Genomic DNA, 72089 nt, shown 5'->3' on the forward strand with positions numbered 1-72089 from the left:
TTTCTTGAATGTCTCTGTGCACTACTGGACTCTGGTGGACGAAAATTAGAACTAATTAGTCGATTGAACCAGCTTGGGTCATTCACTGTGCACTTATGAGCCATTCTCCCGATACACAGGTTCTAGACAGGAGCGATATAAAGCGCCACGCCTCACACTGTAGGTGTGGTTTTGCGTCCCGTCAAGTGAAAGCAGTTCCATGTATGCAGTCATGAGTTCTCATCTCCGCTACCAAGGTAATTACTTTGAACCAGTGTTGGGCTTCTTCGCAATATTTAAAAGTATACAAATGAGACCTCCTTCAGCCCGCAAAGGCCCTATGACACGCAGAGTAGATTGTATTTTTCTCCTGCCATTGCAGATCTTACCTTTTCTAAAGGGCATTCAGTGAGCTCCACGCCTTCTGAAAGTTTACAATGTGCTGTGCACTCAGCCTCTGCCTGCTGTCCCCTTGGCGACGGCCTGGTGTTGTCGCATCTGTCAAAAGAAAAGACCGAGTTCTGTATCCAGACCGTATGTGCCTGACTCCTCGCTTCCAGCAGAAACACGATTGTTGTCTGCCTGCCGCACTCCTTTTCATTGTGCTTGCCTGTTCTCGTAGCCTGATGGTCATCTCAAATTGTAGAAAAGCTTTACAATGACGTATCACCTTGCAGAGAAAAGGTTGGTGCTTGTAATTGCAACTGCAGGTATTAGGTTTAACACTGTGGTTAGTTTAATGCTGCGTTATAGCTTAATCGGACTGGGTTTCCTCATATGAATAAAGATTTATTGATAAAGCTATGGAGTAATATTGAAAATACTGTCCTGTAACAAAAGTTTAACAACTTCAGCATTGAGCTAGCTAAAGATTAGTCTATCAAAACATTAGCTCACTGTTTGTTCTTTATTATGTTCCACGTTGTGATTTTGTTTCATGTTCTTGTATGTATTTTCTGTTACATTTCTTCTAAACAAAACATTTAAATAAAAATTTATTTAGTTATTTATGTAAAAAATGAAAGAGCTCCAACTTTGCACGCAAACAGCGTTTCAGCATTGTAGACCAAAATTTTGTATAATACTAAAATACATCAATTCGCTACAATTCTGAAAAGCGTTTTCCACACATTTCCTTTGCTGTTAGCACGGCATATTGAATGATAGTTAGTGTCTGCTCTAAAGCAGATATGACTTCTTTTTCTGCAATGTTGATCCATTTCTTATCTCCTCGGGGTGTTCTTATTCCTCCTACTGTTGCTGAATTCCTGCTTCTCTTCTTCTATCCATCAGAAAAAAACTTCATTCATTCTAATTCAGTGGGATATGTGGCTTTTAGCAATGTCCTGGCAACATTTTCCATGTACATTAGTTTCAAGTTGCCTGAGGAATACTTTTCTTTATTTCATTTTATAGGTACTCATTTCGTAAATGATATAGGAATTCAGTGAGCAGATATTTAAATACTAAAACACAAAAAGGATCCTCGTGCTTGTTTTGCACCCAACCTACACTTGTTGCATAGATGTTTGCACATGCCTCCATCATCAGTACTGTTGCAAAAAGTAACTGTTTCCATAGGCTCTTGTGCATCAGTATATACAATCAGCTACAAAATTTGCAGAATAATACAAATTTTGATTCAAGGGCACCCTAAACTGGATATGTTCTCCATCCGCAACCTTAGCCCTTTTGACGGGTACAGTTCTAACACATTTTATAATGTCTACTCTCTACTTACCACAAAACAATAACAGCATAAAAATCTTCACAGCACAACTGAATCGTACAAATTGTTTAATGACTGACAAGCTATGATTTCAATGCTCCTGTACAAAATGTGTATGAAACTGTCTCCAGTTCTGCGTGAGGAATACCTTTGCTTATGTGCTACTTCACTGGTCAAATGCTCTCTTGCATTCAAGATGGTCAAATCTATCCAAGACATAACGTCTTTTGCTGCCCTCCGGTTCCTGGAAGTGTCAGGTATGGTAAGGCGGGAAAATTTTTTTACAACTCATGCCATAGAACCAACCAAGATATCGATTTCCCCACCGACATGGAGCTAGTGCGCGATGCCAACCGCACCCTACACTCCATTCCACCCACTACCCCATGTCCCTTCCCCCTATCCCCGTCATCTACGTGTGTACAGGAAGACATTTAGGCAGAAGATTCATAAAAAGATACAACGTCCGTAGAGATAATGTTTGCGCCGCAATCGCCGACATAGTGCAATTGAGACGGAACAAAGAGAACCAGCCCACATTCGCCGAGGCAGATGGAAAACTGCCTTAAAAACCACCCACAGACTGGCCGGCACACCGGACCTCGGCACGAATCCTCCCGCGGATTCGTGCTGGCGACCGGCACTCCTTCTCGCCCGGAAAGCAGTGCGTTAGACTACACGGCTAACCGTGCGGGCTGAATGAAAGTAACATCGGCACAAACTACGGTTAAAGCAAACACTGAGAACTACCCATGTCATATATCGCACGGCGAAGTACGCATCAAATATATATTGGGGATGTTTGAAACGTACCTTAGCGTATCAGTTGACAAGTGATATGGTGTTTAATAACGGATACTGTTAGGCCCTCGTGCGGCATTTGACCTAGCTGAAAGAGATAATTTATCTGTTGTAGTGCAAATTCCTTCTTGAGAAAATAATCGTCCTCTGCGAGCATGAACTGCGTGGTGGTTAAAGAAACGGGGCTCGACCTAACGAAGGCCTATTCTACCAGTGGATTTTCATGGTACTTCTCACTACCGATGCGCAAAATTTCCTTAAGTATTACAAAAATTTAAAGACTCTTGCTTACTTTTAATTCATTAAGTAAAAAAACTGTTGCTTACTTTTAATTCATTAAGTATAACTCATAGGTTATTTTATCACATGTCATGTTATTGCGAGCTTAAATAGCGACTTCAAACGTTCCAGAAATAGCGCTAAGATTATAAAATGGCTTGGAGAAATTTCAGGAATCTGCTACTACTAAGGGAAATAGGTTAAAATAATCCAGCCAGCAAATAAATGGCCGTTACAGTAAGAAAAGGCAATAGATATCAGAAAGCTCAACTAGCGATCATGCTTACTATTTAAGAAGAAATCCACTCACACCCAATGAACTCACGATATAACAAAGGCTTGGAGAGCTTAAGCACTATGAATACATAAGACAACTTACACAATCAACCATAGAGGAAGCTCCAAACAGAATTTCCCGAATTTCGAAATTGTTAACGACAGCTCACTACAAGACGGCAACCAATGTCCTTCCGCTGTACCAACCCAACAGTAATTTAAGCTCACGAGCTGAGACGTGAATTTCACTACTAGCTGGTTTTAGCCCTAAGATTAAGCCAAGATAACAATCTCCCTTTTTTTATCTTTTCTGGGTATCGTTCGGAATGAAATCCAACTTCCTGGTGCAGCCCAAGTATAAATAACAGTTCAAAGCAGCTTCTGACAAATTCTGGTAGGATACTTTGCTGCCACAAACACAGTAATTGTGCACAAATTAACCATCGCAAGAACTCTTGTAAAACACACAAGTCAACCTGTATTAAAAACACTGCAGTAAAGTTCAGACAGTAGCTCCACTGCAGGCACCAAAAGTGCTCAATGCAAAACAGAGTCTAAAACAGCTCGACAGATTCGTAATAACGGGAACTGGTCGCACGCAACTGGCAGTGAATAGCTACAAATGCAAGGTCCAGGTGGTCTCTCGTAAGCTTGCTTCGCACGACGTAGGTTGCCAGAGACAGACAGCGGGGACGCCTCAGCGCACGTCATGTAGCTTGCATTCAACTCGTATCGGTCAGCCAGAAAGCCCTCCTGCCTCAACAGGCACATAGCTTCCCAGAACTACAGCCACATCATTGCCTCACTCGTATCACTAACGATTCACATCGCGGTTCTTGTTAGCTCCTGCTGTTCTGAGCACTCTGCGCCAACTGGCACGCGCAGGCGCTCGCGTTCCGCTGCTGAGGCACATGACAGAGATGAATGCACGACCGCGCAGATGAGATGTCAGAACGGTCCTCATGGTTCAGGGGCCATTCAACGGGCTGCCTTCTATGTAACACTTCGGAAGTGCTAGTACCACTGGCAAGCGGTTGCGCCACACAGTTCTCCCCGCACATTAACAGTTACGACGCCTGCCTTGTATGTACACAGCCTGCTGACGGAAACGATGGACCTGTCGCCCTGCCCTACAGAGTGGCAGCAGGTCATCTTTAGCGAGGAGTCATGCTTCTGTCTCGGAAGCGACGACCACTGTTTCTGTGTCTGGAGGCGCCACAAACAGCGGTTTGAGGTCTCCCACAACGCGTCCCACTGTGTGATAACGGAGGGTGCGGTGTGGAGGGGGGCGGGGGGGGGGGGAGCAATCTTCTACGGTGCCTGTTCACGATTAGTGTCTTGTTGGGCTCCGTGACAGCCTCGCAGTATGTGGTGCAGGTGCTGCGGGTGAACGATTGAGCCCACGTGTTGTATCAACAGGATGACGCTCGTCCTCATAGCACTGTCTTCTGGATGGTTATTCCGCCAAGGGCATCACCTGCTCTCTCGCTGGTCCAGAAAGTCTGTGCAATTGAGGGTGTCATCAGGACTCCACCTCTACCCATCAGTATGCGGGAACTGCGATCTCAGGTGGCAGCAGTAGGAGATGGACTGTCTCAAAAATAAGTGAGACCTGCAAAAATCCAAGTCGCGATGCCTGGACGAGCGCAATAAAAGTTGATCCCACAAAGTTGAAAGTGTAATTATTGCGTAATACAAGTGTAACTATAGCGTACGTGTGGCACCATCTACCTACCTGCCAACAATGATCGCAATCTGTCTAGCCCTTCTGGGTGCACCATTTTTATGAAGGTGAGTGTAGTTCACACCTTACGCTTCATATTGACGTTGTCCTTCACGCAGTTCGCCTTGTACATATTCCATTTGGTATGATCGAGAACAAATTAGATGCACTACATACTCCTGAGCAACTTATTTTACAATTACCTCCGAAGTATCGCTAAAAGCACAGCTGGAAGTGGTGGACAGTGTATTTTTTAGTAACTTATACGTTTTGGCAGAATATTTACTTTCATTGTTACTCCAGTTAGATGTTTGCAGCCTGCGCTTACTCAACGTGGCTAAAGTTATTTGTTACACCATTTAAATTTTGAAGCTCAAAAACCGATAGTTCTTGCTTCTTGTTTGTTTTGCAAAAGCGTAAATTTCCTCGCAGAACACCAGTGTTACAGACCATCGTATTCACTTCTAAGATCATTCAACAAATGCATAACTACCTGTTTCATATTATCAGTAGTTATAGAGGTGTTGTCCGAAGCAGATATGGGGCGAAACGGCATAACTTCAAAAAACTGTGGTTTCAGCATTTGTTGTTATCCTGTGGTACTGTGGCAGGTACGGATGCTGTGTACCTATCAGAGTCGAATATATGTCGTGTGCAACGGTGAACGCAATCTGGGTGGACCTAGACACTGTGCGTGACCTCGCGGCGGCCATTTCATTGCACCCTGTTTTCGGTGAGACTCGTGAGCGATTGATCGCGTAGTCTGGCACAACTGTGCCGTCCAGCTCGGGTACGTTGTAATGTTTTCGGTTTACTGCTGAGATTTTTTGCCCAATAACAGTCCTCTACATATTTCTTTTGTTTAATTATTGAATACTGAAAGACTATCTCATAGACCAATCAATCACTGTTCCGCTCGTCTACAATGCCCTTACGGAAATAAGCCTTTTCTACTTTTTTTCCAGGCCTAGTACCTCATGATTGTGTTTCCACTCGGTTCAGAGATCTTGTTTAGTATTCGCCAGTCATTTTTTTACTCTTTGCAAAACACTCTATAACAAGTTTCCCATATTGCGTAAAAACTCAACATGTCTTCCAATTAATTTTAGATTCATCCGTTTAAATTTAAGACATGACGTCTTAGAGACTTCTGCGGCTCATCATGAATCTCTAACCTTCAGTCAGCCACAGTTGCTGTTTTCTTACAATATTTCACGGTAATATCTTTCAGCTATACCACGACAGTGCAAACCGCTGCGAGGTAGTGGTGTCCTGTCTTCCGCACCATTCAGTCGTGTAAACAGCATAAAGTGTCAATAGCATAACTGAAACCAGTCATCAGGAGGCAAACTAACAAAAGTAGTGACTTGGACTGTGTCAAGATTGATGAGTTTCATCTGTGTTTGTAGTTTTGGTACGTCCACACGTGGATCACCTTAAAGAGTAGTGCTGAATTCAGTTGTGCCTGTTTTAACTGTTCAAAATGAATGATGAAACCCTTTATAATCCTTCACGACTTCGGATGAATTTCGTCTGGCGATAAATAATCAAAGACAGTATTATGAAACAACTACACTCCACACTATTCATTCGAACGGAACACGGCCAGTGCCGCTACTTCAAAAATAAAATGAACATCTAGAGAGTTCGAAATTGAAGCCGTCAAAAACAAAATGGAGCAGTATGAAAAAAAATTAGAATTAAAGCATAAAATCATGTTACTTCTCTAGTGCGGTGACTTGCTACAGCTGTCACGAACTTGAAGAACTGTATTTTATTCATCAACTGTACGAGTTATTCTTTAATCTTTACTGGTTTCAGTCGTATCGATCATCATCATCTTCAGGAATAAAAAGCAGTACATCAAATGGAAAAACAATTCCACCTTCTTTCTGGTGAACTGAAAGTTCCAAAAGTTACGAGATGTTTACAAAATTAAAAAAAACTATACATAGTACTCTATCACTCCAACTAGCACGAAAATATAACACAACCGAGTGTGAAGGAGATAGCGTGAGGACTGATTTCAGTTGAGCAGTAATCATGACTGGAGCCATGGTCTATTGCGTATGGTTTTGTCTACATATTATAACTATGAAGACTTTCAATGAATCTAAAGGAAAGATGAATTGCTTTTTCATCTGATGTAGTAACTTTTCTTCCTGTAACGATGTTCGATACTATCGAAACCGGTAAAGAATAAAGAATAATTCGTATAGCTGATAGCTAAACTGCTTCTCTTCAACTGTAGTAATGTTACTCTACGATTGTGACAAAAACAAAATTCTGTTCCGTGAACAACGTCTGTGTTCTAGACCTATGACTTCCATTTTCCGTCATAAGTTTCTTCTCATTCGCCATCGAACGTCCTGACTATTTCTTATTAAAAGGTGGCTACACTGAGTCACAGCGCCAGAGATTGCGACAAAGAGTATTATTCAGCCGCCTCCATTGGCAGTAGTTGTTCAGAGAATGTCGAGGGCAGTGGTAGTTCAGAAGTTGCCGTGGGCAGTAGTAGTTCTGTGGTTGCCGTGGGCAGTGCTTGCTGGGAGGATGTCGATAGCTGTACTAGTTGTGAGCATGTCGTGTGCAGTTGTTCTGATGGGCTAGACACCCGATGCTGTTCGATTGGGGACGTTGTAATGATCAGAGGGTATTTTTCGTCAATATATATGAAGGCAAAAAAAAATTTTTTTTCGTATGTCAAATTTCCTAAATAACAATGCTTCTTGGTCACAGGTTCAGTCAACAAAGCATCTGGCTTGTGTTCATGTATTAGAGTGTAATTCTGATTTCTTTGAGCAATCATAGTATTTCTGTTTTTTTTTAATTAATTCATTGTAAATGGCGTTTAAAGCATCTTTTCGTATTGTGGAAGAACCGTGCCAGATGTGTACGTTGAATCACACTTCTACACACAGAACGGTTACACTTGTACTTTGTTGTTTCGTAGCTTTTATAGTTGCTGGGGACTTAATTAATTGCGTTAACGGAAATTTCCTTTCATTCTTTGTTGTTATTCTATGCAGTCAGATTCCGTACTAATAGTAGTCAGGGCCAACCGTTTACGAGACTTCGTAATCGGACAAACAGCGACTAAAATTAAAATTATTTGCATTACATATAATTAAGCCCCCATGCACGTGGCGACCGCTGCTTCGGATCGTCCCTTGGAATTCTTTTGATAGTAAAAATAGCAGACAGTAGTATTGTTGAAGTAATTTGTAGTTTAGTAATTGTAGTCTATATTGCATGTGTAGATTTGGTAATGAACATTTGTAGTTGTCTTGTCTTTCTTCTAATGGTATTTTTGCAGAATTTAATTTTTGATGTCTTGTATATGCGCTTGACAATTATGTGCAATTATGAAGATTTCAATCGTTCGTTAATCGTGTTTGAGGGAAGCATTTCGTGTGAATGGTATTGTTGATGATAAAGTGTCATATTGTGTGTAATTTTCGTATAGTGACGAGTTTTGTATGTTTTGTAAATGATTACGCGATCGATGAAAAAGGCAAAAATGATGGATAGTCAGAACGACGAAATTGTTAACATGGCGAACTCGCCAACACAGGAGAACAGTATGATGAATAATGAAGTAGAAAATAATTTAATAAGCAGGGAAAATAGTCCGGAACCAGTTCAAAACTTTTCACAATCAAAGAATTTTCAGAATACGAGATTAACGACAGAAGATTCTGGAATAGTATCGAACACAGATAGATTTACAGCTATGACAAAGGAAGCTGGTTTTGCTGGAAATGTTATGGGCGAAAAGAATTTCGAACCAGTTAATATGGAGCAATTGATGAGTGCAATATTAAATTTGGGATCTGAATTAAAAACAGTAGGATCACAAATACGAACAATTAAAGCTGATATGGGAACAATGGAAACACGGTTAGACTCACTGGGATCACAGTTAGGATCTGAATTAAAAACAGTGGCAACACGGTTAGAAACTGATATGGGAACAATGGAAACACAGTTAAGATCTGAATTAAAAACAGAGATGGGAGCACTGGCAACACGGTTAGACTCACGAATAGGGACATGTTTCAAAACCATGAAAGATGAATTAAAGAAAGAAATTAGAGAAGAAGTACAACCGATTTTGAATTCTCACAATACTAGATTAATTGCAATAGAAATTAGACAAAAGGAACAGGATAGTGAACAGGAAGAAAGAGATTGCTTGATAGTACAAAAATTTTCAGACTTAAATTTACAACGTGCACACGATAAGGAAGAAATATTTGAGAGAATCCAGGAATCCGTACCAAATGACAGAATAAATAACCTAACACAAAAATATGAACAGTTAACTACTAAATGTGACAACACTGAAACCCGAGTCGCGACACTTACGGAAGACGTAAATAAACAGAAAGAACAAATAGGTGACTTATCGGAAAGAGTTGAGGAGATTTCAGATTAATTGACAAATCTTAGTTTAAATGGAGACAGAGATTCAGATGATACAGCTCCATTGCCATTTGCAGAAACAGAAGAGTACCAGAACATAAATAAACATGTTGAAAATCAGGGAAAATTTAATGAACGTGTTAAAAGGGAATTTGAGGCGTTACAAAAGCAAGTCAAAGAAATTGAAAGCGAAATCGTAGAAAAAGACAGTAGAAGAAATTTGGAATCACCGATAGCAGCGGGTTTTGAAGAAAATAATTTATTTCATTTAGGAGATGCAACAAGAGAGCGCCAGGCGCGCGAACTTGACAATGATCGACTTTCGGACTGGGGTAGATGCGGTAGGTCTTTGTCGCCACGAGGCGAAAACTTTGACTATAAACACTTTTTAACTGTTCGGAAATTTAAGATCTTTCGCAATTCTAAGAATGACATACATCCATGTTCATGGTTAGATCAATTTATGTACGCACTTCCACCAAATTGGCCACTAAGTCACAAACTGGAATTTATGTGTGGATATTTAGAAAACAAACCGGCGACGCGGATGCACGCACTTATTAGAGATTGTAATAATTTAAATGATTTTTATCATGCATTTTTATCGGCATATTGGTCCGAAAACACGCAAGACAGAGTCAAACATAGTCTTATTATGCAGCGTAATTTTAAACAGTCATAGTTCCCCACGCCGGCAGAATACTTTGAGTTCCTTTCCAACCCTTATAGCCCGACTGAATTAATTCGCATTTGCTTAACTAAGCTGCCACAATCGATAACACAAATTGCTTTAGCCGGAAGATGTAAAGACGATATTGAGACTTTTAAGACTTTGCTACAAGAACTTGAGCATGACAACGACGACGGGACTTCCTGTAATTTTTTCAGTAACGGTAATCACAATAGATTTTCAGAGAGAAGGGATAATGATCGGAACGGACGTTATAGCGGTAATTTTGAGAATGACAGACGAAACTGACAGGATAATAGATACCAGCCTTATGACAATAACAGACGTTCTAACAGAAATTACAGAGACGATTATAATAACGGAAACTCCTACCGGAATGATCAATCATACGGAAACAGTAATCGATATCAACAAGACAGAAATTATTCATACAATAATAGAAATTCTTACTTCAGAAATAACCAGGGTAGTAGATATAACAATAATTTCAGAAGTGACAGTCGAAATTACACAAGAAGTAGTCATGCAGGTAGCCAGAAAAATAGAAATTTTAATAACAGACACAACCAAGAATTTACCTGTAACAGACAGGAGGGATCTAATTGGCATCCTCCACGTGACAGAACTTCAGAGAGACAAGTGCAAATCGTAGAAATTGATCCGCGATATGACGCGAATAATCAAAGACGTGACGCAAACAATCAAAAATGACTTGTAGCTTCGGCTTCTGGCAGCAATATAGACGGTTCAGAAAGTAATGACACTACGACTTTACACTACGTACGCCTGGAAGACATGAGAGACATTTTGCTAGACGAAAAGGAAAATAATGTAGACGCATTTTTACATCCTGTTATTGAAGTATGTGAGGGTAAGAATAAATTCACTGCGGTTTTAGATTCTGGGAACCCATTGAATGTTATTAGTGAATAAGTTTTTCGTAAATGTGTAAGAACTATTGCTTGTCCTGTGTTATCTGTTTCTAAAACTACAATTCGAGGAGCTATTTCTGGAAAAATTGTGGAAGTCAAACAACAGACCAACCTAAATTTCATTTGTCAAGGATACGAATTTTCTGCTAATTTTATTATTGTTCCATTACTCAGTACACAAATTATATTAGGTATGGAGTTTCTTAACACACATAAGGCAATTTTAAACTTCAAAGAAGGAAATGTGAATTTGACTGTTGCCAGAATGCCGAAATGTTTGAAATTTTTCGAGTGTTTAACAAAATCTGAATCACACACAAAATGTTTAAGGTTTCTTACTTCTGATGTTTTCGCTGAGCATTATGCCGACAATGTGTTCATTGATGACAACGACAATAGATACAGAGACGCGATGGATGATATAATTAATAGCGAAGAATTAATTAATGAAAAGGTTAAGAAAGCTGAAGTGCCAGATGACGCTGCAAGAGAAGAACTGCACCAAATTTTGACTTCACATGCTACAGTGTTTAGTCATCACACAGGAACTATACAAGGCTTACAATATTTATTTAAAGTAAAAGAACACACACCATTTCGTGGGAAAACGTACGCTATTCCTTTGGCTTACAGAGACAAGCTTATGAGTGAACTTCAATACATGTTAGATCAAGGCATTATTGAGCCAGCAGTCAGTCCTTATACCAGCCCATTACACGTCGTTCTTAAAAAGGATGGGTCAATTCGTTTGGTTCTGGATTCCAGACAGATAAATAATATCATCATTCCGGAAACTGACCGTCCACAAAATCTAGATGAACTTCTTCAACATTTCCATGGAATTAAAGTTTTATCCACGATTGATATGCGCGCAAGTTTTTGGCAAATAAAACTTCACCCTGATTGTAGAAAATACACTGCCTTTTTAGCCTTTGATAACTGTTATCGATTTCGGAAATCATCGTTTGGACTTACTATATCTTCTGCAGCATTCATTCGTAGTTTAAACGAAATTTTACCTGTTTATCTTCGTAACAATATTACTTCATATGTTGATATTCTTATAGCTAAACGTTCTTGGAGTGAGCATAACAAACTTTTGGATTCATTATTACGTATTTTTGCAAGAGTTGGCATTACAGTGAATTTGGAAAAATCTGAATTTGGTCGTTCTCAGGTGAAATTTCTTGGTCATATTATTTCAACAGAAGGTATTCTTCCTGATCCAGAGTAACTAGACGCTAGTCGTAATTATGCTATTCCTACCACAAAACGTGATGTTCGTAGTTTCCTTGGTGTCTGTAATTTTCTTAGACGCTTTGTTAGATTGGACGATTTGGTCACACCTCGTTTATGTGAACTATCTGGAAAGAATTCTAATGGTGTTGGGATGAGGAAGCTCAATCAGAATTTGAACAACTTCGTGATGCTTTAGTTGCTGCTCCACTTCTTTCACATCCGGATTTATCTAAAGATTTTTGTTTGGCGACGGACTCTTCATACAAAGGCCAAGGTGCACACTTAATTCAAGATATAGAAGAAAACGGCGTTGTAGTACAGAAAACTATTGCATTTGGAAGTCGTGTTCTCTCTAAATCAGAAAAGAATTATTCGATTACGGAACTGGAAGTCTTGGCTGTTGTTTGGGCTTTCACAAAATTTTGGACATTTTTGTATGGGAGGCATACTAAGGTTTACACCGATCATCGAGCTCTGGAATATCTTATGTCAACAAAATTAACACATGGAAAATTGTCACGATGGGCGCTGTATCTACAGGAATTTGATTTTAGTATTATTTACATACAGGGTTCTTCAAATATTATTGCTGATGCTTTATCACGTGCACCTATGGGTTTAAAACAAAGTGCTGAGCAGGAATGCAAAGAACACAATTATTGTTTGATGTATATTCAAGGTGTTGCGTTTGAAAATTTTATTTCGTCTTCGCTCCAGGACATCGCTAAGGAGCAAAACAAGGATCCGATCTGGAAGGACATTAAGGAGAAGTGGAATAGAAAGAAAAGTGTAGCGATTAGACAGTATTACTTAGTTCGCAACGATATTCTTTTTAAACGAAAATCGGTCGACAATTCTGTTTGGTTAGTTTGGATTCCTGATGAGTGGGTTAATAAATTGATTTCGTATACACATTTCAGTTATGCACACTTTGATCCCAGACAATGCTTTCATAAATTACGAGAAAATTGCTACTTCAGTAATATGTAAAAACGTATTCAATTTGTTCTTGCCAAATGCAAATTATGTCAAAAGGCTAAGCCGCCAACTATTTCTCACAGAGCAGTGTTGTTTCCTATCATTCCAGCGAAATTAAAGGAAATGGCTGCAGTCGATTTGTTCCGTCCAGTGGTTCGTTCTACTAATGGTTTTGCGTACATATGGGTAGCAGTGGAATTGACATCAAAATATGTGTGTTTTACACCTTTACGTAAAGCAACAGCTCGTTCAGTATCTAATGCTTTTATCAAACATTTTCTTAAAGAGTTGGACATGTTGATAAGGTTATATCAGATAATGGATCACAGTTTCGCTCTAAAATTTGGCTTCATACCCTACGGTGTCGTAAGATTAAACCAATATTCATTTCACTTTTTCACCCTCAATCTAACGCTTCAGAGAGATGGATGAAGGAAATCAATAAATTGTGTCGATTTTATTGTCATCAGAATCACAGAACGTGGGATCAGTATCTTCATATTTTTCAAAACATTCTGGCACCGACAAATCGCATTTCTTAAATCGTTCCTTTTCCGCCTACACGGAAACTGCGGCATTCTGAAGTTGTGAACCTGGCTCTGCAAAATATTGCATCTGCGGCTGCTAGAAGAGAGAAATCAGCTAAACGTACTGGTCGTTTAAAAACCTTGTCAGTTGGTCAAAAGGTGTTAATTAAGTCTCATCGTTTGTCTCACAAAGGAAAAGGCTTGTGTCGCAAATTTTTTCTGCTTTATAACTGTTCATATAGAGTTCGCAAAATTATTCATGATAACACTGTCGAAGTAGAAACTCTTAAATCTCGGCGCTCTAAGGGAATACATCATATATCGAACGTTAAAATTTTTGTGGAATGACATACTTTTGAGAAACTAACAGTTATACGTAAACACACGGAGAGTACAAGGATACCGCGCCGTGTTCTGGCGGCGGCACATACTCAAAGCAACAGTGAAGTCTGCGCGGCGCACAACGCAGTCATTGACCGCAAACAATTACTTCTTACGTCACGCGTACCTACAGCTGATCGAGCGCTCAGTGCGAATGCACTGACAGCCGTAAACAAATACACAGTCTAATTTCTCTGATTAAATTCAGTATAAAGCTATAGTGAGTTGATAAATTATGTTATTAGCGTTCAGTTTTTTTCAGGATACAGTTGTATAAAATATTTAAGAACTTCAGGTAAATTCTTTGTGTGTCCGACGATAAGAGGACTTGCTATCGAGAAATTTTCAGGAAGAATGTAATTTCGAAGAAGAAACAAATAAAATAAAAAGGTAACTATTAATTGAGTTTATTTTTCAGGAAACATATTTCCACGTAGGTACGTACTTTAGACGTAATTTGCTGCTCGCGATTACGTGATTTATACTTTGTGCTAAATTTTATGTTCTATGAATTTACTTGTGAAGCGACGTGCTTGCGTACATTTGCTGATTTTGACAATGTTTTATTAATGAATGGGGTTATTACTTATGTATATTATGCATCGCTTGGCTATTCTGCTTTTTCACTGATGTCATATTTTTTTATTATGTGCCTGCTGTGCTTATTTATTTAAATTATAATTGTCACCTGATTAATTGTGCTGATATGGTTATGTGTAGGTTATACTTTGTGATTTATCTGCTTACGTCTTCATGTTTACTTATTAAGATTACATATGAACATTTATTTGCTTATGCTGATATGATGCTAATGACCTGTTTATTATGTAAGATATATATTTGCTGCTTTGCGTATGGATTGCATATTTACACATTTTTGTTTTGTTGTCATAACTACTCTTTATTTGGTATATAGAAATGCTGATATACTGTGTACGAACATGGAGTTTAGGTCACACTATGGTATTAATTATAGATTGTTCGCTTGGCAGAGCCTCGCTGTAGGGATTGTGCTGCATCCACTTGTTGACATTCTGTTCTCTACTGGTATATTTACACGCTATTGCATGTTTTGCTTACGCTCAGTGCCTTATATTTAAAGATAAGAAAATGAACTGCTATAATTCTACGAACGACATTGGTACAAGAAACTTCAATGAAGTCACATGAGCTGGAGGTTTTATGGAAGCTGTATAAATTTATGCTAATAGGAAGGAAGCTAACGACATGACATACCATCACTAGGTTTAGACCATTGACAGTTATTACACAGCATTCTTCGTGAGCAATTGAAATAGCAAGTGACACTTGACACAAGAAATACTCCACATGTTTGCTTCTGTTTTGCCATGATTCTTGAAGTGGTGTACACACTGTGGAATATTACGATCATTCACTCTCCGTAATCGTACTTAATTACTGAGAGTTATTCGAACTAAAGGCTGTTAGAGGTCATGTATGCATTTCTTTTATTTAATGATGGACAAGGTAACCAAAATGTATTTTATAATTCATAATGAGTAGAAGATTTGGGTCAGATGGATTACACAGAGGTTGTATGTCGACATAGGGTCTTCAGATTGTATGGGATGATGAATTGAAGTTTGCACTAGGATTTTATCTGTACTTGTTCGAGGAGACTGACTAGAGGAAAGAGTTGTTATGGAAGTGAAATGATATTGGTGATAACGTTTATATGAATCGACGTATTGAAGAGGTATTATTGAGGTATTGAGATTGTGCAAAGTTGATGATTATTGGAGTTTTAGTGGACAAGAGGTAAGGTAAATGATATTGATGATAAGGTTTATATGTATCGACGTAAGAGGTATTATTGAAGTACTAAGATTATGTGATGTTGATGATTATTGGAGTTTTGGTGGATAAGAGGTGAAGTAAGTGACGAGCATTTTTTTTGTTGGTCTGTATGGAACAAGGAGGACGAAAATGGCAGACTAGAACACTCAAGTAGAAGGAAGATTGTCTACACAAATACTTTGTTAAATCAATAAGCAGTATATACTTTTTTTTGGAGAGAGGAAGTAATTGCATATCTTGGCACACTGACAGTTGTTCAGCAACTGTACATTTTGATTTGGCTTGGCAAACATTGGTCTTGACATGATGACTATGACGTTGACTAACTATTATTTACTGTTATACATTGCTGCCACTACTACTTGATACACATGTTGAACATCAAATCTTTGACAGAACTGCATTTACACAGTTAACACTATTCAATTACACAGTAGTTCTTAATGTGGATGAACGATGAGTGTGTGTGTTTTGTGTGATTTTCTTTCCTAATCCCAAATAATTGGTACCGACCTATCTCCTAAATATTATTTTACTTGTTGTTGTGGCTTGCACTGAAACCCATAAATATTATAGGTTTACTGATATTTGTGTATTTGTAATAGTTAATATGACAATTATCTGATATCATTTGTGTGTTTATTATAATTTGTGTGTTTAGTGTAAGATTGTTGATAATAATTTTGTAAAAGCAATTGTGTGTGCAGTCAAACTGTTGTTCGTGCTTACACGTAGTAACAATGGTGGGTGCCACTTGTAAATGTTTAATTTCTGCTGATAAACTGTGATGAACTGTCTGATTAGTGATAGTGAATATTATGGACTGTTACCTGCACTTGTTCAACATGATGGGTGCCACTTGGAAATGTTTAATTTCTGCTGATAAACTCTGATGAACTGTCTGATTAGGGATAGTGAATATTATGGACTGTTACCTGCACTTGCTCAACATTACTGGGTGCCACTGATGGAACTGCTTCTACTGAAATAATGTCACTTGTTGGTGTCTGCACCTGCTCAACATTGCTGGGTGCCACTGATGGAACTGCTTCTACTGAAATAATGTCACTTGTTGGTGTCTGCACCTGCTCAACATTGCTGGGTGCCACTGATGGAACTGCTTCTACTGACTTGTTGCTGTCTGCACCTGTTTAACATTGCTGGGTGACACTGATGGAACTGCTTCTACTGAAATGATGTCACTTGTTGCTGTCTGCACCTGTTCAAAATTGCTGGGTGCCACTGATAGAACTGCTTCTACTGAAATAATGTCACTTGTTTGTGTCTGCACCTGTCAACATTGCTGGGTACCACTGATAGAACTGCTTCTTCTGAAATAATGTCACTTGTTGGTGTCTGCACCTGTTCAACATTGCTGGGTGCCACTGATGGAACTGCTTCTACTGAAATAATGTCACTTGTTACTGTCTGCACCTGTTCAACATTGCTGGGTGCCACTGATGGAACTGTTTCTACTGAAATGATGTCACTTGTTGGTGTCTGCACCTGCTCGCCATTTCTGGATGCCACTGTTGGAGCTGTTTAATTACTGCTGATGAAATGTTATGAGACTGCTATTTGCACCTGTTGACCATTGCTGGGTGCTACTGGTGGAACTGTTAACTACTCTGAGGAGTGTTACCTGTTTATTGAACTATTGAAAAGATTTTATGTGAATATTTGTATAAACTGATTTTTTGTGTATTTACTGTTCATGAAATGTTATGAGACTCTTACCTACACCTATTCGTCATTGCTAGTGCCATTGATTGAATGATACGTGTGTAAACTATTATGTAAAATTTCATGTATGCAAGCATTTGTATTCCTTGCTGTATTTTATATATTAGGTTATTGAAGGGTCAGTGCAAAGCCAAAATTTATTTAGGTATGTGATATTTACTTATTAATATTATCTTTTATTTTTTGTCTGTATATTTTTGGACGAATTTGGTGCTATTTTCACCACCAATGCTGGCAAAAATACCATCAAATTCGAGCCCGTGTAGGAGGGGCATATGAAAGGTGGCTACACAGAGTCACAGCGCCAGAGATTGCGCCAAAGAGTATTATTCAGCTGCCTCTACTGGCAGTAGTTGTTCAGAGAATGTCGAGGGCAGTGGTAGTTCAGAAGTTGCCGTGGGCAGTAGTAGTTCTGTGGTTGCCGTGGGCAGTGCTTGCTGGGAGGATGTCGATAGCTGTACTAGTTGTGAGCATGTCGTGTGCAGTTGTTCTGATGGGCTAGACACCCGATGCTGTTCGATTGGGGACGTTGTAATGATCAGAGTGTATTTTTCGTCAATATATATGAAGGCAAAAAAAAATTTTTTTTCGTATGTCAAATTTCCTAAATAACAATGCTTCTTGGTCACAGGTTCAGTCAACAAAGCATCTGGCTTGTGTTCATGAATTAGAGTGTAATTCTGATTTCTTTGAGCAATCATAGTATTTCTGTTTTTTTTTAATTAATTCATTGTAAATGGCGTTTAAAGCATCTTTTCGTATTGTGGAAGAACCGTGCCAGATGTGTACGTTGAATCACACTTCTACACACAGAACAGTTACACTTGTGCTTTGTTGTTTCGTAGCTTTTATAGTTGCTGGGGACTTAATTAATTGCGTTAACGGAAATTTCCTTTCATTCTTTGTTGTTATTCTATGCAGTCAGATTCCGTACTAATAGTAGTCAGGGCCAACCGTTTACGAGACTTCGTAATCGGACAAACAGCGACTAAAATTAAAATTATTTGCATTATATTTAATTAAGCCACCATGCATTATTTCTGGGACTTATCTCCGACAAAAAGGAAGAAAAACAGTATTGCGGATTAATGCATTACTTATTTCGTCTCTATTCCGAATTAGTGGTCAGCACAGGCCCCAATATTCACACAAAGTCGAGCGTTTGCTTGACAACTAAGTTCCCTGCACCCAAATTTTTGCTCTTATATATCGCAACAATGAGAATTCTGCTTTAAAAAATGTAAACATTTTTTACCATTTTGTTTTACATTTATTCTCGATGGTTTGGTTAACAATCACAACACATTTTATCTACTTTTAATTTTATTAAATTATTAAGCATATATTTACTGATAAAACTAAAATGACTAGATTACAGCAGTAAGAGTGCAGTTAAGTATTTTCATGTAATTATTGATTTTACGAGAAACATTAAAAACGCCCTTATAACAGCTAAAAATTTAGGAACGAAAAGTATATTTTGAATATTGTGCTTCCTTCGTTACAGTTCCAAGATATACAGGGTTATTCAAAAGGATGCATAATTTTTATTTCATGAAGTATAAATTAGATATGAATAATCTATATATAGGTCGAAGCAGGAAGACATAGAGTTTACAAACTTAAGTTATAATTTTTCAGTGTGTCCCACTAGTGCTGCATATCAGATACCTAACGTAAGAGTAGATGAACCGGTGAGGCAGGAGGCATGAGCTTCATCCTTTTCCATAACTGAAAGTGCTCAAATCCAAGGTTTCTGGTTTCCGTAGTTCGTGGTTCAGTGCGGAATGGAAAACAAAATTTCGCCTCCACTGAAATTACCAATTCATATCTTTTGAACTCAAGAATGCAGAAAACGTTATGCAGCATAGTAGCTATCTTACCACTGACCCGAACTGGACATCTGTTGGCGTGAGCACTCCAACATTAGTTTATGCAAGTACTGTCAGTAATATAGCGGCAGTGATTGAAACTTTAGGGCATCTGCCTTCCACCGGAGTGTAAATCACTCACTTCGAATTTACATCCGATGAAATAAAAATTGATTCAGTTGGTATTTTATTTGGTTTAAAGATGTGTTTTCAGTCATACTAAATCGTATGAGTAGCACATGAAGGGGTCAATTAACGTGCCGAGATAATATATTTTAATTAAAACAATGCTCTACATACTGACGGAAGTATTTGTGTGTGTGTGTGTGTGTGTGTGTGTGTGTGTGTGTGTGTGTGTGTATGTGTTAAAGCAACACTAGCGTACGCTTAGGAAGGCAGGTGAATACAGATAAGACGCTTTGGACCGACTAGCAGCCCAGTGGGATTAGGCGGGGGTGGGGAGGCTGCGCGCAGAAGCCAGATTTGGAAGAATTTATTTCGTTGCGGCTGCGCTGGGATTTCGCTGTCAGCTCCGGCGTGTGCGGCCGCTATTTCTAACAGACTGACGTAAATAACGTTTCAGTTAGCAGCGCAGCGGCGCAGTAATTCAGTTTCCGTCGGGCGGCCGCCACGGGCAGTGATGGAGTGCGCCGGACAAACTTGCAGCTCCTGCGGCTGAGGTTGCCCTCTCGTATGCGGCCGAAACGACGAGTTAATCACGCCCGCTGCAGGTACGACCGGACGTGGGAGGCCATCCCATCTGCTGAGCCGCGTCCTCTGACATGTCGCGCCACTATGGTACCAAGTTACACGACCACCAATAAACACGCAGGTAGGTGACCTGTGTGTGGTATATACGGTGCGACGCACTTTCTCTCGGGGTACAATCTTCGCATAATGTATATGTGGAAGTGTTGGACCTCACTCAGTTTCGTAATACTGACAATCATACAGCGAGCGATATGTAACACCTTTGTTGTATGTTTTACTTTATTCAGCTATTATTATACTGAATAATATTACGTATTTGCTTTACGCCCGTAAGCTGCGACAGATACTGGCTGAATTTATTAACAGCAGTTAACAGTTATGAGACAGGCGAACTACCCTCGGACTTCAAGAAGAACATAATAATTCCAATCCCAAAGAAAGCAGGCGTCGACAGATGTGAAAATTACCGAACAATCAGTTTAATAAGTCACGGCTGCAAAATACTAACGCGAATTCTTTACAGACGAATGGAAAAACTGGTAGAAGCCGACCTCGGGGAAGATCAGTTTGGATTCCGTAGAAATATGGGAACACGTGAGGCAATACTGACCCTACGAGTTATTTTAGAAGCTAGATTAAGAAAAGGCGTTTCTAGCGATTGCAGACTTAGAGAAAGCTTTTGACGATATTGACTGGAATACTCTCTTTCAAATTCTGAAGGTGGCAGGGGTAAAATACAGGGAGCGAAAGGCTATTTACAATTTGTACAGAAAGCAGATAGCAGTTATAAGAGTCGAGGGGCATGGAAGGGAAGCAGTGGTTGGGAAGGGAGTGAGACAGGGTTGTAGCCGCTCCCACATGTTGTTCAATCTGTATATTGAGCAAGCAGTAAAGGAAACAAAAGAAAAATTCGAAGTAGGTATTAACATCAATTGAGAAGAAATAAAACCTTTAAGGTTCGCCGATGACATTGTAATTCTGTCAGAGACAGCAAAGGACTTGGAAGAGTAGTTGAACGGAATGGACAGTGTCTTGAGTGTCTTGAGAGGAGGATATAAATGAACATCAACAAAAGCAAAACGAGGATAATGGAATGTAGTCGAATTAAGTCGGGTGATGCTCAAGGAATTAGATTAGGAAATGAGACACTCAAAGTAGTAAAGGAGTTTTGCTATTTGGGGAGCAAAATAACTGATGATGGTCGAAGTAGAGAGGATATAAAATGTAGACTGGCAATGGCAAGGAAAGCGTTTCTGAAGAAGAGAAACTTGTTAACATCGAGTATAGATTTAAGTGTCAGGAAGTCATTTCTGGAAGTATTTGTATGGAGTGTAGCCATGTATGGAAGTGAAACATGGACGACAAATAGTTTGGACAAGAAGAGAATAGAAGCTTTCGAAATGTGGTGCTACAGAGGAATGCTGAAGATTGGATGGGTAGATCACATAACTAATGAGGTGATACTGAATAGCATTGGGGAGAAGAGGAGTTTGTGGCACAACTTGACTAGAAGAAGGGATCGGGTGGTAAGACATGTTCTGAGGTATCATGGGGTCTCCAATTTAGTATTGGAGGGCAGCGTGGAGGGTAAAAATCGTAGAGGGAGACCAAGAGATGAGTAAACTAAGCAGATTCAGAAGGATGTAGGCTGCAGTACGTACTGGGAGATGAAGAAGCTTGCACAGGATAGAGTGGCATGGAGAGCTGCATCAAGCCAATCAAACTCAGACCACAACAACAACAACAGTTATCTACTTGATCATTTCGTTCTGGCGTCGACGGGATATAAATTAATTGTTTGCATTGAAATCGTTGCTCTTCCACACACAGTACAAATATCTCTAGAGTTTTTCTCTTTTTTTTTTCAGTGTACGTTGCCACCCTGATTGATCACGTGATCTCGGTACGGCGTAGATTTTCCCGTAATGTGTACTCTAAATTTTGAATTTCGGTATATCGCTAGTACAGACAGATTCACTACGTAGGTGCCATGGATTTGTTACAGGCGTTTTGTAGACACCATAGCAATTTTCACTTGATACTTTGAGTAAATTGGGCTCTTAGCTTAGAAGAGCAACATGAACGAGCATCACGTCACGGCACATTCATATTAGTGTATATTCATCCTGTACGTCACGTCCTGTGACATCAGTTCGCTTAGCCCTGGAGCTGAACGGCGAAACTGAGGTTATGAGTCACCATCCCTGAACACAAAAGTCAGAGTACGGGTATAGTACCGGTACCGAGGAAATATCGTCGACAAAGTTATTTTAATGGCCAAAGCAAACTTTATGACGTGTGTTCTCGATCAGTTTTCTTTAGTAATGTGCTGAGAAGTGAAACATTCCAAAATTTCGACATTTACTTTCTAGCGAAAATACACATACAGACGCATCAAACAACACCTACAAAAGAATAAATGGAGCCTCTTTACCTTATCCATTATTTTTACGTGACTAATAACATCGTAAACAACTGCATTTTTTTCTTCATTAAATTTGACGATTTCACTTAAAATGTTAGTAATGCAAATTGCTTCCTCAAGCTATTTATATTAATTGTGGAAGTCATCTCTGCTCTGTTATAGTAAAACCCAAATAATTTTTTCACTTTCAGACATCGTTGTCATGGAACATTTGCAGTTTGCCACGAAAACCAAGCATAATAATAAAAGTAAAGGTTTCGAAGACACGAAAGCAGAAAGTCCACTACTACAATTCGAGTAAGAGCGGCGAATATAGGTTAACTTACGATATCAGCAGACGATGATACCATCAGAACTTACTTCCCGAGAAATCTTGACGCGCCATGCTGTGACTTGACGTGACGCGACAGCTTATTGAAGAGCTAGATGAATGGCGCCATTTGAAATGCATTGTGCAATGTTCTGACATGACGTGACGACCAATGTGAATAGGGCTTAACCAAACAGCGTCGATCCAAGATCAACTGACAGTTATAGCTTAATGTTGACAAAATGCGCAGATGGAAATGCTCACTCCAGAGATGTTCCTGCTCTATGATTTTCCACAAAGTTACGTTACGCTGTAGTTACATCGCAGTATTCCTGTTCCAAAGGCTCTCTGCAAATTATAGAAACAAAAGAAATAACGATGGAACTGTTGACGGAGTAGGAATGTCTGTGGGATGAACACTCAGATGCGCAGAACGGAATTTTTCCCTCAGACATATGACATCAACTCACGCTATGGTAATGCAGCATAAGGTTTGCCTGTACCGATCTGAAGGTTCCGAATATACATACTGATCCGCTCAACAATACATGGTTTTTTACACGCGTATCATAGGCATCTTAATAACTAGTTCTTTCGATGTACGGAGAGCAAATGACTTACAGCTTTGCTGTTTCTTCGTAATAGAAAAATAAGAGACCACTGCCGATATTTTTAGGTTTCGTATCACTTATTATTGATGCGTCTCTGTTTTTAACATAGTAGTTCCCGTGTTTGCTGCATAATGATTTTATTAGTTCGTCATTGACCTACGACGGTTCTCGTTTCGGCATTTAGATACTTTCAAGTAGTGCTGAAATAGAAAACATAGAGCTTTTCCGCATAAAATTATAAAAATATAAATCTGATATCCTGATTATTTTGCTGGGTGTTTACATTTTTATGTAATAAAGTGTCTTGGATTCTTTGTTAAGGCCGTTCCCCAGTTTCTGTGCTCTTGAAGGTTGCCAGAACTTCGTGCGTTGTGTGCACTTTATTATTTGCACTTAGGATCGTTTGGCAGCACAGTCCACTTTACTGACTCTTTCACTGTTATGTTTACAATGAATTTACAATTCACATCAATGGAATTTCACTTATAATAACTACATACAAGATAGTAGGATTCCATGGTTACATCATGGAGGTATGCCGTAGTGTTCTTTGAAGACAGCGCCGCCATGTTAGATACCTGAAAACATAAACATATTGTCTACGATTGCTTCTTGTTCTTAATTTCTTTTGTGTGCACGCAACAGAAATAGAAACTGTACAGTGTTTTCACCAATAAAACAGCGTCAGGACGACATTTTCTGACATTTTTCTGTTCTTAAATTAATACCTGATTCAGCACTAGGAGGCATTTCGCTTCATCAGAATAATTTTCTTTTTGTGATTCCTTTTCAGTAACCTAGAATTTTATGTTGTGAAAAGCTTGCTTTCGTTGTTGTTGTTATTGTAGTTGTTGTGGTCTTCAGTCCAGAGACTGGTTCGATGCAGCTATTAATGCTACTCTATCCTGTGCAAGCTTCATCTCCCAGTATCTACTGCAACCTACATCCTTCTGAATCTGCTTCGTGTATTCATCTCTACGATTTTTACCCTACACGCTGCCCTCCAATACTAAATTGGTGATCCCTTGGTGCCTCAGAACATGTCCTACCAACCGACCCATCTTCTTGTCAAGTTGTGCCACAAATTTCTCTTCTCCCTAATTCTGGTCAATACCTCCTTATTGGTTATGTGGTCTAACCATCTAACTTTCAGCATTTTTCTGTAGCACCACACTTCTAAAGCTTGCTACTTTCGTATTCCAGCATTTTCCTTAATGTGGACTCACGAAACGGCTAAAGCTCACAATAGGCCACCCATGCGCAAATGTCGGCAACGCCTATGTGTGTGTCGTTAAGAGCAAACGTGTTATTACTTCCGACAGTAGAAACTGATCACTTATCACTTAAAAAAACAAATCATATGAAAACCTGATTCACAACTCAGCTGTTCCGCTATCTTAGACTTCCCCGACAGCCCGTTGTAAATTCAGCGACGAATCCGATTTTCAGTGATGTCTTCTTCCCGCAAATGCTGAGAATATATTTTTCTATGTTTGGTAAGTTTCCAGGATCTCCTTCTCACAGCGTTCACTCAGGGAGCGTTTCGAGTTGCACACATGGGATATCTAAAGTCAAATATAAATGAAAACACTATACAGTAAAAGTAAACAATGCAACCAAAATTCATGTGTATGTCTACTTTCAAATGAAATGAGATTCCTATACACTTCAGACTATAATCGGAAAGTTAGTATACCTGTAAATGATGCAAGCTGGCATTTTTGATCAACACACATCCACCGGAAGTTGAAGTTAGGGCAACTAACGTGGAGGACGTAGCATCATGTTTGCGACGTGGCGACAACCGCTTTATTATAACTCAATTGGTTAGATGTACTGTGCAAAGAAATAATGTCTGGTAAGAGTTATACTGCTTTTTATTTATTTCTTGGTGTCAGTAAGCACCGGATATTATCCTTCCTCTTTCATGAAGTCAATAAAGATTTCTAAATATTGCTTTGTTCATCAAGAATTTTGTACGGAAATGCATGTGTGTGCATATAAATTTAAATTTCTGCCCAAGTATTCGTTATGACTCTTTCATGTACAGGATGCAGAATTTCCATTGCATATGCTATTTGTTCTGCTTTGAGTTTATGGTTGTGCAAGTGTGTAAAATGTACATTGATTGCTTTCATAATTTCGCGTGTGTTCTTTAATTCTAATTCGAAATTACCTACCTCTTTTTCCACTGTAAAATAAACGAAAATCATCGTACGAGATTTTATAAATTCTTGGATTCGATAAAATTGTGATTTGTGTTTTTCCTGAATGTATTTTCGATTGTAAAGTGTTACTGTCACGGAATCCAACTTCCACCTTCGTCTTTTTAAATATTTTATGGAGCTTTCCTGAAATTTGGCCAACGTATGATGTTGTTACATATAGTGAGAAACAACCTCAGCAGGTGCTCAGAGATACTATACTGTAACACACAAATCCTAAATTATCTACGATAATAGACGAATGACATCGGACTTACATTTTTTATGAAAAACCTGTGTACCGTATATTGCAGCATTACTTGAAAATGGCAGACTTGTGGAAGGAGGCTTGTCGTATGTAACGAAGTTAATAAAATTAGCGTTCAGGAGAGAACAGGAAAATTCTTAATGTCCCAATCACTGACCCAATGTATGCTGCGAGGTCATCTGAAAAGAAGTCTCTGTTTTTATACAGTATGTTGCAGACCCATTGCGAAATGCTTTCTAGTACGCCAAAGCGTAAGTACCGAATTTGACGTGATTTGTAGCAAATTCCTTTTTTTTTCCTTTCTGTATGTTTCTTATTCCTTCATCCTTAGAGACATTAAAATACTAACCACACGTGTCTTTTCTCCATGTCATGGATACTAGTTCTGCAGCTTTCTGTTGTGACTGAAATAGCCAAAACGATGTGTAATTTGTATAATCTGGAGATAATGTTACAGACTGCATGTATAATTATTTTATTCTCATCAAAACTGCTCGAAATGCATATACATTAAACAAACAATGGAAAATCCAGGATGGAATGTAATAATATTCTGAAAAGCAAAGTTGTTCTCACCACTTCAGCATCTCCGCTATATGGCGAGTAGCAACTTTACTTTTCATAATATACATTAAACAGACTGGTTTGTTGCACACTTCTAGACAGAATATATTTTTGCACTGCAGCGACAAGGAACTCAAAGCAATAAAGGACATGAAAAAATTGTTTCATTTTATTTTAGTAACAATATGACAGTAATCTGTGTTGACGACGAAGCCGCCCGAAGTTGATTCTTATGATCTCAAACTCGCACGACATGTTCTCCGCTGGTCCACTTTGTTACGCGAAGATGAACTTCGCTCGAATGCAGTGTCCTTAGATGGACATAAAACCTACGAAAACAGAGAGAAAGATATCAGTTCTTGTGCTTTATAGAATAATATAAATGTAAAATACACAATTCTTATTAACATTGTCACATGTTGCTGTACGGGGAGTTCACTATTATCGCGTCTGTGAAGTCAAAGCCGCAAGCGAAGGTTGTCAGCACTCATTTAGACCAACGGATAAAATTTAGATTAATAACGGCGTACGCTATATAAATAAAATACAGAAGTAATTGCCTGCGAGTGGCTTCGAAGTTCCAGGCCCGACGTTATTATCTTTATGAATGACCAGCGATCATTGTAACTATGCCGGTGGAATGCGACATTCACTCATTAGCAGCGGCAAAGCACCCTTTAAGGCTCTAAGTCTGAGCCTACCCAAATAATTCCAAAATAATTAATCCAAATTGAATTTAATTCGATCTAATAACGTGTCCTCGCATTTTTTTAAATACTTTACATCGGAATTTCGTGCGTGAACCCGCCAGTATAATGGATCAGTTCTCTAGCTTTGGTACCCATAGCAGCCCGGAAGTCCGTGATTGTTAGGAGCTAGTTTCTTTCACTTGCCGGACAGGGGTTTCTACAGCGTGGACACGGCTTTTGAAAGCTGGCGTTTTATTTGTTTCGAATTCTCGCCAGCAGGTGGATGCACTCCTAAGTGTTGTTGTTGTTGTTGTGGTCTTCAGTCCTGAGACTGGTTTGATGCAGCTCTCCATGCTACTCTATCCTGTGCAAGCTTTTTCATCTCCCAGTACCTACTGCAACCTACATCCTTCTGAATCTGCTTAGTGTATTCATCTCTTGGTCTCCCTCTACGACTTTTACCCTCCACGCTGCCCTCCAATACTAAATTGGTGATCCCTTGATGCCTCAGAACATGTCCTACCAACCGATCCCTTCTTCTGGTCAAGTTGTGCCACAAACTTCTCTTCTCCCCAATCCTATTCAATACTTCCTCATTAGTTATGTGATCTACCCATCTAATCTTCAGCATTCTTCTGTAGCACCACATTTCGAAAGCTTCTATTCTCTTCTTGTCCAAACTATTTATCGTCCATGTTTCACTTCCATACATGGCTACACTCCATACGAATATTTTCAGAAATGACTTCCTGACACTTAAATCAATACTGGATGTTAACAAATTTCTCTTCTTCAGAAACGCTTTCCTTGCCATTGCCAGCCTACATTTTATATCCTCTCTACTTCGACCATCATCAGTTATTTTGCTCCCCAAATAGCTAAACTCCTTTACTACTTTAAGTGCCTCATTTCCTAATCTAATTCCCTCAGCATCACCCGACTTAATTAGACTACATTCCATTATCCTTGTTTTGCTTTTGTTGATGTTCATCTTATATCCTCCTTTCAAGACACTGTCCATTCCATTCAACTGCTCTTCCAAGTCCTTTGCTGTCTCTGACAGAATTACAATGTCATCGGCGAACCTCAAAGTTTTTATTTCTTCTCCATGAATTTTAATACCTACTCCGAATTTTTCTTTTGTTTCCTTTACTGCTTGCTCAATATACAGATTGAACAACATCGGGGAGAGGCTACAACCCTGTCTTACTCCCTTCCCAACCACTGCTTCCCTTTCATGTCCCTCGACTCTTATAACTGCCATCTGGTTTCTGTACAAATTGTAAATAGCCTTTCGCTCCCTGTAATTTACCCCTGCCACCTTTAGAATTTGAAAGAGAGTATTCCAGTCAACATTGTCAAAAGCTTTCTCTAAGTCTACAAATGCTAGAAACGTAGGTTTGCCTTTCCTTAATCTTTCTTCTAAGATAAGTCGTAAGGTCAGTATTGCCTCACGTGTTCCAGTGTTTCTACGGAATCCAAACTGATCTTCCCCGAGGTTGGCTTCTACTAGTTTTTCCATTCGTCTGTAAAGAATTCGTGTTAGTATTTTGCAGCTGTGACTTATTAAGCTGATAGTTCGGTAATTTTCACATCTGTCAACACCTGCTTTCTTTGGGATTGGAATTATTATATTCTTCTTGAAGTCTGAGGGTATTTCGCCTGTTTCATACATCTTGCTCACCAGATGGTAGAGTTTTGTCAGGGCTGGCTCTCCCACGGCCGTCAGTAGTTCCAATGGAATATTGTCTACTCCGGGGGCCTTCTTTCGACTCAGGTCTTTCAGTGCTCTGTCAAACTCTTCGCGCAGTACCATATCTCCCATTTCATCTTCATCTACATCCTCTTCCATTTCCATAATATTGTCCTCAAGTACATCGCCCTTGTATAGACCCTCTATATACTCCTTCCACCTTTCTGCTTTCCCTTCTTTGCTTAGAACTGGGTTTCCATCTGAGCTCTTGATATTCATACAAGTCGTTCTTTTATCTCCAAAGGTCTCTTTAATTTTCCTGTAGGCGGTATCTATCTTACCCCTAGTGAGATAGGCCTCTACATCCTTACATTTGTCCTCTAGCCATCCCTGCTTAGCCATTTTGCACTTCCTGTCGATCTCATTTTTGAGACGTTTGTATTCCTTTTTGCCTGTTTCACTTACTGCATTTTTATATTTTCTCCTTTCATCAATTAAATTCAATATTTCTTCTGTTACCCAAGGATTTCTACTAGCCCTCGTCTTTTTACCTACTTGATCCTCTGCTGCCTTCACTACTTCATCCCTCAAAGCTACCCATTCTTCTTCTACTGTATTTATTTCCCCCATTCCTGTCAATTGCTCCCTTATGCTCTCCCTGAATCTCTGTACAACCTCTGGTTCTTTTAGTTTATCCAGGTCCCATCTCCTTAAATTCCCACCTTTTTGCAGTTTCTTCAGTTTTAATCTACAGGTCATAACCAATAGATTGTGGTCAGAGTCCACATCTGCCCCTGGAAATGTCTTACAATTTAAAACCTGGTTCCTAAATCTCTGTCTTACCATTATATAATCTATCTGATACCTTTTAGTATCTCCAGGGTTCTTCCATGTATACAACCTTCTTTCATGATTCTTAAACCAAGTGTTAGTTATGATTATGTTGTGCTCTGTGCAAAATTCGACCAGGCGGCTTCCTCTTTCATTTCTGTCCCCCAATCCATATTCACCTACTATGTTTCCTTCTCTCCCTTTTCCTACACTCGAATTCCAGTCACCCATGACTATTAAATTTTCGTCTCCCTTCACAATCTGAATAATTTCTTTTATTTCATCATACATTTCTTCAATTTCTTCGTCATCTGCAGAGCTAGTTGGCATATAAACTTGTACTACTGTAGTAGGCGTGGGCTTCGTATCTATCTTGGCCACAATAATGCGTTCACTATGCTGTTTGTAGTAGCTTACCCGCATTCCTATTTTCCTATTCATTATTAAACCTACTCCTGCATTACCCCTATTTGATTTTGTGTTTATAACCCTGTAGTCACCTGACCAGAAGTCTTGTTCCTCCTGCCACCGAACTTCACTAATTCCCATTATATCTAACTTTAACCTATCCATTTCCCTTTTTAAATTTTCTAACCTACCTGCCCGATTAAGGGATCTGACATTCCACGCTCCGATCCGTAGAACGCCAGTTTTCTTTCTCCTGATAACGACATCCTCTTGAGTAGTCCCCGCCCGGAGATCCGAATGGGGGACTATTTTACCTCCGGAATATTTTACCCAAGAGGACGCCATCATCATGTAATCATACAGTAAAGCTGCATGCCCTCGGGAAAAATTACGGCTGTAGTTTCCCCTTGCTTTCAGCCGTTCGCAGTACCAGCACAGCAAGGCCGTTTTGGTTATTGTTACAAGGCCAGATCAGTCAATCATCCAGACTGTTGCCCTTGCAACTACTGAAAAGGCTGCTGCCCCTCTTCAGGAACCACACGTTTGTCTGGCCTCTCAACAGATACCCCTCCGTTGTGGTTGCACCTACGGTACGGCTATCTGTATCGCTGAGGCACGCAAGCCTCCCCACCAACGGCAAGGTCCATGGTTCAGGGGGGGGCACTCCTAAGTAGAATGACAAATTCAGCGATTCCCTTACAGATAGCACTACTTCGCATCTACTAGCGCCCTAGCAACAAGTAGGCAGAATGAGAAACCATTAACTTTTAAGTGTTTATTTACAACCCAAAAGACAAAAAGACATTCATAATTCACAGAAAATGAATGTGAATACTTCACTGAGTATTGTTGCAAGGTGATAGTAAATAGCTTATGTACTTTCATTGTTCTTTCGATTAAAATTTAGTAGCCTTACTTATTTCAAAAGTTCGTAGTTCCGTAGCGTGTCACTAGGTTTTCATATCAACAGTACTAGACTTGCTTATGGTGAAACCTAGAACGTAAATTTTGTACTTAAAACGTAGCAAGTAGTGGTGGTGGTTAACTGATGAGCGGTGTGCACTGTCACATGTGAGGTGTTATAGTCCATTCGTCTTGTCATTGTGTTGTCGAAAGGAAAACTGTTAGCTATCTAATATGTAAACCATTATCTTGTAATACATGCTGACCACCTCAAACTGCCATGGACACGTTTATTTCATCAAAATATCCACTGAATTTTTGGATTGAGAATCCTGCATTGTTCTCTTGTTTTTCTTTGGAAGATGAGCTCCTGGTGAAAGAATCAACGCCGACGCCAAGTCTGTCTATTAAAAACCTTATGAAAAATTTGTAAGACGTTTCCAAACACAATGATACAATTCAAAACCCTAGTTAAGTGGCAGCATTGTAAGGAATAAACCTTTTTGTTTTTCTTGCGCACTACTTGGAATGGTTAATGACGTTTTTGAATGACGTGGAGAGTAGGCGAAGAGACTTTTCAGAATTGGCTTTCGAGAGCTATAAAGCATTTCACACATCACAGCAGCTGTTAAACACGATCAGCTAGGTACAGTAAGAATTGACCATGCCTTTTCAGAGGTAACATACATGAAAGCTTTAGGAATATAACGAGAAGGTTGATCAAAACAGATAATGAAGAGACTTATTTTGAATATCTGACCTGCCTTTTAGCACGGCATAAGTTAGCTTCGAGGTCATAACGAATCTGTGGTGTCAGTAAATAAAGGAAATTATTTAGAACTTTTGGATTTCTTGGCAAAAGAAGAACCATACATGGAAGATCATTTAGCATGCGATGGAGTATTAGGCACTTTCTCTGACACAAAGAATGAATTAATAGGTTATATTATGGATGTTGTTAAAGAACAAAAAGTGAAGTTGAAAATAGTTCTCTTATGTCAGTAAAGGCCGACGAAGCAACCGATGTCTCAACTAGAAGTCAAATGATCGTAATTTTTCGTTCTGCAAATAACGATTCAGGAGAATTGCAAAAGAGATTCATAGTGTATCCAAAGATAGAGCACACTGTTTTGCTGCAGATGCTAATCAGCAGCAAAAAAAAAATCATGTTGTCCATTCTATTAGGAAACAAGAATTTCCTCAAGCTCTCTTTATCCACTGCTAAGCAAAGCAGTTGAACCAAGTTCTCCCCAATACTTGTAAAAAAATTACGGAAGTAAAATTTGTTTTGACAAATCTATCAGTATTTCACTCGTGTTTTCCAGTAAAAGAAGTGAGCGTCTAAGGAAAAGGGAATTTAAACTACCAAATCCGTGTGAAACATGGTGGAATTTTCGGTAGAATTTTTATATATCGGTGTTGCACTTTCAGGCACAGTAGCACAACAAACTGAGAAAGAAAGGACGTCTCTACTACTGATTTATATTGCGCTGTATCATTGAAACTGCATATTTACGCAATAAGCAAGTATAAATACAAAATCCACCAAATACGGCCCGATGGTTTCGGAAAATGTGAAATCGAGGTTGCGCTTTATGATGTTCTTTTGTTACACATGATCTTCTCAGCCAATCAGAGCACAGAATGAGGGCACATTACACTTCATGTAATCAGCCAATCTTTTCATCATGTTTTCAATGGAATAACACACAAACGACAAAGAAATATTAAGCATAAAACACGAATAAAACAGATTTTCCAAAGTATGTACTAAATATACAGTAACAAGCAAAGCAACGCTGTAACATACCTCTAATGTTGAAAAAATTGAAATACCCTTTTCCCCCGAAAGGTACGGAATTGTAGTCGCTAGTTGTGGTTGCAACATTCTTCGAAAGAATTATTCTACCACAGTTCCGCCGGGGCGGGTGAAGTGTAACCGCTTCAACAAAAATATGATGTAATATTTCTTTCTGGCGATGTACTCGATGGCACATGTACTGAGCTACCTAACTTGCGAATTGCGCGGGATAGTATCTCTGACGTCCCGCTGCATTCTGTCCACTTTCTGTGTGTGAATGGAACGATCTTTCGTATCTATGAAGTTCAGATTATAGTTCACTCCAAGGTGCTGAAAACATTCAGTACGTAGACTGTTACATGAACTGTTTGCTGTCACTAACGATCGTCGTCCCAGGGAGTCCTTTTTTATCTTTATTCTAAACAACATTTCCTTGGTCCGATATTCAACGGACTCAAGAAAGTATTTTTTCGAATCTTGCAGAAATCTACCGATCACACAATTTCCTTCGATTTCAAGGCCTTTGTTGTGTTTCCTTTATTCAAATTTCACTTCACTAACTCAACAAAAACGCTGTTGTATTCCAACTTAATATGCTACAGATCAGACTGTCACGGGAGCCAGACAGTTTGCTTTCAGTTTCGTTAACTTCGCTAATTCAGAACCAAACTCTTGCATCCCAACCTAGTATAGACCTCTGGCTTCGCGACAGATCAGTCTGTCACCAAAACCAGGTTTCTTCCTTTCAATTTCGTAAGCTTCACCAGTTTACAACAAAACTGCTGCATTACAATCTAAACCAAGCCTCTGGCTATGCTACAGATCAGTCTGTCACCAAAACCAAGTTTTTTGCTTTCACGTTCGTTGGCTTCACGAGTTCTCAACCAGACTGTTGCATTCCCACATAAGCTAGAAGTCTGGCAACACTACCAAACAGTGTGTCAGATTCGTTCATTGGCTTCGCCAACTCACAAGCGTACTGTTGCATTCCAACCTAACCTAGATCTTTGATTACGCTGCAGATCAGTCTGGCAGGACATCCACACTTTTTTCTGCCAGTTCAAGCTGTGACCTTATGTCCCACTCTAAGAGCACCATAGATAATTGCGAGATGTTCGGATAATGCAGCCGATAACAGCTTAACCACACTCCTACAAATCACAACACATTCGTAGAACAACAGCCTAATATTTGTAACAACAAAGAATAGAAAAGACAGTGTGCTTCACTCCAAGCAATTTAACCCTAGATACTAAACCCTCTTAGGACTTTCGGTTCGTGGTTCGTGCGAATATTTTGAGGTGCACAGTTGTCAGTATATGATGTAGAACAGGATATTATGTTCTTATTTTGTATGACATGCAACTGAAGACGTTATAATTGTAATTAACTAATGCATAACATATGAATTATGACTTCGTTTGAATAAAATACGGAGCAGTAAAATCTGCGATGGTTTAGTAACAGTGTCACAGTGTCCCCACCTCCTTTAACGTTCTAGGATTAAGGTCTATTGTTACGGCCAAGCCATTCCATGCCCTCTGAAATAGTGATATGGAAACCATCGATATATTCGGAATAAAAGAGCCATATATTTATCGTAAACAAGAGTATCAATGTAATTGCTTCGTTGGCGTCAATTTAAGGTGTCGTCTTACATGCCAGCATAATCATATTTCTGACAAAAAAAAGCACATCGAAATAACATATGAAGCCATAGCTCTACTTCTTTCCGTACTATATGCATTACACGCGCAAACAAGGTTGACAATCGGCGCGGTGGCTGATGGGAGCAACGGTAAAGGCATTTCCCATTTACAATCGCTCCCATCAGCCACCGCCTGAGTGTCAGGCTAGGCGCAAATTGAGACGCGTATAGCACGTGTGACGTGACACGACAGTACAGCGCGACAAGCGCGTTCCGCACGAGTCGCGCGGGTGCAGCGCATATTGCGACGCGCACACCATACTTCGCACGCGCCGACTGGCGACGCTCTGCGCTGACAGAAGCGAAGCGCGCGCCACCTGTTATCATTCTCAAATGATTTTACAGCCGCTGTTCACTGAAAATATACGATTTTTGCCATGGTTGTAGCGTTACATGTCAGCTTCGTTGCGAAGTGCCCATCACCTCGCTAATGACCATTCTGATTGTGATGTACACATTTCAGTAAGACACTACGCAAGACTTAAAAAGTTCGCAATGACAATTAGAGGTCGCTATAACATTGCGTTTGGTGAGTATTACACCATATGTTGCTGCGTATGAAATTTAGTTAACATGCTGAATTTTTGTTTAGACGTTCGAGGAGGTCTATATCTGCCTCCGATCTCGAGAAAATGGATCCCATGTAGCGCGCTCACTTCCTATCTTACGCCCGCGAGAATGAAATACTGGCAACATCCCTCATATCTCCTAAACAGCTGGAGAAATCGAAACGAAAGTTTGGCGAATGATAGCACACAAAGAGGAGAGTGTTTTACCAATTCTTAAACACACGGAACTTTCTCATCTATATGTCAGTACTTATACTTCCCTTTTGATTTTTCACTCCAGTGACTGTAATTTTTTAAGAGTTATCGACAGCTAGCGAAACAAGAGCTTCCTAGTATGAAAATAAATACGAAATTTCTACTTTTATGTTACTGCTAACCGACACTAAGAGGTTTTTCGTAAGCTTTGGAGCTCTATGATTCCCAATTACTTATTTAATGAAGCACCCCGTTTCGGAATTCTGTCTCAATAGCTGCTGTGAGATGAGTTTGACAAATTAAACTGTGACAAAGGAAGTACAATTAAACCAGTGACCAAGAGAAATGTGGCCGTTACAAACGGTGATGCTTCGTCGAATGAGAAAAGGTTAACAACTCACACAAAAATAGATTGCCAATTCTGTTGGAATTTTGGTGGAATCCCCGTAACTCACCGTATTTTTAACACTGAGCGACTGGAATGGAAACTTACCAAAGGATTTTATTCCTCTCTTGATCTGAGCAGTATTAAAATAATGACGAGCGTTCCTTCAGGCGGAATGATAGGCACATGCCAGATACTGGTTACTCAACTATGGCTTGACAAACTGACGATGTGTGATCGCGAATAAAATAGTTATTTAGAAAAAAAATACGACTGATCTGTCGCACATCACAATGGTCAGTGTATTGTCAGCAGCAGAGCATAATGCGCGCGACAGGAATGCAGGAGCTAGCCATGTGTGCCTTGTGGGTTGGAGTTCGAAAAATATTGTCATGAAATTAGATCTGCCCTCGTCATCTGTACATTTCAACAAATTAAATATATCTAATCAAAACACTCTTTCAGGATATTCCTACTTTCGTAATAATACCGATCATTTTCTTCATTTGTGTAACCTTTTGTATAATTAGTTTATTAGTGCTGATAATGTGCACGCAACAATTGAAATGCTTTTTCTCATCACGGCGAACCAGTTAAAACATTGTTATTTGTGACTGCTTTTCAACTGTTTCTAGCTTGCAGTGGAAATGTGATGTTCACATGCATGTAATACAGTGTGTCGTGTTACATTATTACATCCGTATCAGAGTAATCACAGTGAGACTTCTATACTTCTTGGACGCGTTTTATCAGGAGCACAAAGGGATCACAACTGTGGAGATTATCACTTTCTAAATTTTTGTAACAGATCGCACAGATACACCAGCATACTAGGCAGCGAGAAGATAACCTTGTTTTACTTTCCTGCATTGAATCTTAATCACATGATTTTATAATATTCCTTGTTTCCTTATTCACTACCCACTGTCCCTTCTTGCAATCTGAAAACATCGCGGAGGCATATGATTCAATTCCAGCGGCCAATGGCTCATCAGTTACTGAAGTCTGCGTTTTTCTTGACAGAAGATAAGCAAAACAAAATAAAACAAAAGTATACAGATAAAAATAACAGAAAAGTATAATGTACTAACAAAGAAATGACGTAAAACTAAACACTACCCAAAGGCAATAAAATGTAGTACACAGTTAGGCAAAATTTAACGTGTGGGCAATACTACCACTCCTCATATGCGCCGTTCCGATGTGAGCATATGGCCGGGCAAGTCTTCCGCTCCCCGCCTCACATATCCCACGGTGCTAGCGAGGCACGCGCGACGCGCGGCGCGATAAACCGTGCCTCAACCACAACGCCGTGCGACCTGGCGCAGGCGCAGGCGCGTGTCGCGTCCCAGTCGCGTCGCGTCGCAATTTGCGCGGTTCCATTTGAACCTGTGATGTTACAAAAATGCGCGCTACGCTGCGTCGCGCCACACGCGCTATATGCGCCTCAATTTGCGCCTAGCCTGTCAAGTTTGATTGAGCATTTAATACGCGTCCGCTACGAAATAGTCACGTTGCCATTGGTAGAATAGAACGGCTCTCTGTAATTGGCTAACTATATCACGTGTCCTGTGCTCAGATTCTGTAACAAAAGCACATCTTATAGCACAATCTCGATTTCATTTCCCGAAGCTATCGTACCGCAGTTGGTAGAGTTCGTATTTATACTTGCTTACTGCGCAAATGCGCAGTTTTAATGCTACAGCGCATTAAACATCTACCCAAGAGAAGTCCTTTTCTTCTCCTTTCCAGGCTACGGTGCCTGAAAGTACGATATCGATACATAAAAATTTAACCGAATTTTCATTCACGATCTGTACAAACCATTATTCCTATACTGACCTGAGGGCAGCATTTAACGATGTAACAGACAATGAAGGTTGGGATGATATTTCATTACATTAGGCTAAATAGTATACTGGATTATGAAACTTTTCTTTTTCTACTGCGGTTATACAATTCGATTTTCCAACATACAAGTATCTTGTTTGACATCTTGCAAAGTAAAATTGTGGACATAACACGCGTTAAGCTCGAAACTGAAAACTGTATTAAGGCTGTTGAAAGACTAGGATATGAGGAAATTATTCTGACATGTATAGTGGCAGCTAAGAGTCTTCTAAATTCAGCAGGAGTATACAAAATTAATTTTAACGATACAGAAGCAATTATTCGTAAATAGAGAAGGCTACCATTCGAAATAATTGATACAGTACTAGTAAACAAACAATTTCCCGTCCCATGAAAATAAAAACCTACTTAAAACATATCCTTCCTGTTACAGTGAATAACTGAAAGAAGAACCTAAGTTTAGTTACAGCAATGAGGATAGACGTCTACACCATCAGGACCTCCTTAAATTGAATATATAGAAAATCTTAAGACAATATGTTACATTTCTGTCCTCGGTTCTTGCAATTCCAGCAGCCACCGCGACTTCCGAAAGAAGCATGAATACATTAAAAACCTCCTTCACAAGACAATGACAAACGATAGAAAGTCAAATTCCGCGATTTTTGCTGTAGAAAAGGGAACTGCGAAATCTTCAACCAAACGATAGGAGCTCATATATCGTGTTATCGGTTTTTACCCCCAGAAAAAGGACAAGAGGATAGATCTAAATTATAAAAAGATGTACCGATGAGTTACTATGTTTTATATTTGTATTACTGTGTAGCTATTAAAACATTTATAGCACTTAATTATAAAAATTTCTTTAATAGTTTCGATCTTAATAGAAATATGTAACTAAGTTACTTTTACAGTGTTTCTATTTCACCAGATTTTGTTTTAAATTTTTTTCTTTTTTCCAAATCCATAATTCTCATTCTACCCTACAGAAAATGCCACACTTCGCCACTGCTCATTAGTCAGTCATAAGTACACTCAGACATGTTTTATGAGAGGAGAGTGTCTGTAATCGTGGTATTGTTTAGAGGCAGCCATTTGCAGGAAAGCTAGATTGTGAAAGTTTAACTCGCCTTAACAACCAACATACTTGTGTAACTGTCTTGAATTTTATAAAATGAATATTGTCTGAAATGACGATCAGTTCTACATTTTAAAAGGTACAGTTCGACACTTATTTACTTTAATACCTGAATCTGTCCATATGGTGCACTATGACAACTCATAGACTACTGGATTTGCTGTTAAATCGATCGAACTTGATCGTATGGTCTACACATATTGTGTACACAACTGCTAGAGGAATACTGTTCTCTTTGTCATTAGCAAAGAAATTTTACGCATTCATGTTCCACTTGGCATCAAACTGATCATCATCACACCGGACGGGTTCCAGTGATCTAACCGTGAAAAATTGTAGGTCTTCTTTTTTCGATGGTTTCAGTACGTGCGGGAACTTGACGGTTGCCGGGAACTGCAATCAAGATTCTCCAGATGCTGAGTTTATTTCTCTTGATAGTATATGCCTCTATTCGCTGACTTTAAAATGCTGTCTGCGAGTCATAGCACAATTTTTTTAACCACAGCTCTGAAATACACTCATGTTTATACATGTACCGGGTGATCAAAAAGTCAGTATAAATTTGAAAACTTAATATACCACGGAATAATGTAGACAGAGAGGTAAAAATTGACATACATGCTTGGAATGACATGAAGTTTTATTAGAAGCACCCCATATTGCTAGACGCGTGAAAGATCTCTTGTGGGCGTCGTTTGGCGATGATCGTGTGCTCAGCTGCCACTTTCGTCATGCTTGGCCTCCCAGGTCCCTAGACCTCAGTCCCTGAGATTATTGGCTTTGGGGTTACCTGAAGTCGCAAGTGTATCGTGATCGACCGACATCTCTAGGGATGCTGAAAGACAACATCCGACGCCAATGCCTCACCATAACTCCGGACATGGTTTACAGTGCTGTTCACAACATTATTCCTCGACTACAGCTATTGTTGAGGAATGATGGTGGACATACTGAGCATTTTCTGTAAAGAACATCATCTTTACTTTGTCTTACATTGTTATGCTAATTACTGCTATTCTGATCAGAGGAAGCGCCATCTGTCGGACATTATTTGTGCTTTTTTTTGTTTATAATAAAATCCCATGTCATTCCAAGCACGTGTGACAGTTTGTGCTTCTCTATCTACGTTATTCTGTGAATTATTCAGTTTTCAAATTTATACTGACTTTTTGATCACCCGGTATATAATAAAAAGAACATCTTGAACCACTAGATCTATGACGTTCATATTCACAGCACATGTACATAAATGTGTTCTGTAGAAATGATAAGCCGGCCGCTGTGGCCGAGTGCTTCTAGGTGCTTCAGCAGCCTAGAAGCGCGCTGCTGCTACGGCCGCAGGTAGGAATCCTGCCTCGGGCATGGATGTGTGTGCTGTCCTTAGGTTAGTTAGGTGTAAGTAGTTCTAAGTCTAGGGGACTGATGACCTCAGATGTTATGTGCTTAGAGCCACTTGAGCCATTTTGTAGAAATGATAGCATTTGAACCACATTGGCCCGCGGATTCAAGGTGAACACCGATATCGGGGCGCAACACCACCTACCGGTAAAGTGTGCCTACGGCTCTCGTTGACGGTATAAACTGAACGCAATAGATCAGTGTGACTTGAGGAGACGTGCAGGATGCCTCGCAGACGTATAAGCGAACCGTACCGTCAAATCAGTGACTTTGAAAGAGGGCGCATTATTGGAATGGGAGGATGCAATGCGTTCACCCGGGAAATTGCTGCTCGTGGTGTGGGACAAAGTGTTACGTCAGTGCAACGGGTGTGTGCTCTACTAGATGTGTCAGGTCGTCCCACACGGGCCATCCCCCGAAAAGACCGACACCTCATCCGAATGGCTTTGCAGGACAGATCTGCGGCGTCTCCGCCTGTGGCGCAATCGTGGAACAGCGTAACACGTGGTGCACTATGAGGGCTGGCAATCCGTCGCCGTTTATTACGGGGCGTGTTACGTACGCGTCGTCCACTTTTCTGCCCATATTTGACTAATGTGCAGAAACGTACTAGACGACAGTGCTGTATGGAACGAGGTGACTGGGAACAGGAATGACATCATCTACATCTACATCTACATTTATACTCCGCAAGCCACCCAACGGTGTGTGGCGGAGGGCACTTTACGTGCCACTGTCATTACCTCCGTTTCCTGTTCCAGTCGCTTATGGTTCGCGGGAAGAACGACTACCGGAAAGCCTCCGTCCGCGCTCGAATCTCTCTAATTTTACATTCGTGATCTCCTCGGGAGGTATATGTAGGGGGAAGCAATATATTCGATACCCCATCCAGAAACGCACCCTCTCGAAACCTGGACAGCAAGCTACACCGCGATGCAGAGCGCCATTCTTGCAGAGTCTGCCACTTGAGTTTGCTAAACATCTCCGTAACGCTATCACGCTTACCAAATAACCCTGTGACGAAACGCGCAGCTCTTCTTTGGATCTTCTCTATCTCCTCCGTCAACCCGACCTGGTACGGATCCCACACTGATGAGCAATACCCAAGTATAGGTCGAACGAGTGTTTTGTAAGCCACCTCCTTTGTTGATGGAATACATTTTCTAAGGACTCTCCCAATGAATCTCAACCTGGTACCCGCCTTACCAACAATTAATTTTATATGATCATTCCACTTCAAATCGTTCCGCACGCATACTCCCAGATATTTTACAGAAGTAACTGCTACCAGTGTTTGTTCCGCTATCATATAATCATACAATAAAGGATCCTTCTTTCTATGTATTAGCAATAGATTACATTTGTCTATGTTAAGGGTCAGTTGCCACTCCCTGCACCAAGTGCCTATCCGCTGCAGATCTTCCTGCATTTCGCTGCAGTTTTCTAATGCTGCAACTTCTCTGTATACTACAGCATCATCCGCGAAAAGCCGCATGGAACTTCCAACACTATCTACTAGGTCATTTATATATATTGTGAAAAGCAATGGTCCCATAACACTCCCCTGTGGCACGCCAGACGTTACCTTAACGTCTGTAGACGTCTCTCCATTGAGAACAACATGCTGTGTTCTGTTTGCTAAAAACTCTTCAATCCAGCCACTGGTCTCACATTCCGTAGGCTCTTACTTTGTTTATCAGGCGACAGTGCGGAACTGTGTCGACTGTGTTTCTGGGTGAATCCATTTTGTCTATTTGAAAATCATGGATGCATTTTGTTTTGTCGCAGCCAGGGAGGGTTGCATCACAGTGACTGCACTCGCACGAGACATAGAACGCTAATTCAAGGCCTTATGGTGTAGGACGCACAAATCACTGTTGGTGCGTGTGGATTATGTGAATGTGGCTTATGTGAATGACATCCTGAGACCCATAGTCACATTACCTTTGCACAGCACCCCAAACGCCATTTTTCAGCAAGAGAATGCACGATGTTGCTACACGAACACGCACCTTCTTGGTGTCACCGGATGTCAGCCGTTTCCTTGGTTCACAAGATCACCAGACTTCTCGCCTATCGAAAATGTGTGGTATATGGTGAAAGGACGGGTGCAGCGCTGTGGCCCAATGCCTACCATCACAGATGAACTGTGGAACCAAATGAATGCAGCATGGATATAGTCATTCCACAGAACGCCATTCGCGCCTTATACGCGTTGTCGCCATCATGCATGGAATAAGTTATCAGAGCCATTGGCAGACCCTGTGCCTACCACGCAACAGGACACGTGCTGAGACGAGCTGACTGAAATGCTAATCACTTCTGCAGAACATACTAATGTACAGGACCGGTAAATATGGTTTGTTTCTTCTGAACATGAGTGTATTTACAAACAATACTTTTTGTTCCCAGAACTAGACTATCACTCTACAGCGGAGTGTGCGCAGATATGAAACTTCCTGGCAGATTAAAACTGTGTACCGGACCGAGACTCGAACTCGGGACCTTTACCTTTCGCGGGCAAGTGCTCTACCAACTGAGCTACCGAAGCACGACTCGCGCCCCGTCCTCACAGCTTTACTTCTGCCAGTACCTCGTCTCCTACCTTCCAAACTTAACAGAAACTCTCCTGCGAAACATGCAGAATTAGCACTCCTGAAAGAAAGGATATTGCGGAGACATGGCTTAGCCACAGCCTGGGAGATGTTTCCAGAATGAGACTTTCACTCTGCAGCGGAGTGTGCGCTGATATGATGGTAGAGCACTTGCCCGCGAAAGGCAAAGGTCCCGAGTTCGAGTCTCGGTCCGGCACACAGTTTCAATCTGCCAGGAAGTTTCAATACATTTTGTTGTGGTAAAAGGAACCCATTGTTTAGATAAAGACATTTTCTACTAGTAGTTTCATTTCAGGTAATTTCAAAGTTAGTCTTATAAGCAGTCTTAGCACTGAAATTAATAATTATCCACCTTCTATCAGCTGATATTGTATAGTGCCATAGTCCACATCACTTGACAACACAATCATTAACGGAATTGGAATTTTTTGAGTCAAATTGAAGATTACGAACCAAGTCTTAACCTAATAACTTCAACATTATAGTGAATATCTAATTACAGGCTGATCGTCATCTTTGCACTGTGTAATTAAACTTTTAGGCAATGTGTGGATGCTTCTATGGATGCTGTACAATATGATAACGAGATCTTCATCTTTGAAAGTTCCAGCAACCATTATTCTAGGAAATTCTTTCTTCTGACCGCTGTTAAGATTTTGAATGTTGCAGGACGACATGTGTCATTGATTAATATAAGTACGCAGTGAATTCAAAATGTATCGGGACTGAATTGATAAAAAAGTAGAAAAATGTTGCCGGCCGAAGTGGCCGTGCGGTTCTGGGCGCTGCAGTCTGGAACCGCGAGACCGCTACGGTCGCAGGTTCGAATCCTGCCTCGGGCATGGATGTGTGTGATGTCCTTAGGTTAGTTAGGTTTAACTAGTTCGTTCTAGAGGACTAATGACCTCAGAAGTTGAGTCCCGTAGTGCTCAGAGCCATTTGAACCATTTTTTAGAAAAACGTTAAGAGGACCGTTTTATTGCTTCAGGTCTTCTAGATACTCCCTCACCCTCCCCCACCGTTCTACATACGTACAACGCATATACGTTCATACAGCAAAGTGAAATTGTCTAAAAATTCTTTCTTTGGAATGTCACTCAACTCGTGCGGAGTATTGGCTTGAATGTCGATCGCGTCACTGGAAAGTCTGAAATTAGAAACGAAGGTGTTTTAAAATGTCCAGTCAGTATACATACAAGAACAAAATTATGTCAGTGGCCAAATTCAGAAGAATCAGCCGTACATTATGAAACAAACGAACAATTCCTGATTTCGTAATTTATATTTAGGCTTTATTTTAATGTTTGTATTACTTCATGGAATTGGGTAATGTTTTTGCACATTTTGTTCAGATGTCTCAAACAAACGTCGTTAATCGACTACTTTTATATTTCGGTCACTACCAAAACATGCCGGTAACACAAGTTACTATTTTTCCCATTAAAAATAGGCATGCCGCAGAAGGTGCAATCGCTTATACGATTTTATCACTTATTATCTATCACACAAACATAATAATTTAGCAAAATATGATTCTTAGTAACGACAATACTAATTATGTACATGTTGACGATTTGTACTGACAACAGCAGAAAACAAATGGTTCAAATTGCTCTGAGCACTATGGGACGTAACATCTGAGATCATCAGTCCCCTAGACTTTGAACTAATTAAACCTAAGTAACCTAAGGACAGAACACATCCATGCCCGATGCAGGATTCGAACTTGCGACCGTAGCAGCAGCGCGGTTCCGGACTGAAGCGGCTAGAACCCCTCGACCACAACGGCCGGCTAGCACATAACAGTGAGAATTCTTTTCAGTCCAAACCGAGAAATGAACAATGAAGAGGGAGACTGGAAATTAAACAAGCAACAAATTTAGTGACTTTAAGGCACAAAAAATAGAAAATATCGTAAAGAGTTTAATTGTGATAACTGTTTACTTTCTTCCAAAATGAGTGCTTGCTGAGAACTGTGAGGGAAGGAAAGTCTCTTACCGAGACGCAAATGTGTTTCCGTCAGAACATTTTCAGATTTCAAGGACGAGGATCGAGGTAACTCTGAGCTCAGATGTCGCTGGTTAAAAATTAATTAAGGTTACTGCATTACTTCTTTTAATCTACTTTCGTCTTTTTAACACGCGCTGGAAGATCAAACAGACTGCCAAAATTGTGTGTGCTTCAGACAAAAAAAAAAAAAAAAAAAAATATTAAATATAAAAGGTCCAGAAGAAATTTAATTTCCGTTGAAATGAAATGCGTCTACATTTGATGTGTCATATACATCATAATAATTAAAAACAAATACAAGTAAAGAGTAGCAGATCTTTTAAGCTCAGATTCGTTGAAGAAAATTCACTTGACATTTTTCTAGAAGCACAGAATAAGAGAGGTTTTCCGGGTTTAGTATTAGCGATGCAGCAACAATAATTTCATGTGATTGATTTGTACAAATCAAACACTTTTAAACATTGGAAATATTATATAGCTTTATATAATGTGTAAGTAACGACGGACACAGTTAACCAAATATTTACATTTTGTTACCACTAATTTTGTTGGATGAACCTGAATATCATGTACTACTTACAGACAATGGTTAAGACACTGGGTCTACGGAGAAGTTGTAAGAAAATGAGAGATATACTGACTTCACATTTTCAACGTTCTGCATGGAATTACCAATGAAATGGTGAACAATGCTACTTATACGCTGAACGTTGCGCCACCTGAAAATAATTACAGCAGATATTTGGTTAGGAATTTGGCATGCTACGTACAGTATGCGTACGTGAATGTGCTGAAACTAAAGAAAGGGGGGGGGGTGGCAAGAGTTAACATTTCGACATCCTTAAGATACGTAAATAGTAAGTCAAGCTCAGCTGCTGTAGGATAGAAGAGAAAACCGACCATGATATTAATGACGGGGCATTCAGGCATTTGCTTAAAGAAATTTAAGAACACATCAGTTTCGGCTGTGCAATGTGTTAAAACCTACTCGATGAAGTAGAAAATGGCAGGCACTAGGCCAAATGATTCTTTGTTGAAATGCGGTTGTAAGTTTTAGAGATTTCGTGCTGGGAAGCAGGTGTATAAATTTAAGAACAGGAGTTAGATTTAACCTGACAATAACCGCGTGAGACGCCACGAAAACTGAGTGAATCTATTACAGTAAAACAGAGTTAACGTGCACGTGTTAGGCTGTTTGTCATACAAGACATTACCGTTCTTTAATGCTTATAAGAGTAGTTGTTCCCGAATGAACCGCCTGAGGAATGTCGTGACCACACTTGGAGAGCACTTGGAGCCACTAACCAGTGTCTGTAGAGGCTATTCGTTATTTCTCCTTCCTGGTAGAGGCGACAGCGCCTCTAAAGGTAATGGTATCAGCCCGCCAGATTTCTGTTAGTTAATGTTCACTTCGTGTTCCTTGCAAATGTACCACTGACAGTGAACACTACACAACTAATTTGTTTTCAAGTGATCAGCATTGACATCTCACATTTCAGCATTAACCGTACTTTTATCAGTACGATCAGTACGATCCATAATACTCTGCTAACTCCAGTAATCCGTTACTGCTTCAGTTCGATTACCATCATCTTTATTCTGCTAACTCCAGTAATCCATTACTTCTTCAGTTCCATTGATATAATTTTAATAAAATATCTTATTTTATTTATATTTAGAGTATGGCTAATACAGACATATAAAATTAAATTACATATACAAATGTACATATTGACACAGTCCTTCAATCCAGCGCATAGCATCTGGAGTTGCTAGCAGGAAGTCCTCTTCAGCACCGTGATAGGCTCGAATCCCGCATTCACTGACAATGAGGTGAACATTGTGGAATGGAGCCCCGCACTCACAGACTGGACTAGACAGCTTCTTCCCTTAGAGAACGCATCCCTTCATCGGACATGGCCGGTACGGATTCTGTTGAGAGAAGTCCAGGTCTTGCGTGGTAGGTCGAATCCACTTGGAAGTTAAAATAAATGTAAATGTCGTGTGACTAGAGCTTCCCGTCAGGTAGACCGTGCGCCGGGTGGAAGCCTTACGATTTAACACCACTTCGGCGACTTGCGCGTCGATAGGGATGAAATGATGATTATTAGGACAATACAACACCCAGCCCCTTAGGATTGACAGTCTGTAGCGCTGACCACTCAGCTAGCGGGGGGGGGGGGGGGGGGGGGGGGGGAGGGGGGACACTTCAAACTTAAGCACCTGAGAAGATGTTACGCAGGAGCACATCTGTCACTGCCTCCTACCAACCTTTCCATTATTCGCACAGAGTTGTATGGCGTGATTTCGGTCTCTTACGATTTAAAGGTGGCAGGTCGCTATGCACGGGTAGGTTAGAATGCCTGGATATCTTGTGGAACTCCCTCATAAGGGCAGTACATCTGCGTAGATCTGAAGGCAATATACCGGTTAACAGTGGAAGCCAATAAACTGGAGTTTATTTGATTGCGAAAGAGCCGGCCGGTGTGGCCGTGCGGTTCTAGGCGATTCAGTCTGGAACCGCGTGACCGCTACGGTCGCAGGTTCGAATCCTGCCTCGGGGATGGATGTGTGTGATGTCCTGAGGTTAGTTAGGTTTGAGTAGTTCTAAGTTCTAGGGGACTGATGACCACAGAAGTTAACTCCCATAGTGCTCAGAGCCATTTGAACCATTTATTGATTGCGCCAGATATTATGCGCATTGTCGTATCCAACTGCTCACGTCTGTAGGTTTAACCTTAAAATACCCTACACGTGCCTCGTGGGTGGTGCTAATTGAGCAAAAGTGATTATAGGCAGCCAGACTATCCATAGGATCTCCTGGCAATGATATATCAACTAAATAGCAGAAACAGTTCTTTTCAGAACCCATTAATAAGAAACATTAATAAAATAATCAAGCTTGCAAACGTTTCCACATCGAAATGATGGTAAATTATTTAAGTATTACGATGTTCCAAAGGATTTGGACAGGAGGGATCGTGTAATATTCCACAGCTCCTCCTACTCCCCTCCCCTCCCCCCGCCCTGCAGCCACATGACACAGGGAGCTTAGTGGTGGTATTGCTACGTTTTTCGTTATTACTGAGAGCATTCAATAAGTTATGCCAAAACATTTATGACAGCAGGTGGGTTTTATTCAATAATCCAATACACCGTACTATTCCCCACTTATTTGGCTACAAAATCCTATTTTTCAACTCAATCTCTGTTCAGAGTGACGGCCTTACACTACCATACGGGGAGGGCCCATATGCTCGCATGGTTCCACTCTACTTATCGACGTCGAAGCCAAGGCCTTCCTGCATCAATAACCTCCCCATTATGCACCCAGTGCTTCCCGCGGAGTACATCATCAAACAAGATGCGAGATACGAGAAGTAGGGTGGATGAGTAAGAACAATCCGCTGGCCGCTGTGGCCGAGTGGTTCTAGGCGCTTCAGTCCGGAACCGCGCTGCTGCTACGGTCGAAGGTTCGAATCCTGCCTAAGGCATGGATGTGTATGATGTCCTTAGGTTAGTTAGGTTTAAGTAGTTCTAGGGGACTGATGATCTCAGATGTTAAGTCCCATAGTGCTTAGAACCATTTGAACCATTTGAAGAACAATCCAATGAAGTTTTATGAGCTGCTCTCACAAGCGCAGACTTGTGTGAAGTCTTGCGATGTCTGTAGAAGGAAAATTTTGATTGCATTTTTGTGGCGTCGAACACGCTGAAGTCGTTTCTTCAATTTCTGATGGTAGTACAGTATACTTCAGAGTTGTTGGTTGCACCATGACGGGGGACACCAAACACAATAACCCCTTCAAGGTCCCAGAAGTCCGTCGCCGTTACTTTACAAGTTGTGGACGCGGCTTTGAACTTTTACTTCGAAGGAGAGGTGGCGTGGCCCCAATCCAAGGATTATCGTTTTCTTGCTGGTTCGAAGTGATGAACCCATGTTTCACCGCCTGTACGATGCCGATGCTCTTTATGGTCGCCTGTTAGACGTCGAGGAACCAAGGGGGCACATAACTGATTAGTGGACGAGAGTGTCAACACTACCACGGAGACGTCCACTTGAGTTGCGAGGTGTTTGTGATCCGTCGTTCCCCTCGACACTGTCCGCACTTTCCAACACTGCAGGAGTCACAGCTCTGTGCGGCCGGCCGGCAGGCAGAAGATCGGACAAGTTTGCGCGACTTTGTTGCGATGATGGGAGTTGCCTCGCGCCACAACTCACCGTACGTTTTATTTACTGCCAGGTTTCAGACATTCAGCGAAGCCAATGAATATCGGCGATGCTCCGCTCTGGCTTCCCGTCAATAAGAAAAAAGACAGCTCTTGCTCGGAACGCACCACCGTTACAGACGCCATTTTCAAGGCTTCCTATAGCGCCGCCACCTATCAGAACTTCATCACACAGTAGGGGCTGAACTGCAAATATTCCACGATGTTGAGAAAAAGATGTTGCATTACTTATTGAACGCCACTTGCATCTTTTTTTTCTAACCGATAGCTGCTTACGTGAGCGAATATATCTTTGCGGGAGGAGAAAAATAAAAAAGAAAAAAAAATCTGGTTGGACTCGTAGAGAGTGGTCACAGTTCAGAAGCGCGCTCGCACTCTTTTATCGTATAAAGCTCAATACTGTGATGAGTTCATAAAGCTAACTGGTGTTGTCTACATTACTTCAAATCTCATCTAAATCTGTATGCTGGACTGAATAGCCAAAGAAACTGGTACACCTGCCCAATATCGTGCAGGGCCCCCGCGAGCACGCAGAAGTGCCGCAACACGACGTGGCATGGACTCAACTAATGTCTGAAATAGTGCTGGAGGGAAATGACACCATTAATCCTGCAGGGCTGTCCATAAATCCGCAAGAGTACAAAGGGGTGGAGATCTCTTCTGAGCAGCACGTTGTAAGGCATTCCAGATATGCTCAATAATGTTAATGTTCATGTCTGGGGAGTTTGATGGCCAGAGGAAGTATTTAAACTCAGAAGGGTGTTCCCCTAACTATTCTGTTGCAATTCTGGACGTGTGGAGTGTCGCATTGTCCTGCTGGAATTTCTTAAGTCGATCGGAATGCAAAACGGACATGAATGGATGTAGATTATCAGACACGATGCTTACGTACGCGTCACCTGTCAGACTAGTATCTATACGTATCAGGGGCCCCATATCACTCCAACTGCATACGTCCCATGCCGTTACAAAGCCTCCACCAGCTTCAAAAGTCCCCTGCTGACATGCAGGGTCAATGGATCCAAGAGCTTGTTCCCATACCCGTACACGTCCATCCATTAGACACAATTTCAAACGAGATTCGTCCGACCAGGCAACATGTTTCCAGTTAACAACAACCCAATGTCGGTATTTGGGAGCCCAGGCGAGGAGTAAAGCTTTGCGCCGTGCAGTCATCAAGGGTACACGAGTGGAACTTCGGCTCCGAAAGCACATATCCATGAAGTTTAGCTGAATGGTTCACACGCAAGCACTTGATGGCCCTGCATAGAAATCTGCAACAATCTGCGAAAGCGTTGCACTTCAGTCACATAGAACGTTTCTCTTCAGTCATCGTTTGTCATGTTGTTACGGGATCTGACTGCGGTCAGTAACACCCGAATAAGACAACAAGTATCAGGCGCAGTTGTTAGAGTGTTTAATGCTGCTACAATGGCAGGTTATCAAGATTTAAGTGAGTTTGAACATGGTGTTATAGTCGGCGCACGAGTGATCCCTATTTTACCGCTATCTCGCACATGCTGTGCGCCATCGCTCGTGCGCCAAATATGACACCATGTTCAAGCTCACTTAAATATTGATTACCTGCCATTGTAGCAGCAGTAACCAATCTAACAGCTGCGCCAACCACTTGTTGTCTTATTCAGGCGTTGCTGACCGCAGTGCCGTATTTTTGTTCAAATGGTTCAAATGGGTCTGAGTACTATGGGACTTAACATCTATGGTCATCAGTCCCCTAGAACTTAGAACTACTTAAACCTAACTAATCTAAGGATAGCCGTATTTTTCCTGCAAGTTTATCTCTGTATTTGAATGCATATGCATATACCAGTTTCTTTGGCTCTTCAGTCTGATGGATGTTAAAGACAATTATCAGCAACTAAACCGAATATCTAGAAACATTAAAGCTTTGAAATTTGAGAATCGAGAAAGAAAAAATGGTTATAGCGTAGTAAACATAAATGAATCATAACTAACTTGTAAAATTAATTCCAGACTGTGTGCAGAGAAGAAATGTAGTACGAAAGTGAACCAAGCAAGCATATTAAACATAAAAACTATAAAGATCAGTTTCTTCTCTGTAGTTTCATAAACATATATTCTCTAAAAAGTCAGTAACTGCGTAGAGAAAGCGTTAGATTTTCCTCAAGAAAATCTAACAAGCTACTTTTAGAAGTGGATATAACTCAAACGACGATTTTAATGCCATGACAAAATAATTAAATACAGCAGTGAAAATGACCAACACTTTGCCTGGGCTTAATACGAGATTTTGTAAAAGTTTCGGCTCATGTGCTTAAAATATGTTCAAAAAGCCCTTGGAATCAAGGAACTCATTTAATATGTGTCAGTGTACTGAAGAACGAAATGGAACTAGTGCTGATTAACAATGTCGTTGTACGAAGAGCTAGGAGGTATTTGTATGTAGTGCAGCTGAAGACCACGAATGGATAGATGACACGAGACATGAAGATAAAAGAATGGAGTGGAGTTCGTTTATTAATCCAAAACTGCAGATTTCTACTGAACATTCAATTTTGTCTGTATTTTGTATGTTTTAGTACTTTCCACTTTTGGGAATGTGGCGTGTGCTTCTAATGTGATATCTATTCAAAAGTAAATGGCTGCTGAGAGAGCGACGCTGCGTTTCGTGTTGACAAGGGATTGACTGGAAAGAAAGCAAATGCATCCCGGAAGAGTTTGTAGTTCGAAACGTAATTGTGCACGGGCAGTATAAAGATACAGAAGGGCACGAAACATGCTACCTGATGAATTTGTGTTAGATAAAAAAGAAAATATTGGTTGTGCCCAAAAACAAAAAAGAAAGGCCCGAGTGGGATACCTCAGAATAGCTGGCAATGTGACTGTGGTAAGCAAATAAGAAAACTATGGATGTGAAAGGGTGAATATCTTAATGTGTAGCGAAATGGATGACAATAAACTGTTGCTGACAACGATGAAGATTAGAAATCAGATCACTCTTAGAAGAAACATCAGTATGAGAGTAACGATATTTGGTCATTGTTTTCTTATTGGAAGATGTAACTAAAATAAATCATTATTATTTCGTGGGACCGATTTTCTAGAATTCATTATAAACTTAACCTACATAAGCAATTTGTTCCGACTTGCAGTTAAAGACGTTATTAAATTTTATTACAAGCTACGAGGTGGTAGCTTAAAGTCCAAAAATTGGAAATTTGCTTGCAAATGGTTACGAGTACACGGGAATACCGCTAGGTGTCTCTCCTGTCATCTTTCTTGTGTCACCGTCATAAAAGGCTACAGGCTGAGCGGTGGGTAGTTCTTTGTGGGCATTGTCGTACCTTCGAGTTTCCGTGAGTTCCAAGCTTCTGGTGACTCAAAGAGCAGCGAGTCTGTGAAAACAACCGTAGAAACGCAATGAATATTGAAGCAAGAGTTTGGAGACAATGATTTAAAAGAGGTAGACCTACGATGGGTGCGAGTGTTACAACGTCTAACAGCCAATTATTGTGACTTTCGTCAACTGATAGCACACCAGAAAGTGTTCGGAAGGTGTGGGATCTGACTTTGCAAGGTCGTAGGAAGAACATCTGAGACCTCTGCAATACGTTGGAAATAGACTGTTGTACATGTGAATGCATTCTGTCGAAAGAGTGGAACACGAGAGGTTTACGACGAAGTTTGAGCCACGACTGCTTGCCAACAACGCTCGGCAGACCGGATGGTCACCCATCCAAGTACCAGACCACCCCGACAGTGCATAACATGATGATCTGACGGGACTGCGGCAAGGGTATACACGTCCTAATCTATGAAAAATCTGTTTACCCCCCACCAATTGTTATCCCAGCCTCCCGAAAAGTTGGAAATCGCATTGTACACGATCTGGACTTCCGGATCACCCAAGTCTGTGAGGTCTCGGGCAATTGTGGACCCAATTCATTACTGCCAGACGCGATATTGCTTTGGTTTATACAGCGTCATAAATTCTAGGTGAATCTATTTTCACGTTATGTCTACAAGTATCACAATTGGGGTACGCCTCCAGTTGCCATCCCATTTCAGTCGCACACTGTGATACACCTGTTATCCATATCGCAGCTGAATCGTGTCTGCTGGAAACCGATGACAGTTATTGTCTTATGACAATGGGCCACTCTTTCTGCACAGTAGCCTTAGCGTGGGATGACATGTGTGTAACTTACTTTCTAAAGTCCCTACGATGCTGTGACTCTGGTAGTAAACAGCAATCATGGTAAATGAAGAGACCATTTATTTCGCGATAGACCTACGTGAAGAGCAACATCAATCTCTTGTTCATTCGGTTTTCCAATTTTTTTTTATTGTGTCGGCAATTCTGTTAAACAAATTAATGTCTGTTGTACAAACGATCAATAAAGGGTTCTATCGCGATCTTATAAGATGTTTGAAGGAGAACACAAAGGGAAGACGGCCACGGAAGAACACAATCGCATCCGTCCTTCATTATTAAGGAAATTTCTTGCAAGATGTTTGTTTTCCACATGTATCACTCAACAGATTTCTCACTGTGTTACTCATTTATTTGATCGAACATGAATATGAAATTGAACGGACAACGATTTGATACAGCTGAGGACGTTTCAATGGAATAGCAGAGGACACCAAACACGCAAAAAACTAATGACAACTAGCATGCATTTCGAAAGTGACACAGACGTTCAAGTTGCTGTAGTCTCCTCTAATGGAAGTCCTTTGAAGTTGATAGTGCAGTATAGGACCCAAGTTAAGAGGAAGTAATTATATTTAAGTTGTTTCAGGTTCTTTGGTGTAGCACCCTGAATTTGTATTAAATGCACAGAATAAATTATACCAGGGTTGTGTTGCCTTAGTGAGTTCCTATGATTTGGTGCATAACTGTAACACCACAATCTCGTGTCGGTGATCTTGGCTATTTTTCGTGTATTGTCACACAACGTCTGTATCGTTTTTTGGACACTCAGAGCACCCTGTTACTATCCAATCTAAAATCTCTAATAGAGGTGTATAAACGTATTTTGTACAACAGAAACATTTAAAAAAGGAATATGACTCAGAGTCACTTCAAAGAACTTTGTTCCGTAGGTACGGCACATTGTACTAGAAGAATGATAAGGATAACAGAAGCGTAGAAGATCACTTTGAGAACTCGGTGTATGGTATATTTTTAACGTTCCAGAAGTTATAAACAGTGGTTAGCTGAGAACGTAGCGAACATGCATATACTGATAAAGCGCGGTGCCATGTGGATGTGCACGCCAGGGAAGACTGGAGCCCGTCTTTCTTCAAGAAAATTTGCACAGTACTTGCTTTCCCGAAGTGTGGCATTTGGAAGTGCCTGGAGGAGAGGCTGGAATGCAGTCCTGAACCTCTATGATGTAGTTCTCGTTGTTCAGACCGGACTCAAATCATCAGTCTTGACGTCGTATCTTGTGTATATAACGGTGGACAGTAGTGTTCCACAAGAAATTTCTTATACTACTCGTATGTTACTCAACAATGTAGGCTGAAATAGTGCGATCACCTGTATAAAGATCGTTATAGTGGCAGGAATATGTCCTTATTCTGCCATCTCATAGTTTATAATTGACCTTGTATGTTGCCAGTGTAGAATGGCAGAATGTGGTGGAGTACTTTAATCGAATCTTTAACTGAATATTTTAATATGGCTCTCTCTATCTGACAAATTATTACCCATTTCAACATTGATAAATGACTTCACTTGTCTACTAAATTAGACCAGGATTACAGATAACGCAGTTTATTACACTTTAAATCAAAATAAATAGTTTAACGATCACTGACAGTAATAAGCTAATACTTGGACAAAATTAGACAAGTGAAACGGAATGTACGTAACTCAAACGATCATACACCTGGATAAACCATTTATACTCTTGTAAATCATACCATGACTTTCGAAGGTTAGTGTGTAGATTACGAAATACTACAGAAGGATATCCGTGGGCACCTATTACCAAAGAAGTCTTCAGAATGAAGACTGAAATCAGTTTCCCTGCAGTTCGCCCCGCTGCTACGGCTGGACCTCACCATACACACAATCTGCAGATGATGGTTGAAGTTACTGCAAAATCAGTCGTTGGCTCTATGCCAACATATTACATCCAAATTTAACTCAGCTGGATGAGAGCCTCCCGTTTCAGAGTAGCCTGGAGAAATCATCTAAAGTGAAGTACGCTTGTTGAAAACTATGTCAGAGAGGTCGCCTGTCAGAGAAGACTGCGGAACTAATTTTCCCCGGTACGCTTGCAACAAGAATGACTGTGTTCTCTGTGGTTTTTGACGTGTCCCAGTTTTGATTTAGAGAATGGTAAATTTAGCGTGTGCCAACGCGTAAGAAGTTGTCTTACACTGATCTCCCACACTTACTCGGATTTCAGGTAGTTGACCAGTTACAAAATTAGTTAGACTTAGTGTTTTAAAAGTGTACCCGCTCTCTCCCCCACTTTGTTTACGTTCATGTGCTGGCCAGTAAGGGTTGACGTCCATAAGCACAGCCAACTTACGTGCTCCCACTCCTAAACTATGTACAGTCATGCTCAAAAGTATTCGACGACCTGAATTGCATTTCACCTGATTCGCATACAACCCACATAACGCAGCTGTCTAGCAGATCCTCTAATCGCTCCTTGGTACAGTCGTTTGACTATTGAAAATCGTTCCAACAAGCCACCACTAGAAAACACTGTTCTGTATCGCAATAACTCAAGATATAAAGTAATACCACGATACTAGAAATATCAGGGAACACCTTATCACAGATAAGACTGTCCTGAAGGCTTGTAAGCTCACATTTATTGCAATAAATGGCATACCTCAAATGTTACCACTCTCATTATTACGTCAGATAGGTAATGCACGTAGTAAGTTCGTCGTATTCATGAATTCCTCTCAAAGAAACATACCGTACTTGTTATGTAACACAAAATGACATTAAAAATTTAAATTATTCACGAGCAGATGGTTGAGAATATGTATGAACTTCATATGACACGACGAACCGTCTCGTTCTGCATATGGATTCAAACCCAAGTCATACAGACTAAAATTTCGTGACTGACAGAAACTAACAGTCATTCCTGACTAGGCATACGGAGAGGGATATACCTCAGTTTTAGACAGTATCAGCTAGCAAATATGAACTTTAAATTACATTACGTAAACATTTTTAACGGACGCGATGTCCTACCCAGCATCTATTGTCCCTGTTAAAGAACTAGGAGAGATGTTAAATATTGCTTCTTCACAAGTAACTTACTTGAAATGCTGTGAGGTAAAGCTTTGTGTTAGACGGAGATTTGAACCCAGAACCTATTAGGAACGTTATCGAAGCACAATCAACTGTGATATATCGGATTTTCTCGGCAGTAGCTACATGTTTTAACTGAAATGACGAGACGAAACATTAACTTTTACCTTCCCAGGACTCCAACCCGGCACCTATCGCTGTTATATTCTAGAGAAAACGAACGTTAAATGAAGGTTTCTTACACCAGCAGCGAAATGTGAGCATGTTTGAACTAGGGAATATGACGAAGAGTTCAGTACTGACTGGGAATCGACCCCACACATATCGTTGTTGACTACACACAAATAGACGTCAGCTACCGAATTTTTCTCCACCAGCAGCTCGGAATGACATCCTTGAACATACAGTGATCTCGCAAATAGTTATATGTCTCACTGGGAGTCAAAAACGTCAAATATCGTTAGTGTTGACAACGAATGAAAATGCATTAAAAATCAAAATTATTATCCGACAGAAGATAGGTGTTCTCATGCTAGAGCTTGATAATAATAATGAAAACCTTACTGACGGCAAGATTCGAACCCATTCACGCACAATATTTGGAGATGTTGAGAAACCTGCTGTTTTGTACAAACAGCAAATTGTAGTCGAGCTGTATTGTCACAATGGGATCAAATTCCGCGTTAAGGGCGATCTGAGTTGCATTCCCTGTTCAGAAACAATTTTATCGGCATACAGAAGCTCAAATAAAAGATGGAATAAGTGTTCTGTGACCCTGCATAGCGTTAGTTTCGCCACTAGAAATGAATAACTAGTATAAGAAAGGATACTGGTGATAGGGTTTCTACATCTCGCCACCCGTGACTTTATTGTGGTTGAACCTAACGTCTACCTGGTACAGAAGGAATATCATGTTTAATGTGAATTTCAGACCACAATTCCATTACACCTTCTTCACTTGGCTTAGCCAGAAGCGGATAGAATCTGCCTCTCGCTATGAAAAATCATCGACGGAAGGTGAATTTGAACCTTGACCGTCAGTATACGAACCTATCACCAATCCAACAGAACACCAAATCCTCTTCTCTGTTAGTCATTTTCCTATCGTAAGACCGATGCGGCACACTCGATGAGAACTCTGACACACAGGCTCCCTGTAGTTGTTTACAGCATGTTCAATACAGTCATTTACTTGGTTGACCGAATCGCCATGAACTAGCTGCCTCGGCTATCCAGTGCATACATTCAACTCTATTTTGTAATCACCGAAATAAAATAACGTAATTGCCACATACTCAGAACTGCCAACAGTGTAGGATGCAGAAATTTAAAGAGGAAGTGTTCCTTTCCATTTGAGCTACTCTATTGCGCTATTTGTTTGTTGAAACCGTCGTGCAGTGCAAAAGAAAAGCTGTAACTGTCCGCCTCTCAGAAGTCTAGATCCAGCCTTACGCATTCTCACACAGCACTGTGGAATGCGGACGAACTGGAGGAACTGTTCGCGACTTCTGGAGCCGCTAGCTACTAACAAAACGGTAAGCGTCGCGCACTGTCGATAAGGCGTCGCGAGTTGTATTACAGCCTCTGCTACATTTTTTAAAACGCAGTTCTGTTGTATGCTGAAGTTATCAATTTAATGGAACTTTGAACATAATTTCCTTCACTTTTCAACCCAAAATAGTCGCATGTGGAAGAAGGGCGAACTTGTGCGACATTTAGTTCTTTTCAGGTTTAATAGACGTCCAGGCAGCAGATGCATCTCGAAGCTTTTGTATTATGTCTGGGGAGAGCGCATCGTGCCAAAATAGTCAGAAAAGTATTTTCTACACTAGCTGTCGTCTGGTAGTGGCATTTTATTCTTCTTCAAACCTTGTTTGACAGCTTTAACTCAGAACAAGTTTTCTACATGCATTAATCAATAAACTGCATGTGCATTGTCAGACTGTTATAAATAACATCAGAGAATTCGCATATATCGTTGATGATTAATTTCTCTCTCATGTTTAGTATTGTTTTAACAACACTAAAAGAAACCTTACGAAAATTGTGCACTGTATTATAAGAAATGAAATGAAACTACCCACGATAACCTTACGACGAAAGTCTGTTTCAATGAAACTTAGAATCTGTACATAAGCGTGCCTCTATCGGCACGAATTAGTAAAATACTACTTACTAGATTTCGATTGGGTCTGTGTTTACTTGGTAGCTGGGTCATACTCAACAGGTATGCAAATGTGGCATTTTATAAATAAAGTAATGTATTCCTAGAAACCCAAAATTTGCTTGTCAGCAGCGGAAAGAAGCGTTACCTGTTGTGCAGCATTGTTAAGTTTTTCACCGTTGCACTAAGAGCTGAAAGCATTTCTACCAATTTGCTTATCGATGTTTAATCTGACTGCTTGTAGCTCTTTCACAGATGGGATAAAAACGTTACAGTTAGCGAGACTGGAACCGCTAATCATAATAGACGCTTTTCCACGTGTCAGCACGCCACCAGAAAGCCTGCGAAGAAGTATGTGTCGCCGGCCGGTGTGGCCGAGCGGTTCTAGGCGCGTCAGTCTGGAACCGCGTGACCGCTACGGTCGCAGGTTCGAATCCTGCCTCGGGCATGGATGTGTGTGATGTCCTTAGATTAGTTAGGTGTAAGTAGTTATAAGTTCTAGGGGACTAATGACCTCAGATGTTAAGTCCCATAGTCCTCAGAGCCATTTGAACCATTTGAAGTATGTGTCACGCCTTTCTCTTACAAGGCTAATAGTTGCTAGAACTCGTAATCCCCTATTTAGAGAACGAGATTAGTTGCGATTTACACGTATATCGACTTTCCTCCGCTCAAAACGGTAAATTTACAATCTTCTGTTACCCCTCAAGCGTTAGCAACTCAGATTAATCAATGGAAATGACAGGAAATATCAAGTGAACTTTGAGGCTTAATTCCGTGCACACCAGGATGTACACGTCGATCACAGTGTTGCCAAACATACCTTGCCCTGTTGCCAAATCTCAGTTACAGTACCAGCAGGAAGAAGACGAACGGATGTGATCCTACAGCGGGCTGGGTAATGACTATAGCTGGCGTCTCAAAGACGCGGGTGCTACGGCCTGGAATATGTAATGCGTCTGATTCGCATTTCTGTAACTAGGTTTAGGGACTGGAGCGTAGTTACTAATAATACTCAGAACTGACCGCTAACTAAGTATCATAAATCAGTAACTCTAATTGTTGTTTTTATATTTCTTTCGTAACCGTGCGCAATACTAAGAAACTCATTCACGGACGTTTTCGTGCCTCACCGATAGTCGAGCACAACAAAGAAAAATAAAAAGTGTGTATGTGTGTGTGTGTGTGTGTGTGTGTGAGAGAGAGAGAGAGAGAGAGAGAGAGAGAGGGAGAGAGAGAGAGAGAGAGAGAGAGAGTGAGAGAGAGAGACAAATAAAAAAGAATGAGAGAGAGGATAAAAAACTGTTGTATAGAAACTGAATACTGGTATGTAAAGAAATCTTTCATTAAAATGACAGGTTCCACATCATTACGAAATGTCGTATTCATGATCTATGGAACAAGTATTAATCTAATCTAATCTAGTCATATGATATTGCTGACTAGCCATGAACAGTCATGAATTACAGAAATTTTTGCCTATATCAGTAACTAAATCTAAACTTGAAAATAAAAGACGTCAGTTTTTGTAATAAACCGAGACTCCAATCAACGCCCTTTCATTCCTGTTAACTAACCACGAAAAATGTCTGATACACTTCATTTAAGAAGTAATAAAGTGTGTATGCATTTAAAGATAAAGCGCATGATATGAAATTCTGTGACGGAGATACGAACCCAACACGTAATCGGATTGTTAACTAAGTAAAATCAAATGTTATGTATCGGTTTTTCTTGCCAGCTGCTACGTGTTTGAATCAAAAGTAAGGATACAAATTTTTGTGCCTGAGCGCAATCGAAACGCACTGCTATCGTTCTTCTTTATCGTCCACGAGTATAGCTTAAGTATGAACTGCTTACTCACCAACAGTAAGTTGTGTGCGTGTTTGTCCAGAAATTGTTGGCAACATGAACAGACATTAAAAATGCACGTTAATGCTCACCAGCAGGCCGGTGCGCATGTGATAGGGCTTGAAATGAAATTATGAATAATATTCTACTGGATCAGGATTCGGAGCCACATAGTTACCTTTGGAGGAGACCCAGAGAATATTGCAGTCTTGGGAAAAGGAACGAAATGATTGAACTATATTGTTCCGAGAGATTCAGATCCTCGAAAGAGGAGATACGAATTCGAAACACAGTCCAGCACCAAATTTTTCAACGTCTCTAGTTCAATCAAGTACAATTAAAATAAGAGCCCTGTTTCTTTAAATGGCTATCGGTTCATCAAATAAAATAAAATTTTCAAATGTAAGTAAATTTACTGGTGACAGTATTTCTGTTGACCTTGACATGTACCTATGTCATTTCCCAACGTAAACCAGCTCTGCCCATTTGGTAATGAAGGAACGTTATGTGTAATGCGTATTCTGGATTATAACATCTTTCTCTTGAGCTTACCAGAGGTAAAGTAAATCTGTTTGTGCCTCTTAAAAGTAAATGCCTGAACCCACGCATTGCACTTGTGATAGCTCGTTCCCTACCTCAGGCGTGTGCTGAAACGGATGATGTGGTTAGCTTACAAAATTAGTCACGGTGGAAAAAATGCGAGTCTATTAAATGGTTAAGTAGAAGCAAGCTTCTGACGTGGAGATTATGCTATTCTCATGTCAACAGGATGTAAAGACTCTTCTAGGCATCATAGCCTCGAGGTGAAGCCACTTGGAAATTTTCACTAATTCAACAAATTTCTTAGTTCGAGAAAATCCACTGTGAAGCGTGAAGTTACCGGATAATTCGATTATTACCGACATTATTACTATCATTTTCTCCATACCGCTGCTTTAACCCATGTGCTTGAAGATCATTTAATGCCTTTTAGTCATTATAGAAGTAGTTGCCCAAGAACAGGTTCTTTCTCTGTCTACGGAATCATTTTCATGTTAATATCAAACATCAGCAATAACTCGTAGATCACATTAAAACTTAAGTAATTCATGAAGACGTAACTTGATAACAAAAACGCGCTGCCTATCTTCATTTACTTGCTCCTAGAAATGGCTGTCGAATACTGCCTAACCAAAAGCCAGGGGATCTTACTGTCTTCCGAGATACGTCGCTGTCAGTTCTTCGATATGATTTCGTCGACGTGGCCTGTTTCATGTTGTGTATGACAGAGAATGTTTTAGAAAATAAATTGTTTTCCTTTGCAATAAAAAGAAAGATTTTCATTCTAAGCAATCCAAATCCAAAATATTCGCAATATTGGTTGAAATTTAATTTTCGCTTCTATAATGTAGAAAAGTATTTCACAGTTGCAAAACCCGCATCCGACTCATTGTCCTTACACTTAGTCGCTGACCATAAATTCTAGCTCAGAGTGACACCAGTTTAAGTACCCTAAAGTAGCGAAGACTGTTCGCCAGTGCTCTTTCTCCAATTCACTCATTGGGCTCCATAAGTACACTGTAACAGTAATTTCTGTGTGTATGCAATGCATACGGATTGTAGAATTTAGTGGTTCTCTTTCTTACACTTCTGTATACAATACGCCTGACCTAAACGGGACCTTTATCATTACAGGCCCTGGGTGGTGCAACATCATACTGACAACAGTAATGTGCTTATACGGACAACTTCGCTGTTCGTTTTACCTGATTTTGTAATCATTTAAATAAAACAACATGACCTTCCAGTGGGAGACATATCGTCCCCCTTTTCCTCCTGTGAAATTTGTCAGTAAACTTTTTGCCTTCCAACCAGCGAAATGCGGCAGAGTACGACCGGTAAACGATTCACAAGTAAGACGATTTCTTTAAACATTGGCGTAGCTGAAGGAATTTAGTTTCTTCTTAAATCGTCTTATGCAGCAACGTTCACAGATATCTCAAATAGGAAAAGCTCTTTATCCAGGTACGAAGGTTGTAAAACAAACTTCCCACAGTATCAGGTTGATCTTTTCGTCTGACAGCACTGCGTAAGTATTTTGTCTCAGAGGTATCACAAGTAGTGTTCCTGTAGCTGTAGGAATCATTGGTTGTAAACGAGTTTAACACCAACGGGTACAGTACTGCCAAATATTCAGAATGATTATCAACCTAAGTCTGCGTTCATCCACAAACTGAGACGTATTTGTAACATTGAAGCTAGACTGTGTATCCTTCATTTCCTTGAGTGGGCAATGGAAGGCGTTTACACACACGTATACGAGGGTAACCCCAAAAATAAGGTCTCCTAAGGGACACGCAGGTGCCAACGCAGGCACAAACGGAGATCTAATTTTAATGCCAAGCAGAAACCACGGTGTTGGTTGCACGGTGGCAAGGTGATGAAGAGCAAGGCTACAGATATAAAGGTCTCAGGTTCGATCCCTCGTCAGTCCCACGTTTTTTATGTGCCATTTTACACTTATTTCCCCCCGGGCAGTGTTTTTGATGTGAAAAATGCCGAGTTGCACTGTGGTCCGAAAGCTACGTTAAACTGTAGGTTCCCCTATTAACTGGCTAGGTAAGTCAACTCAAAGGTCGGAGGAAAGCAACGGCTTACCACCTCCAATAAGACCGTGCCTATTAAAGTACTGTGGTGTTCAAACAATTCTTCCGATTGATGACTATATTACTTTCTATGGGTTCCAAAATTAATGATCTTCGGGTTATTAAAATTTTGGTTTTTTCATGCTGTAGCTTTGATACCAGTAAACGTAAGTAACCGGCCGAGCACTGTCACCGTTCGAGTGGTCAAGGTGGTACACGACGATGCTGTCGACACCAGTTACAGTCTTGGTCATGGCTATGTTTCAGTCGAATACCTCTATGTGCCTTTATGCGTGTTTCAAGATATACTTTTATACACTTGGTACGCATCCAAATTGATACCTGATAGAGCTGTATTCAGCAACATGAATCATATGTATTTTCCGTGCAATATATCGGACAACATGTCAGTGTAGCTAGATTTCGTTTGTGTGTTGCGCATGGTACAAGAAATATTTGTGTTTTGCTTGCTTCTGTGATAGGTTTCACCCCACTGAATGCGAGCAACCTTATGAATGGACTGTCAATAACTGGAATTTCGCAATAACACACTTAAAAGTTGTATTTTTGCATTATGTATCCCGATGAAAATAACTCTAAACAGGTTATATGGCTACTTGCTTATTATTCGCGCTTCTCGATGCTTTCCTCAAAAAATAAAAGTAAAAATAAAAAGAGAGAGACAGAGAGAGAAAACAGGAATGTATTTCAAATATCAACTCAGTGACGCCATTTTCGTCTCATGATGTAAAGCAAGGATAGTTGATAGGTAATATCTCATTGTACTAGCGATATGTATGGCTACAGGCTTCTTTCTTTTCTCTCTGCAAACAACCAGATCAGAATTCAGTAACAAAGGGGTAAGAACACCTACTTAGTGCGCCAATTAAACACTCAGCCTTTCTTGGTTATTTTGTTAATCGTCTGTAATGCAGTAAACATCCTTGAGTATTGATTTGTTATTACTACCATTGTTATTGTTATTCGTCACCTCACAACAGCTTTCCTATCACTCAATACCGCAGATGCACGTAACGAATGGATCAGGATGAATTGAATGTGGGATGTTTCGTCACGGAGAATATACACATTTATCTCGGCGTCTTGTGTTCAGGATAATATGAAAATCTCAATAAGAGAAGACGACCACCGGATGCCGGTGATGCAGTCAATAACACCTAACTATTTCTGTCGACGTGACACCATGACGACAGACAAATTGGCGTCTCTCTGTATTTTGATTATAATTCGTTAGCCTTCTTGCGACCTCGTTTTAATACCTCGTGGGAGCCACGTAATGTTTTGCTTTATGAAAACCGAACAATAACACACAAAGATAGTAGATGGAAGGATACAAAGATACAATCAGACTCATGGATGTGGATCCAGTTCATCATTAGAAGACTAAACAAGAGGGAAACATTACGAAAGCAATGAATACCTTGGTTAGTACACATTATTTGAATAGATCTGAAGATGAAAAAGCCCAGATCTTCACAGTGCCCGCATCTGCACTTTAGTTTCTGTCTTAATGGGCATAATTTTTAGTTTCTTGTCTTCTGAATTTTCAAATGAATTGATTATTACGTCGTATAGAATAATCAGTTAACTGTGTTTCTTACAGCTTCCATTCGCACCAACATTTTTCTACATTTCATGCATTTCATGAAATTCTACTTGTATGATCACAAGACTGCACATAGATGCAATCGATTTCGAGGTGCAAAATATTTTTGTTATCTTAGTTTTCGTGACAGCTGGGGAAAGTCTAATTCCAAAGTGTTTTTATTCTACTGAAATAATCTGTTGTTACAAAGTAACAAGGTAAGTGTTTTATTAGTACATATTTTGTGGGAAACTGTAATCGTGATGGAAGATTACACACCTGAATGTTTGACACAACTGGTAGGAGAAAACGAGGCATATTAACCAGACTACCGCGCCTCCTCTCTGTATCCTCCTATGACACCAGCACGGGATTCTCCTCGCATAACGCTACAGAGCTGTTCCTAGCACAGCTAATAATTGGCAACATCGTCACAAACATTAGGCAACACTGTGACAGTGCAATCACTTCCGGGTATGGTACTGAATTGAGTCGCTAAATTCACTTGATACTCCCTTTCCATTTGAATGACTCGTGCTATATAATCCTCATGTAAACTAAGACACTGAGACAGAAAATTCAATTTCTGGAATAATAGAATGCTATTCTTCACATAAATGACAACTTTTATTAACGTTCACGATGCGTTATGAGGCTGATCGACCAATATCATGGTGATAGTGGCGTACTGGTAGCAGTGTGTCCGTAGCCCCGTGGTACCGCCAGTATATAGCATTGCAACGCTTGAAGGAGTCGTCAGTTCTAACCGTGGCAGAGGCCAGCGTATCCAAACATTTTTCCGTGGTTTATTTTATGGAGCTGCGAATTTCCAGAAAAAATTCTATAACGAAATCAGAAGAACACCTTCACATATCAAATCCTCTCGGCAGCTCGACTCAGTAAGCTGTGTTAATGGTGATAGATCTCGGCTTTCTGACTGCCAAGCTGCTTCACAATACAAGCGTGTCTGAAGAAATTCGAATCGACCGTCAACGATACGAAATTCAATATTGTTTTTCACTTAAGACTCACATGCCAGGGTGATAAGTTTAAGGAAATGAATTGATAAGCAAAAACAAGAAAATATTTTCAGCTCATAGTGCAACGGTGAAAAACTTACAATGCTGCACAACAGGTAACGCCTTTTTCCGCTGCTGACAAGCGAATTTTGGGTTTCTAGGAATACATAACTTTATTTATGAAATGCCACATTTGCATACCTGTTGAGTACGACACAGCATACCAATTAAACACAGACCCAATCGAAATCTAGTGAATAGTATTTTACTAATTCGTGCCGATAGAGGCACGCTTGTGTACAGATACTCAGTTTTATTAAAACAGACTTTCGTCGTAAGGTTATCGTGGGTAGTTTCATTTCATTTCTTATAATACAGTGCACAATTTTCGTAAGGTTTCTTTTAGTGTTGTTAAAACAATACTAAACATGAGAGAGAAATTAATCATCAACGATATATGCGAATTCTCTGATGTTATTTATAACAGTCTGACAATGCACATGCAGTTTATTGATTAATGCATGTAGAAAACTTGTTCTGAGTTAAAGCTGTCAAACAAGGTTTGAAGAAGAATAAAATGCCACTACCAGACGACAGCTAGTGTAGAAAATACTTTTCTGACTATTTTGGCACGATGCGCTCTCCCCAGACATAATACAAAAGCTTCGAGATGCATTTGCTGCCTGGACGTCTATTAAACCTGAAAAGAACTAAATGTCGCACAAGTTCGCCCTTCTTCCACATGCGACTATTTTGGGTTGAGAAGTGAAGGAAATTATGTTCAAAGTTCCATTAAATTGATAACTTCAGCATACAACAGAAATGCGTTTTAAAAAATGTAGCAGAGGCTGTAATACAACTCGCGACGCCTTATCGACAGTGCGCGACGCTTACCGTTTTGTTAGTAGCTAGCGGCTCCAGAAGTCGCGAACAGTTCCTCCAGTTCGTCCGCATTCCACAGTGCTGTGTGAGAATGCGTAAGGCTGGATCTAGACTTCTGAGAGGCGGACAGTTACAGCTTTTCTTTTGCACTGCACGACGGTTTCAACAAACAAATAGCGCAATAGAGTAGCTCAAATGGAAAGGAACACTTCCTCTTTAAATTTCTGCATCCTACACTGTTGGCAGTTCTGAGTATGTGGCAATTACGTTACTTTATTTCGGTGATTACAAAATAGAGTTGAATGTATGCACTGGATAGCCGAGGCAGCTAGTTCATGGCGATTCGGTCAACCAAGTAAATGACTGTATTGAACATGCTGTAAACAACTACAGGGAGCCTGTGTGTCAGAGTTCTCATCGAGTGTGCCGCATCGGTCTTACGATAGGAAAATGACTAACAGAGAAGAGGATTTGGTGTTCTGTTGGATTGGTGATAGGTTCGTATACTGACGGTCAAGGTTCGAATTCACCTTCCGTCGATGATTTTTCATAGCGAGAGGCAGATTCTATCCGCTTCTGGCTAAGCCAAGTGAAGAAGGTGTAATGGAATTGTGGTCTGAAATTCACATTAAACATGATATTCCTTCTGTACCAGGTAGACGTTAGGTTCAACCACAATAAAGTCAGGGGTGGCGAGATGTAGAAACCCTATCACCAGTATCCTTTCTTATACTAGTTATTTATTTCTAGTGACGAAACAAACGCTATGCAGGGTCACAGAACACTTATTCCATCTTTTATTTGAGCTTCTGTATGCCGATAAAATTGGTTCTGAACTGGCAATGCAACTCAGATCGCCCTTAACACGGAATTTGATCCCTTCGTGACAATACAGCTCGACTACAATTTGTTGTTTGTTCAAAACTGCAGATTCCTCAGCATCTCCACATATTGTGCGTGAATGGGTTCGAATCTTGGCCGGGCACTAAGGTTTTCATTATCATTATCATCAATCTCTAGCATGAGAACACCTATCTTCTGTCGGATAATAATTTTGATTTTTAATGCATTTTCATTCGTTGTCAACATTAACGATATTTGACTTTTTTGACTCCCAGTGAGACATATAACTATTTGCGAGATCACTGTATGTTCAAGGATGTTATTCCGAGCTGCTGGTGGAGAAATATTCGGTAGCTGACGTCTATTTGTGTGTAGTTAACAACGATATGTGTGGGGTTCGATTCCCAGTCAGCACTGAACTCTTCGTCATATTATTTCTAGTTCAAACATGCTCACATTTCGCTGCTGGTGTAACAAACCCGTATTTAACGTTCGTTTTCTCTAGAATATAACAGCGATAGGTGCCGGGTTGGAGTCCTGGGAAGGAAAAAGTTAATGTTTCGTCTCGTCATTTCAGTTAAAACATGTAGCTACTGCCGAGGAAATCCGATATATCACAGTTGACTGTGCTTCGATAACAATCCTATTAGGTTCTGGGTTCGAATCCCTGTCGAACGCAAAGCTTTACCTCACGGCATTTCAAGTAAGTTACTTGTGAAGAAGCAATAATTAACATCTCTCGTAGGTCTTTAACAGGGACAATAGATGCTGGGTAGGAATTCACGTCCGTTAAAAATGTTTACGTTATGTAATCTAAAGTTGATATTTGCTAACTGATACTGTCTAAAATCGAGGTATATCCCTCTCTGTATGCCCAGTCAGGAATGACTGTTAGTTTCCGTCAGTCATGAAATCTTAGTCTGCATGACTTGGGTTTGAATCCATATGCAGAACGAGACGGTTCGTCGTGTCATTTGAATTTTATACGTATTCTCAACTAGCTGCTCGTGAATAAGTTAAATTTTTACTGTCATTTTGCGTTAAATAACACGTACGGTATGCTGCTTTGGAGAGTAAATCATGAATACGACGAACTTACTACGTGCATTACCTATCTGACGTAATAATGAGTGTGGCAACATTTCAGGTATGTGATTTGTTGCAATAAACGTGAGCTTACAAGCCTTCAGGACAGTGTTATCTGTGATCAGGTGTTCCCTGATATTTCTAGTATCGTGGTATTACGTTACATCTTGAGTTATTGCGATACAGAGCAATGTTTTCTAGTGGTGACTTGCTGGAACAATTTTCAATAGTGAAACGATTGTACCAAGGAGCGATTACTAGACAGCTGCGTTATGTGGGTTGCATGCGAATCAGGCGAAATGCAATTCAGGTCGTTCGGATACTTTTGAGCACGACTGTACGTTACCCAATGGAAGATGTTTCTACATTTTCTAAACCATTATGTCTTGGCTGCATCTGTGGGCAGAATCGGCGTCTTGTGGTCTTCAAATGAGTCCTAATCTTCCTGTTACCAATCCACTTTCCAAGAAGTTATGTGAAAAGCCCGTGTTTTTTCGGTGTTTGCCTTCCTGCCAAAAATTGCACACGTCCCTCCTACCACACAAAGATCGCTAAGATCTGTGTCTGTTGTCCCTGCACAACTTTAAAATACAGTCTGTATTGTGTGAGTTAAGACACCTGGCGCAAAGACAGCTTTCTTTCAAAGCACTGCCCAGCCTGACTGTCTGGCAAGATCCTTTGCACGTTTGAGGGTGGCACTTCCGCGACTACCCATGGGGTCTGGTTCACGCCTGCTTTATTGTCCTACAGCACATCACCTCGCCTCAATGAAGTGTATCCTTCTTTTACAGTGGTTTCTTATTTAGTTGTACATGCAAATCCTCATAGGAAATCGTAATATAAGTAGATAGGTATTGGCAATCACTGGTACTGCTTAGTATTTCATTATCTGTTAGAGATTAATTTATAACGATTTGATTTGACTGTTTCTTTCAGGGTTTTTATAAGCCTTGGGACAGTCTGTAGAAAACATACATGTAATAACCCACACAGAATTTACAGTTAGTCTTTTTATTACTTAACTCTGTTTTTATTCATGCTTTATCCTCGGTACTGAACGCCATACGACATTGTCAACACAACGGACAGGATCAGATTATTTTACAGGAGATTACCACGGAGAATTGCAAAATAGCTATATAATATCAATGTGCACGAAGTAATATACCTTGAGGAAATAGTTCTTACAGAAAAGAAATCCTACAAATAAATTTCTGAATGTAAAAGATATATTTTGGGATGGCGCTAAGTGTATCTGATACATGATTCTCATTGTGCAGTTGATACAACTTTTACATCTACACGATTAATCTGCAGTTCACGCTTATGTGTTTGGCAGGGGGTGTACAGAACCACTTTCAAATAATTGCTGTACCTGTCCTCTCTGGTATGGCGTGTGGCGATAATGAACACTTAAATGTTCCCATATGAGGGCTTATTTTTCATATTTTGTTATGATGGTCTTGCCCCCCCCCCTCCCCCGCATCCCACGTGTAATTGGAAGTCCAAAAAATAGCTTTGCTACTTGGCGGGGTATTACAATAATTTCGCTGCACATCCCTAATCTGCCCCAGTTATCATGGAGGGGAAACGGCACATACAGTTTAACGTGGAATCAGAATCACATGTTGTTTCCGGTTACTTCTCATATCTATGAAATATAAAGGCTAAATGAAAGACATAGTGTTTCCATAGCCTGATATGTATTCGATCTTGTGACCTTGCGTTTTACCACTAGACCACCAACCGTATGGAGGAGAAAGTTGGTGATTGAAATTTCGTGAAAAGATTTCGCTGCATGAAAATATGACTTTATCTTAATGGCTGCCCTCCTAAGTATAATGTTATAAAGTAATGAAATATCCAAATCAGGAATGAGTGAAAGGAACTGCCCGAGAAAAGAAAAATAATACAAGCACGTATCAGTATGACCAATGAGGGATTATTAGGGAATGAAACTAGTGAGTCAAATTTGAAAGTCAGTCACTATTAAAGAATAATATTTAAGTTAAATAATGTTATAGGGTACCTCACGTTTATTTACTGTGTGCCCTTCTTTTAGCCTCAACACGTTTATTGTGTGGATATTAACAGGCTTGGTCGCTTCGATAAGTAACAGTCACGTCAGGTGGTATGGGAAACGTCGTCTACGATACGAGACGGCCAACATTGAAAGAAAATGAGATGCTGCAGTTTGTTCGTCCCTTATCTAATTAAATGAATTGTGTTATAAATTTTAAAGTGACATTTAAAAGTTTCCTGTTTCTGATAAAAGGAGTTACTGTGTAAGTCATGTCAGACAGATAAGTGTTGTTTATTTAACTTTTCCTTCCTACCAATTCTTGCTTACAGTTACAAAATAAGACTCTGCAGAACAATTTTTTAATTACTTGTGTTAATTCGGATGTGAGGCAGCACAGAAGCCAGGAAATAAACGGATAGTCCTAAATTCACTGTTTACCGGAAACTGCTGTTTCCTGTTTTCACAACACATGGGCCATGTCAAAGTTGACAGCCCACTGCGACGCGTACGATTTGCTCACCGCAAGCAACTAGTTGGAAACTATTGACTATCATCTTTTATTGAAAAGGTGTCACGCCTCACAAGTCTTATATGAAGATGTGGAGTGTGTGGCGCAGTCAGGACGTTGACGACACTATGAGTTCACATCTGCTAATTTCTCCGTAAGGAGTGAGACGGAGGAAGTCTCCTGGGATGTTTAGTAGAGTTGATGATGGAAGGCTGTGGAGAATTGGGTTGGGTGGGTTGTTTGGGGGGAAGAGAAAGTGAGGTCATCTGTCTCATCGGATTAGGGAAGGATGGGGAAGGAAGTCGGCCGTGCCCTTTCGAAGGAACCATCCTGGCATTTCCCTGGAGTGATTTAGGGAAATCACGGAAAAGCTAAATCAGGATGACCGGACGCGGGAGGAGAATTGGCGAAGTAAATAATAGTGCAAACACTTCCAAACATAATTTAAGAACACTTTATTGTTCAGTAATTCAATTTTACTAGGAGAGCTGTCTTACAGTGGTATTTTATCCATCAATCTATCACTCTAGCAACACCCCGTTCTTTAGTAACATCTTTTACTATCAGAGATGACTGTTTTGCTAAAGGCTCGTCCAGATGATACCATCAAATACTCGACTCAAGATAACAGATGAGTGCAAGACTGCGCTCATTCCTTCCTGTACACAGAAAAATCCCATTCATTCCTCGTTACGACTCACTCAAGTAGACACTAGGAAACGAGGGTAAGGCAGCACTTGTTCCTCTGTATATTCTAAACCAAAGAAATACTACTACCGTTCGGTACTTCTACAGACAAACTCTACGAGCTTCGTCTTTACTATCAAGAAGAAACTCATATAAGAACTGTGGCAAGACACTTACTGGAAAATCAGTACTTCCATTCAACGTGTACAGTCTTTGAACTGTCAGTGGACAATGACTGAAACTATACCATTCGCCTGCTACGTGTCTCTTTGCTTAACTCATCTGCTACTGCTTAGACTGCCTCCAGCTGTAGTTATACTGCTATTTCGAGATATTGGAGGAGTTTACGCTGGCAATATTGTTTCCTCTGCTGCCAATGAAGATCCTTTTACTGAGCGAGACCGTTCCAGCAGTTTCTCAGACTTCCTCAGACAGTCTAGAAATGCCGTACCTGGGCCAGCACATCTATGTTTTGGCTTTGGTCAGCTGTCTGCGCTATTTTCAGTGTTTACAGTATGTTCTTCCCCCCAATAATAACCGTAACTACGGCGAAGTAACACTTTTACCTGGAATGTTCTAACCTTTCGGCTCACATGTTCTGCTTGCCGCTGGCC

The sequence above is a fragment of the Schistocerca serialis genome, chromosome 6, assembly GCF_023864345.2.
Source record: "Schistocerca serialis cubense isolate TAMUIC-IGC-003099 chromosome 6, iqSchSeri2.2, whole genome shotgun sequence".
In the NCBI taxonomy this organism is placed as follows: domain Eukaryota; kingdom Metazoa; phylum Arthropoda; class Insecta; order Orthoptera; family Acrididae; genus Schistocerca; species Schistocerca serialis.